Source organism: Euprymna scolopes, chromosome 3 (genome assembly GCF_053919585.1).
Source record: "Euprymna scolopes isolate OS-2025 chromosome 3, ASM5391958v1, whole genome shotgun sequence".
Lineage (NCBI taxonomy): Eukaryota > Metazoa > Mollusca > Cephalopoda > Sepiida > Sepiolidae > Euprymna > Euprymna scolopes.
Genome location: NC_136484.1, coordinates 90301083 through 90373171, shown reverse-complemented (window position 1 = coordinate 90373171; position 72089 = coordinate 90301083). Strand labels below are relative to the sequence as shown.

General features: G+C 34.0%; 2 protein-coding genes across 2 annotated transcripts in view; one reads left to right on the top strand and one right to left on the bottom strand.

The window, feature by feature from the left end:
* Positions 1 to 17204, top strand: part of LOC145257423 (uncharacterized) — a 79388-nt gene extending 62184 nt beyond the window's left edge. The window contains exons 2-3 of the mRNA XM_080115661.1: positions 3385 to 3626; positions 16502 to 17204. Coding sequence (XP_079971787.1) covers positions 3385 to 3626; positions 16502 to 17065 — 806 coding nt within the window. The 3' untranslated portion in view covers positions 17066 to 17204. The remainder of the gene's footprint in view (positions 1 to 3384; positions 3627 to 16501) is intronic.
* A 10160-nt stretch (positions 17205 to 27364) lies between these two features.
* On the bottom strand, positions 27365 to 57451 carry LOC145257407 (uncharacterized). The gene is made up of 2 exons (XM_080115659.1): positions 56805 to 57451; positions 27365 to 29758 (listed from the first exon to the last, which is right to left on the bottom strand). The coding sequence occupies exons 1-2, from the start codon at positions 57148 to 57150 to the stop codon at positions 28716 to 28718; spliced, it is 1389 nt and encodes a 462-aa protein (XP_079971785.1). The 5' UTR covers positions 57151 to 57451; the 3' UTR covers positions 27365 to 28715.
* Positions 57452 to 72089: the final 14638 nt, after the last annotated feature.

Sequence of the window (72089 nt, the reverse complement as noted above, 5' to 3'; positions counted from 1 at the left end):
TACTTGCGTTTTGTTGATTCTTGCTTTGCTGTGGATGGTTCTAATTGCGTTATCTTGTGCAGGTGTTATTAGTGATTCAGTTTCCTTGTTTAGGTTTCCTTTTTGTGGCCATTTCCAGATGTGTTCGTTAATCTCTTCTTTTCTCATCTTTATGAAGCTGTGTAGCTGTGTAGCTGTGTAGCTGTTTCTGTTCCTATTTTTCTTTCCTCGTCTTATTTCTCTTCTCTTTTTCTGTTTTGTTAGTTTTTTCCTTGTCTCTTGTTGCAGTAATCTTTCTGTGCTGTACATTATGTATTTTTCTAATTATTTTGTTGTGTTATTTACATAGTCTTCTATACAAACCAGCCCTCTTCCTCTGTTTTTCGTTTTAACATACAGTCGGTCAATATCATCCTTCGGGTGAAGTGCATTGTGCATCGTCATGAGTTTCTTGGTCTTCTGGTCGAGATTGCTTAGTTCTTTATTGTTCCAGGTTATAAACGGTCCAGAAAATCTTATTAGTGACACTGATCACGTGTTTTTTTCCTTTAATTAGATTTTGACTATTTAGTTTAGTTTCCAGGAGTTTTCTTGTTATTCTGAGTTATTCGGGTTTTTTCTTCATTTACGTTTTGGTAGACTTGGCTTTTATTATTTTCAAAGGTCCTGTTTTGCTTGCACTGTTCAGATTTGTATCGTTATCTTCTTAAACTCGTTCTTTTGCTGCTATTTTTCCTTTACTTCTTCTTGTTCCTTGTTGAGCCTCTTTCCGTATTATTATTATTTTTATTATTATTATTATTGTTATTATTATTATTTATTTATTTAGTTAGTTAGTTATTTAGTTAGATAGTTTTATTTACTATGAGTTTTCACACAAATAATTATCAGAGATTACTCATTGTCACTTAGCAGTGGTGTTTCCTTAGACAGCTAGTCTCCTCAGATTGTTATCATTCTTCACATTTTTCGATTATCCTTGCAATTATTTTATGATATCAGAACCGCTATTTACCATCGATTTTTTGTTATGAACGCTCGTTAGTTTTCTCTAGCATTTGAATAACGATCAACCTCTCCAATGTTTCAGTACATGTTGTATCTTTCCAGTGGATAGATTTTTGGTTCTCTGCTTTGTCAATCTTTCCGGCTCGTTTGGCCTTTTACAACAATTTTATGTTGTCTAAACTGAGGCTGCTATAATAGGTTCTGTCGCAATATGTTTTGTTTGGGGTGAATAAAAGTTATTAAAAGATTTATCAATATATAGAGTTCATATAAGATCGGTGAACCCTAAGAAAATTATTGAGATCATTACTCGAATTAAAACTAGATTATGGTAGCTTCTACAATCTGCCAATTTCGGTATATCAAAACCGGAGACTAGTATTTCGGTTTTTAAACTATCACAAATAGAGAAAGTCTATAGTTCTAGGCCACCGTAATTTTTTGTCTATTCGTGACATAAAAATATTTTCGTTTTGTCGAAAGAGGTGTCATGTTATCTTTCCGTTACTACTATTCGTTCATGACTTATCAATGAAAAAATTACTTGAGGATAAGCGTTTATGAGATAGAATGTCAGAGAGAAAAATGAGGAACACTATGTGAGTACTAACATTAATTAATTGTATGACCTCTTTGATTACTTATATAATGGTTTATGACAAATATTTGTTACATTGGGTGTAGAAACAACTATGTAGTAACCTACAAGGATGCAGTCCCATGGCAATGTGTTCCACAGACGAGCAGTATTTGTAAATAAGCTTTGTCGATAGAAAATCTTAATGATAAATATACGAAGGAAAAAAGGAAAGTATTTACTGTTGCCGTAATAAGTTCTTGCTCTGAATGTCTTACAACGAGACACAAAAGATTAAAGCTGAGTCGAGCGCCTTTCACAGATATAATGATAGAGTAGAGAGACTAGTAACGTCGGTGGTAAACCAAATCTGTGGAGGTACCTAATCTAAGCGGAATCTTTCAGCTTCTTTCTTCTTCCTCGTTATAATCAGGTTCATCACGCCCAAACAGTTACGAAAAGTGGTTTGAACGTCTGGCTTTCCCGACATGTCGTCCTCAATTATGATATTTCATTAAATAAGGTTTCTTACTCTTCATCATAAATAAAGGTTTGAACTCTGGTATTTAATATCCATCTTCAAATGTCATTAGAAATATTTCAATCTTATTTCGACGCGTAATCTGGTGATGCAGTGCATTTTCAGCATCTCCGAGTTGGTCCCTCGTAATAATCGCTTATAACCTTGACTACATCCTGTTTCTTGATTCAGGTAATTTTCTCGTATTTATCCACCCCACAAAAAACTTCTTAAATTTCTGCCTTACGGTTAAAGTTCAGCAGTAGAATGCTGGAATGTAGAGGTACTTAATTACTATTGATGCTTAAGTTTCAATGTCTCAACTTAAACTGGCGCATTTTATGACAAGAGGAAAAATACACAATAAGATTTCTCTTTAATCTTTACAAATCAAATCCTTTTCCGTTTGTTTGTCCAACTTAAACACATAAACTACTAATGTATTTAAACTACAATTCATCGTCAAATTGTATGCAAATAGGTTCCATCCATTGCCTTCTGAATAGCCTAATTAATTGATGCAGACATTAACCAAAATTAACCAATCGCCGAGAACTCAATGAAAACCATTTTCCACCTCAGAAAGTCTTACTGGACAGATCATGATTAACATTAAACAAATAAACAACTCAATTATTTTTAAAGCAGCAAACACACTTTCTTTTTAACACTTTTATAATGTACTAGGAAGCTGTCCGGCGTTGCCCGCTTGTAAAAAAACAATTAAATATGATATTTCAATTCATACAGATTGCGTATTTATTATTATAGAGACAATTCTTTGTCGATTATTATATTTAACCTTACATATAGTAGTGAGATCAAAACTAAAAATATGTACATATGACTATGGGTGCCATCAGGTAAAATCGAAACTAAAACATTACAACTCTCTACTCTCATTCCTTTGCCTCTGAGCATTTAACAACGCCGACTCAGGAAAGGTGTGGTCGGAGATTGCACAATCCTTACCACAAAAATTTCACGCGCAGGCACCCTTACAGAGAGTGTCCTTAGTCTGTCAAGACTGAAGGAAGCTTCCATGTATGCATTACGTATGTGTGTGTACCTGGGATACTTACAGGAGGGACCACGCGAAGATTGTAACCATCCCTAAGTGAAAATGCTTCTGTGCAATGAACTTAATGCACACAAATTGTCAGTTCGTGTCGTTAACTACTTAAGCAACGTCACCTCTTTGTTGAGTTGCTTAAAGCTTAAGTCTTGACTGAAGCTAGTGTCTGTTATATGTTTCTATCGTTAAAATGGTGTGTACAATTTTTCCATTCTTTTATTTCAGGTTGGTTAGAGATTCTCGGAAAGAGACTCGACGATGGCTATGGTTACGGCAATTGCAGCGATTCAAGCAACAGCGTTGGCGACAACAACATTGAACTATGGGATACGCTAGCCAAAGTAATTGCTGCGATGCCCGCACGATTTATATCCGCACATGCTTTAAAGGCGTACGTCTTAATATCCGAAGATCCTGACCTACCATGTTACAAAAAACAATGCATCCCTGCTTTCTCAGAATTCCAGGTAAATATTAAATATCGGTGGTCATCTCTATCTTTCAAACATGTCTTGCGTCTCTTCTTCAATATTTCAGACGTATAAATATCTATTCGTTTACATATAACACCAAGGGGGTAATCTTTACATATATGTATATCCATTAAATTAAAAGAAAACTTGTACACGTGTGTGTGTGTGTGTGTGTGTGTGTGTGTGTGTGTGTGTGTGTGTGTGTGTGTGTGTGTGTGTGTGTGTGTGCGCGCATTAATCCTCGCAACTAATTTACTTAAACATGGAATTAATGTTTATTTATGTATTATTAATGAAATAAAATATCCAATAGTGTAAAATAAGGAAAAATAATTTTATTCGTAAGCAAGTCATCTGTTTTAATCTTTTGTTTACGGCTGGAAAATATAATAAATTACTTCGAATCAAACTATTTCCATAATGAAATGTTTTCTCCCCTTTTTTTCTTTCTGCTTTCTATACTGATTAATACGTTTTTCTTTTTAACCCCCGTTTTTCTTTCTTATTCCTTCTTTTAACTTCACCGATTCAGATACTTTATATGAATATGAATATTAGTGCGAACACTAGCGAAGCCTAATTTTTCAGTCAATTTTAACGGAAGCGTACCCTCTTATTTGTAGAGAAATGAAATTATGAGACAATTTCACGTTTCAAACGGAATTTTAAAACTCATAGAAATAATTCAGTTGAAAAATTAAATCCACAATAGTAAACGTCAGTCATTATTCTCTTCTGCTTATTGCCGAAAAAAAAAATAATGAATTATTTCGTGGGTAAAAGAAATTAGAAAACATTTAATCAGGTCGAATGGGCTTAAAAATCTTTAGCAAATCCTAAAGTTTTTGAAGTAATTTCCATACACTTATATCTGTACCCCCATGATTATTTATAGGGATGCAAAAGCAAGACTCAAGCGCTCGCCATTATGAAATTGGTTGATTTTCAAGGTAAACACAGGTTCCTGACTTATAGGGAAAATAATTATAAGGAAGACAATTCTCTTTTTTTGGACTCTTTTAAAGTAACGCTAAACATTTTAATTTGAAGCTGTGAATTCTTATTTGAGGATGAAGTGTTTGATTTAATTTGAAGTTGAAATTCTATTTTAATTTATATTTCGGCGTTTTAATTTGTAAATTTAGCTTACTTTAATTTTAATTAAATTTTACAGTTTGAAAGTAAAATATATAATTATTCTTTTTTAAAGATGAAAATAGGTAAACGTTAATTAAATAGAACTAGTTGCGTAAAAGTTATGTATAATCAGCAATACGAAAATGTTTAAATTAATTAAGCAGTTTAATATGTGATAAGGTGTTTTGATGAGAAATATTTAGTAGCTTAACTCGCCCTTGGGAGAAAAGAAAATTTACATTTACAGAATAAGAGAATAGAATATTTACACCTCCAAGAGGAAGCATTTTTTTTTTTGTATCTTACAAGAAACTGAGGCCATTGCTGAAAAAGAATTTTTAAACTATAAATCTGCAATAATATTTATTAATATAATAATAATAATATTTATTGAAATAATAATAATAATAATAATAATAATAATAATAATAATAATAATAACCAATATAATAAAAATAATATTTATTAATATAACAATTTTTTAAGCTCTATATCGCCAATAAATAAAGTTTCTTTTCTTCTTTATGTGCAATTTTTCATGTTAAATGGGTAAATTTACTTCATAATTCAATTTGATAATAAAAAAAATAAAAAATAAAAAACTTAATATCCTACCCCCGTCTCTGACATATTTGGTATCTTAGTAGGGAGTGTAAGTAAAATGAAATCGATGTTTACTGATCAAATTTTTTAATTATGCTATTTATTTAGCAACTAGAAGTATAATCATATTATTAAAAACTTTAAATGTATCAATCATTGTTTGAGCGTCCCGAAAGTGCTTACCTTGTTGGCTACTACACCGAGATATAAAGAATGGCGATACTCCTTTCCTTGGAGTGCTTCACTTACTCTTGATCCTTACTTTATAATGTTAAGCGTTTAGCAAGGAGGCATCCAGCAACATTTTCAAGTCATGGTATGATTCGACCTAGAGCTTGATCTTCTAGATCATTGGCAAACACTGTTGTGTTAAATAGGTTGATCATGATGATTAAAATCTAATTCTTTTATTAGAATTTTAAGTTAAAACATGTTTTTTCTATTTGAGTTGCCATGTAGAAGAGGGATACCCGAGTTGATGGGTACTTTAGCTAGTAATGGCATATTTTCTCAAGAAAAATTGTGTTTATTTTTACCCTGCCTCAAAGCTCGTGCTGAAAACAAAATTCTTAGCGCCAATTTTAATACGTAAACATGTCAAAAGTTAGGAAGAATTTAGGAACATAAAAACCAACCTTATGCTAAAGTTCACTTTATGAAATTTTAAGTGCACACTTATAACTTCAAATTAAATAAGTTGAACTACAAATTGAAAGAGATCAATTTAAATTAATTTGAAATTCAATATTTATAATTAAAATTAAAATTAAAATGTTATTACAAGTAAAATAACATTTTAATTTTAAATTCAAACTTTGTTTGATTCTAGTTCAAATATTTTACTTTTAAGTTAAGCATTTTACATTTTACTTTTTTAATTAGCAGTTGAACTTTGTAAATTTGGAATTGAACTTTATAAGATTGAACTTGAGCTTTTAAATTTGAAGTTGGTCCTTTTTTATAATAGAGTCAGTCATCATCAACTTCTAATTTAGCTTGTAAATATTGGAGTTTAGTTCTTACGATTTGAACTTGAACCTTTATTTCGATATTTAGTTTAAGTTTTTGTTGTTGTTATTTGAAGTTTAGCATTTTCATTTGAAACTGGGCCTTTAAAATTTTTAATCTACGCGTTTTAATTTGAAATTTAAAATTTTATTTCAAAATTGAGCTTTCTGATTTAAATTTAATTTTTTATTTGAAGTTTAAATTTTTAATTTTAAGTTGGACTCTTTTAATTTGAAGCTAAACATTTTTTAAGTTGGACTCGTTTAATTTGAAGCTAAACATTTTTAATTTGAAGCTGTGAATTTTGGAGAATGAAGTTTTTGGTTTAATTTGAAGTTTAAATTCTATTTTAATTCATATTTCGGCGTTTTAATATGAAATTTAGCTTACTTTAATTTTAATTAAATTTTACAATTTGAAAATAAAATATATAATTATTCTTTTTCAAGATGAAAATATGTAAACTTTAATTAAATGGAACTAGTTGCGTAAAAGTTATGTATAATCAGCAATACGAAAATGTTTAAATTAATTAAACAGTTTTATTAAACTGTTTAATTAATTTAAACATTTTGTGATGAGGTTTTTGGATGAGAAATATTTAGGAGATAACTCTCCCTTGAGAGAAAAGAAAATTTACATTTTTATCGACAAAGAGAATAGAATGTGTACACCTCCAAGAGGAAACATTTTTTATTTGGTTTCTTACAAGAAACTGAGGCCATCGCTGAAAAAAAAATTAACTATAAATAAAAGTATAAAAATGGCTGATGAATTGCATTTCAGCATCTGGTTTTATTACTCTAAGCCTTTCTTGAAAAACATTTTCTTGTTTTTGTTTTTGTACTTAAAGTGTTTTTCTAAAGCATGAGGAAACTCTTTTTTAAATGGCAAATATATGTTGTTCTTATAACGAAAATATTTTCTTCAAAATATTTCAAACAAAATGTTTCCAAATTCCTTTGTATAAAAAATATGTGAACGAAACAAAAGCATAACATTATTTTCTTAGAGTTAAAGATCGCTGAACAATAAATTAAGGAAATGCCATTATTAGGAGTATTCCAGTCTATAAAGCTCAATAGAATATACTATTTTTAGTCGTGGCATTAAATCATTTTTTTTTATATCAAGCGAATACTGTGCTAAGTATGTGACTACGTCAAAAGACATCCGCATACACAATATCTATGGTGTTCACCGGGTACTAATTACAGAGAGAAAACACACTCAGTTCAAATTAAAAAAAAAACAAACAAAACAAAATAAATCAAGAGAATAAATCTGCTATGATTTTACAGTCATTGAACAACACTGGATGCATAGATGTTTTAACAATAATTATTTTTAAATTATTAACATTTCTCAATCTGTTTTTAACTTCAGTGTTTTAAAGGCTGTTCGTAGAATAGACTTTAAAACATCACAATATATATCTATAATATAAAGCTGACGTCTGTGTGTGTATCTGGTCACGAATAGGCTCCTATATGGTTGACTATTATAGAAAACTGATTACATATAATGATAGAAGATGTATCGAGACATAGGAATGGGTATGTTTGATCTGGCAGAATGGTTGTTCATTAAAATTATGGGGTCTGCGCTCGCGCCTGGCCCACAAAGTATGGAAATAAAAACTTCAAAAATTAAAAAAAAAAAACAACGTTTACAAGTGTTTTTGATATATATGTACATAAGAATACTTTGATAAGTATGTTTTAACTTAAATAGGGATGGTATAATAAAATTGTGGGGTCTGCGTTCGCGCCTGCCCTCCATAGAATGGAAATAGGCACACACTTTAATAAAGGCTTTTCATGTCTATCTGCGTAAGTATACTTTGATAATAATGTTTAAGTTTAAAGAAATATGGTATAATAAAATTATGGGTGTTCGTTCGCACCTGACCTCCATAGAATGGAAATATGTCACAAAGTTTAACGAGTTTTTTTTTATACAGATCCACAGAATATTGTGATAAGTGTTTCAGTGTGAACTGGTATGGTATAATAAATCATGAGGTTTATCTATTTTATTTTTACTTTCATCATATTTTGCTTTGGTTTTGATACCCCCAAATTCGAAGCTATCTCTTTACAACCCTTCCTTTTCATAACCTATCATACTTTCATAAATTAAAGTCCATTTTCTGTAGGCTGTTTTTGAACACAGTAAATGACGAGTACTTTTGCTAATATATATATATATATATATATATATATATATATATATATATATATATATATATATACAGGGTGTCCATAAAGTCCGTGTGCACTTTAAAAAAATTATAACTTTATTTGTATTTGCAATAGAAATAATCTGTAAAATGGATTTGAAAGAAATAAATCTAGGTTTTTAAGCTTTTATTAAAATTTCATTTAACTTTCCACATGCCCTCCATCATTAGCAATACAAAGGGTAATATGATTTTGCAGTTCACGAAAAACATTTGCCAAATGATTTATAGTAATGCCTGAAATCATATTAGTTATTCTAACTTTCAAATCTTTCAATGAACTAGGCTTGGTTGCATACACAATTGTTTCTACATGTCCCCATAAAAAAATCTAATGGAGTCAAATCTGGCGAACGTGAGGCCAATGAAATGGTCCACTCCTTCCGATCCATCTGTTAGGAAATTCCTGATTTAGAAACTGTCTAACACGCCGAGCAAAGTGACAAGGAGCTCCATCTTGTTGAAACACTGTATCATCTTTCAAGTTTAATTGTTCAAGTTGCGGAATAAAGTTATTCTGCAACATATCTAAGTAGCTGTCACTGTTAATAATACGATCTTCAAAAAAATATGGCCCTATGATTCGATTTATTCCCAAAGCACACCACACTTTGACTTTAAGAGAGTCCCTTTCATGTTCAACAGTTTTATTTGGGTTTTTAGTTCCCCAAATTCGGCAATTATGCCCGTTGACCTTGCCACTAATGTGAAATGTTGCTTCATCAGAAAACAGTAAATTACTCACAAATGCATCATCATTGCAAAGTTGAACTGGTGACAGAAAGTTAGCCGTGCATAATAATCCTCTTCTAACAACTGTTGGTGTAATTGAATTTTGTAAGCTTTCATATGACGTTTTGCCCGCAGAATCTTATGCACAGTAGACTTTGGCAGCCCGAGCTCCAATGATGCCCGTCTTATAGACTTTCTTGGACGTGCAGTAAAGGATTCTTCTATGGAAGCAACACTTTCGTCACTGACACATGGCCTTCCAGACCGTGGTTTATCATGGACAGAGCCTGTCTCTTTAAATTTTTTCATCCATTTAACAATGGTGTTCCTATAAGGCGCTTTTTTATTGTATTCAATTCTGAACTTTGTTTGTACAGCAAATTCAGCCAACCAAAAGACACAGTTTACTTTTTCCTCAATTGAAGCCATGGGATCAAATTGATTCTGAAAAACAAAAGAAAATATTTTTTTACGTATTTTTTACTTTATCTAAAAATTGTTACGAATATTATGGTGAAAAATTATTCAATAATTATACTTAAAACTAGATACATGAAACTTTATAACATTTTTTACAGATTATTTCTATCGCAAATATAAATAAAGTTATAATTTTTTAAGTGCACACGAACTTTATGGACACCCTATATATATATATATATATATATATATATATATATATATATTATAACTTACTAACTAGCTCTACCTACGTATTGAGCACTGTTGAAGTAAATACTTAAAGTTTACGCATAAATTTATACTTTCGTATATTAATTTATGTGAGTAAATGAAGTAGTTATATATATATATATATATATATATATATATATATATATATATATATATATATATATATATATATATTACATTTTCACCCCAACAAGGCACATTGCCACTTTGGTGTAGGAGCTACTATTAGGGGCAACAACTACTGGGGTACTATGTAGGGATTTGGGCAGCAAGATGTCAGTTCACGTTACACTTGAACTTCTGCACGTCAGTTTCATTGGGAAAGCAGGGGCCTGGAATGGAATTCCAGAGTCTAGCGGTTCTGGGGAAGAAACTACTGGAGTAGAAAGATCTTTTACATCTAGGGATCTCTACAGAGTGGAGGTGGAATTTAGCAGCCTGTCGTGGCTGTTGATGATGTTCCCGTCGTGGGGGTACAAGTGCTTGCACTTCGTCAGAGCATTCACCATTAAAATACTTGTAGAAAAGGCAGAGGGATGCAACATTTCGTCAATGGGACAGAGACTGAAGCTTAGATGCCAGTTCAGGGCCTATCAGATTTGCGACTTTCTTTTGAACCCTGTCTAGGAGTGAGAGACTAGTAGCAGATGCACCAGCTCAAATATGACAGCAATACTCCATACATGGGCGAATGCTAGCCTTATAAAGGTACAGGATACTTTCAGGTGTTAGTAGTTTTCTAGCACGGTAGAGAGATCCCACCTTCCTTGCAGCGGCCCTGGCAATGCCTTCAATGTAATTGTTCCAACTTATGTTTCCTGTGAACGTTAGGCCAAGGAGTTTGAAAGATGAACTCTCAGATAAAGGGTCGTTGGCCATTGCTATAGGTGGTAGAGGTTTCTTGTAATTATTGAATGAAACTAGTTTAGTCTTGGCGCCATTGAACGTGACCATCCATTTTTGTCCCCATTCCACTACAGATTGGGGGTCATTCTCTAGTGTTTCTGCCATTTCTTTAGATATGTGTTTATTTGTTTTCCTCTCGTGCCTGTTATAGAGTGTGGTGTCATCAACATATATACCCATCTCAGAGGCAGTTTTGTCACGGAGATCATTTATGAATATTAGGAACAATAGAGGTCCAAGGATAGACCCTTTGGGCACTCATGCATTTATATCATATTGTTTAGATGTACGACCGTCGAGGACAACCTGGATTTTTCTCTTATCTAAGAAGGGTTTAATTATGTTAAGTATTCTACCAGTGATACCGTATGATCTAATTTTCATAAGGAGACCCTCATGCCATACTCTGTCAAAAGCCTTAGATATATCTAGAGCTACCGCTTTACCTTCCCCCGCTTTGTCCAGTGAATGGTATATACGTTCAGAGATTAGAGTTAGGATGTCTGCTGTGGAACGGGCTTGTCTAAATCCATATTGTTGGTCAGTCAGAAGTTTAGCAGCTGTAAGGTGACGGACTAGTGCATGATTAATTAAGGTCTCAAATATTTTGGCAAAACGTGGGAGGAGGCTAATGGGGCGATAATTTAATGGGTCAGTCCTTTCGCCAGAATTCTTGAATACTGGTACAATAGAAGCAGTTTTCCAACAGCCCGGAAAGCAAGATTCATTAAGGCATTTGTTGCAGAGTTTGAAGAGAACTGGAGCTACTTCGGCTGAGCATTTTTTTAATAGCACAGCTAGGATAAGATCGGGTCCACATGCTTTGGAAGTGTCAAGGTTTTCTATGATAGCATGCACCTGAGCAGCGGTGATTTTCAGATCGTCTAGCGTGGCTTCTGTCCGCATAGGAAAGTCAGGTAGGGGGTGGTTGGAAGGGTCCAGTGTGGAGTTTGAGGCAAACCGACTGACAAGCATGTTAGCCTTCTGGTTGCTGAGCAAACAATCTCGTGATTGTTGGTTAGTGGGGGATTTGTTGATTGCCCATTATTTACTAAACTCTGTAGATTTTTCAGAAGTCACGAGTTCCTAGTTTTTGTGCTTTGATGCGCTTTTTAGTAGTTTCCGTAAATTCTCTCTTAACTGTCGCTATTTCTTTCGTAGCGTTACTTCTAGCTTTTATATACTTCTGTCTGTTTGAACTGGACTTATGTCGGTTAAATCTGCCGTATGCATGCTACCTTTGAGCAATGGCAGCTGCGCAAGTCGAAGTAAACCATTGGGGAGAGTGGGGCTTGCTATAAAATTTCCGCATCGGAACATGCGCTTCGATTGCAGTTTTGAACCATTCAGTGGTCTCATTTGCGCACTGTTCAGCAGGAAGAGAAAATATATTTCCCCCATGGGGCATCTCTGATAAGATCTCTGATGGCTTCCCAGTCAGCCTTTTTATAATATCTCGTTGTTTTTAGCACTGGCTCTTTAGTTTTGGCTCTAGAGTTTAGGGTGATTTCAACCATTATCACTGCATGATCAGCGTTCCAAGTGGGCTGTCGGGATTCGTTATACAATCATCGGGAACTGTGGTCAAAAACAGATCTAGAAGTGATGCGTGTTGTTCTTCCTGGTCAGGGAAACGGGTTGGAAACGTAACAATTTGTGATAGGGAGTGAGATATAGAGAAGCTATAAGTTGTGCTGCCCGCTGCATCTGTGTAAGTAGAGAATCCAAGCCAGTTTTTGTGGTGGACATTAAAGTCACCAAATACATGTACTTGTGCGCTAGTGTCGAGGGAGAGTGCTGTGTCTATGCTGTCAGAGACTTTGTTTATTATGGTGCAGTCCTGGGTCGAGGGAAAGCGGTAGAGAAAATAAAAGTAGCTAATGTTGTGTTGCATGCTTAGTCTAAACACATAAAGGCTTGATCATCCGATTCTAGGTTTGTTTCTCTAGTCAAGGGAAGGGTATTACGAATGTAAACTCCAAGTTCGTGCATATGTCTGTCAGAGTCGTTACGGCAGATTGGGAGATATCCAGGCATGTTAAAGTGGTTAGAGGGGATGGAGGAGTGTATGTTAGTCTCACTTAGTGCTAAGATATCCGGGATATTTGTTAGGAGAAATGCTTCAACGTCAGCTAAAGTAGTTCTCAGCCCACGGATATTTGTGAATGCAAGCCTCAAGGGAGGAGGCAAGTTGGATTTGTTTGACCCTAAGCCTGGTTTAAGCTTATTTTTTGCTTGTACTCCCGTCATATTTTTAACGAGTTTCAGTTTAGGTAAGGGGGAGCTGAACAAGAGGTTATGCAGAGCATCAGACATGCATCACAAGTAGACCATCAGCTGACCTTTCTCCAATTAGGATTGTGGCCTCAGGAAAGCCCACCGGGGATGAGTGCAGGGTCCCTTTCCATGCGCGACATGGCACTACAAACATCCCGATATTATACAACTGTTGATGGAGCAGCCATTCTAAGCGCTACCAAATAGTTAGGGCTCCTGTACTACCAGTCAGAAACAGCAGTCAGGAACTGTCAATCCGGTACTTTCAACCCATCAAAAGAAGATATATATATATATATATATATATATATATATATATATATATATATATATATATATATATATATATTAGGAGGCCGCCCGGCGTTACCCTGTCGTGATATACGCTTAAAAATTTAAATAAGATAGTATAATTCATGCAAATTATGTATTATAGAGACATTTCTCTATCGATTATCATATTAAACCGAGTATATTGTAGTGGTATCAGAACTAATATGTGTGTGTAGGTAATTTAGGTGCCATCAGCTAGAATCGAAACCAAAATATACAACTCTCTATCCCTATTCCTTAGCCTCTGAGCCTCACCCTTACACATGCATGCACATCGTTCACATTGCAGATTTCTTATGTAAAGAATAAGTAGGCTTAAAACATTTTTAAAGATCATATCAAGCAGGCCTAGTGGTTATTTTTCTTGACTCATTCTTTTTAGTTTAAATTTTAACTCGAGTATTTTATTTTATTTATTTATTTTTGCTTACAAGAAATGAACTGTTTAGAAAAAACATAATACTTGCATGCACATGTCTTAGTTTCTGTATGAATAAATGTAATATTTATGCGTATTTTATGACCGGGCGACCTGCTAGTCTGTCTGTCTGTCTGTCTGTCTGTTTGTCTCTCTCTCTCTCTCTCTTTCTCTCTCTCTATATATATATAAAGAAAGAGGGAGAGAGAGAAAGAGTGTGAGAGGGAAACACATATATACATATATCTATCTATCAATCTATCCATCTACTATTATATAAAAGGAACTTTGTCTTTGTGTGTGTCTGTATGTGTGATTTCATTTCCTATGGACTCGAAAAGACTGGATAGATCTTCATGAAATTTTACACGGAGGTAATTTATCTGCCTAACAGTGTTTTTAGATAGGTTTTCTATCAGAATGTCTTCGATAAGTATCGATATTCGAAATAATGCATGACAGAAGGAACAGGCGATTTTGACCAACGTTAACAGCTTACATTAACATCAGATGTGCACCTGAGAAGTTTTATTATCACACAAGCTGAAACGCTCGACATGTAAAATCAACAGTATGTTCTTTAATATGACAGGGGCACGTTCGAAAAGAATGTTTCTTTTTAAAGCACAATTGCACCATGATACTTGACTTTTTTCATTTTAAACTTAAATTCAAGCATTTATCACCTTACAACCAGTAATGCCAGGCATATAAACTCAACAGCAGGTTCTTTGATGCGACAGCGGCGTGTTCGATATGAATGTTTCTGTTTCGAGTACAATTGAAACATGGTACTCGACTTTTGTATTTAAAACTTTAATGCAAGCCATGAAGTAGAAAATTAATTTTTTTTAAATACACAGTAGGCTCTCTAAAGTGCAATATAAACTACAATGTGTTGTTAACTAAGTCACTGTGACAGACATATGAAGCTTCCTGCCAGCGCACTGCGATGGGTTTCCAATAAGAACAGGCAATCAATCGATTTGATTGAAAAATAGTCGATTTCATCGATTTCGATGACAATAAAAATATGGGAGTGTGAAACATTCGTTGATCATCATTCAATCCCGAACAATGTTGGATCACTCTGTTAGTATATATATATATATATATATATATATATATATATATATATATATATAAAGTGACCTTGTCTACTTGTCTGTCTGAGGAATAGTTTCTACTAAACTCTTCTGTTAATTTTGAGTCTACATACTTGAAAATTGATATATCGATTTAGACTAGTGGAACAAATTCGATTTGATTTTTATCCGGTGAAAATAGCTGCGTAGGTATCAATATTGAAAAGTTGAACTTGTCAGGCGTAATTCGACTTAAAATGTGTTCTTCTACGCATGCGCAAATATACATTCATAGGTTAAACGACGTATTTTTTATGTGAGTATAGACATGGATTAGAGGATAACTATGATTTTGGTTTCGATTCTAATTGATGGAACCCAAATCATACATTTTTTTTTATTTTTGAAATCATTACTATATATTGGGTACAATATAATAATTAACAGATAAGTAGCGCTTTAATAATTGATACAAAATTTGCATGAATAAAAATATCATATTTAAATTTATTTTATGACGGGGCCACACCAAGGGTCACTTCTATATATTGGGTACAATATAATAATCAATAGAGAAGTGGCTCTATAACAATAACCATAAATACGAAATCTGTATAAATTAAAATATCCAATCTAAGCCATTTTACGAGCGGGCAAGGTGGTGACTTGCTAGTCTGTCTATCTATATATAAAAGTGATCCTGTCTCCGGATTTGGTTTTCAGCCAGTAAAAATAGCTACTAAAGGTCAACATTGAAAAAAATTGGAACTTCGCAAATGCAAATCGACTTAAAGCGTATTTGTGTGTATGCGCAAATATACATTTATACGTTTTACATTATCTTTTAGGTTTTTCTATGCGTAAAGACATACTACAGATGGTAACGAATAAGGCTAGAAAGCTACATGTATTGGTTTCGATTCTAGCTAGCTTTTTTTTTTATTCAATTCTTCACATTTGACATGTGAAGAATTTGTTTTATTTGGATATGCAGATAAATGTTCTCATCTTAAGCGTTATTTTCACAACAATTTGACCGATGTAACCACCGACCTTATTCAGGCTTATCTTGTCGAGCTCGGGCATTTTTGTGCCCAACTCGGGAATCTGCACGGAATTCCGAATGAAAAGAAATTTATAACTTTAAGGCGAGAAATGCATTTTAATAAAATGCACCTAACCTTATATAGATATAACAAATGCTATGTGTGATGCTGCTTTTTAAGGGCGCTGGTGTTTGCGTGGGTCGTACCATTAAATTAAAATATTCTTAACCCCATGTATAAACATTCTGTTTCATTTAATAATAGTATTACCTAGGCATATACAAGTGCCCAGCAAAGAACCACGTTATATATATATCATATATTTATGCATGAATTTGAAATATAAATAAGCATGTTTACTCACAACCTTTGCTCTATTTTTTTTAAAGGTTATTGGAATCATGGAGGATATGATAACTTTTGTGAAGAACAATCAAACGGAATCCAAACTGATGCGTTGTCTGCAATGCAAGATGGACGATGGCAAAACGATTTTAATTCCAACCGAAACCATCGGCCGCTTTTTCGCCACTCAACTCAAGAAAGCCGCTCGACAACGCCAATGCCGAGGATCTACGTATCCGAGGGCAGCTAAAATACGCCAACTCATCGCCGAAGAAGACTTACCGATTTATGTCCGGATTTTATCCGGACCTCAAAACGGCTACCCCATCCCAAAAGACACGCTTGAATTACTCGAAGTCGGCAATGAGAATACAATTGTTGGATGCAATGTATCTAGCGAGAGGAACATGATGTTTGAACTACCCGTAACTGGTGGGCCACTCTTTTACAAAGCCCTTGATAATCTGAACTCCTCCAAAAATCATCATGTGAGAAAAGCAATGAATTATGCGGAGGAACAAAGTGAAAATTTTTTGAAAAGTGTCAAAACCAGATCTGTCTTGAACCACGCCCCTGAGTTCATTCATATTGTTGAAACACCAATGTGATTATAGAAAACAACAACGAAAACAATTATTTTATAATTTAATCATAAAGAAAAATATTTACACTAAACAAAATCAAAGTTTTATAAAGCAAAAGATATATTCGGTATTAAACAATGGCATCATTTTTTAATAATTTTAAAAATTTCTTTCACAAATCTTCATCAGAGAATTTATATTTACAATAATCGCAAAAAAAAAAATCTTCAAATTTTCTCAAAGAGAAATGAAAGTGTTTTGTAGTTGCTTAAATTTGATTGTATGTTTCTGGATTATTTAGATAATTTGTGTTATTTAGATTATTCAAACAACTGTTCTTATCTGTGTAACCTTCTTCAGGTGGTTCTTGTTGAATTAGCGAATTGTTTATCAAACTCGGAAATCTACACGGAAATTTGGAACGAAACCCCTTATTTAATCCACGGGAGTTGCATGTTCTTATTTTCTCAGGGTAGAAGTCTTAAGCAATTCGCAATTCTTAATATCACCCGAGGATTGAATCTTCAGCTCCAGAAGATTTCTACTTAGAACTGAATTTTTCCTAATGTTATGAAACAGATAAAGGGCAAGTAAGCTGCTTCTATCAACACAGTCATTTTCAGGAGAAATTGAAAGCATTTTCATTCTTGCGCTAAGATTTACTCTCACTGTTTCCATTTTAACCGATATATATATATATATATATATATATATATATATATATATATATATATATATATATATATATATATATATATATATATATTCCGAACAGTACCCGTTCCCGGTAACATATATATAAAGAATTATTCGAAAACTAATACAGTTATATCGAAGTGAATAAATATCCTTGCGGCAAATGTAATAAAAGTTTATTTAAAACAATGATTATCGGTTAGTTAGCTAATAAAAAATATTAAAATCGTTAATAAAAACAAATAATAATTCAATAACAGACTTAGTATGTAAATTCACAGTTATCTGTTAGAAAACATAAATGAAATAATTTTTTTATTCCATTTTCTACGGAGATATTTTATTCCCTGCGACATAATTTCAAAACACAATTTTCAGTCCACGCGGTTTTCAAGAGATTTTACACATCTACCACTTGATAAAAATATATTATGGGACACAGTTACGCGCATTAAATCACTGTGTATAATTTTGACTTATCAAGTAAGATTTACTATTGCTAAAAAATAAATTATATATATATATATATATATATATATATATATAAAATCACTTGGGTCTGTCTTCCTTTTTCAACATCGACAACTTTCGATTGCTTGTATTATGATATCCTTCTAATACTTCCCAAAATACATATCACATACACTTCACGCAAATTACACACACACACACACACACACACACACACACACACACACACACACACACACACACACACACACACACACACACACACACACACACATATATATATATATACACACATACATATGTATATACATACATACATATATATACATACATATATATACATACATATATATACATACATATATATACATACATATACATACATATACATATATATATATATATATATATATATATATATATATATATATATATAGGTGTTTTTAGAGGCGACGAACTTCAAATTAACACCTTTCTTTAATTGCAGATCTTACAAATATCGGTTGTTTTGAATTCAGCTTGGTTTGGCAATTGATCATGAATGCATTTACCTCAAAGCAATGTTGCAAGTTGTTCAAATTTATTTTATTTACATTTGATGAACGAATCATTTACATTTAATGAACTAATAATTTCACGAAATGGATCTGTCCACAGGCCACATCGCTCGTGCGATTTAATCCCATTAGATTATTTTCTTCGTGAATATTTAACGTTCCAATTCTACGCTGACAAACCAGATACAATATTCTACTCGGAAGACATCATAATATGCGTATCACAACCATAATTACATTCCCTCTTCGCATTACAATAGTAAAGGACCATTGGATTATATTACGAATATAATTTACGGACATAACGAAATAAAATGCGCCTGTGCAAGATGGCTGCTAATTTCGTTTAATTGACTTATTCTATTTCTTACTTGTCGTTATTTTTCTGTTCCTAAAATATCTGTTTCATTTTCATACTTTACAATGTATTTTCATACTTCACCAATATAGAAAAAACTGGTAGATTTTTTTTTATTTTGTCAACAAATATCAACGACACGTATCCGTTTACAACTGGCTGTGCATAGTATTCGTTCACATTTTGGCTTCTTTCTCTATTTTGTATCTAGTGTTTCCGGCTTTCTATCGGACCTTTACGTATTTATTTATTTTTTGTTGCTGTTTCACTTTCTTAGACATATTTATTTTCTTCGTTTTTTTTTTTCTTTTAACTTCTGCTGACATTGTCTTCTAATGGACGCTTTTCCTTTTTAAGCAAAAATAAAAAATAGACTGGCTGCCAAACAAACTTTCTACCATAAGTCCAAGTGGCAAGCCCACCCTTTGCAAATACATAACAAATTAAATTATATTAACTTCGTAAAGTATTTGGATTCACGCCGGACAACCATAAGTAGCAAATATCCAATAAAACGTCGCGCCAGGAATTTCTTAAGTTAATATATTAGGTTGGTGCAAAAATAATGTCGTTTTTATATATATATATATATATATATATATATATATATATATATATATATATATATATATATATAGTAAAACGTTAAAATACGACATTGTTAACGACATTGCATGTGAAAGCATTAGCTTGGTGCAAAAATAATGTCGTATTTTAACGTTTTACTATATATATAAAAATATAATAATGCTTTCACATGCAACGTCGCAACGTTTTTCCGTCGATCGCTAAAAAATGTGCATCAATATATTTAACCTTCTTAGGGGATTAAACACAAAGCACAATGTGTGATGGTGTTTGAAATGCCAGACACTAGAGAAAATGCTCTAAAAAATGCTTGAACAATCCCATCGATTCCCTCGATAGAGTTGCCTCGGACGATTAGCAATCAACTAACTTCTCAAAGCAAAGCAAACCTTGCGAGAGTGAACCATCTGGAACTGGACAGAACAATAACGCCCATTAAAAACACACATTGTCTCACCAGTAGTAATTTCTAACACCCACTTACGAACACTTTGTGTATAAATAGCGTCTAAAAATAATATTTATAATAAAAATACCTTCACTGAAACAAAGTGAGCAAAGAAAATGAAGCTGTTGTTATTCGTAAATGTAAATGACAGGACGAACAAAACCAACAGGTGAAAGTATTGTAATTGGGTCACCGAGAAGAGACGGTATTTGATTAATGATTGGTTGAGAGGACGCGCCACAACAAACACAAAAGCCATCTTGCAATATGCGTCACCCTGGTATGTTTAGATGAATCACAGAAATAACAGAAAAATAAATATTTCATTTAACACGCTTTACGCAACTATATTGTTTGTCATTGTATAATTTGAATTATACGTACTTCTCTTCTTATTTTACATTTCATTCTCACAACGTTTCGGCCGATGTAATTTCCCAACTTCTACAAGCAGATCTTATCGAACTCGGAAATCTGTACGAAATATCGACGAGCATACGTTTTTAAGTAATTTGTAATTGTATTCTTAGTATCGTCTGAACTGAGGACTCAACCGCCAACTTCCAGAAGATTCTTACTCAGAACTAATTATTACGTTGCACTTATATTCGTTATGTTACAGATGTCGACAAACTTCCACACAAAACTGTTGCGCAATGGATGAAGTGCTAAACAATAATCAGTTCTAAGTAGACTGTCTTCTGTAGGTTGAAGGTTCAATCTTCAGCATAGGCGATGCTGAGGTTATAATTAAAAATTGATTAAGACCTCTACCCGGTCATAGCTGACGGAACGAGAACAGTTTAGCTTTATGTATATATCAAATAAACTGTTCCGTACAGATTTACAAATTTCATTGGCCCTGTCAGTGGGGCGACTGCCCCCCCCCTGCAGAGGGTAAAAGTCCCTCAATGGGGGTCCTGGATATGACCTTAAACTATATCCAGTGGTGAGGCCCCAGCTTGTGGGCTTTGGGGAGTGTGGAGCCACCCTTTAATTACCATTGCTCCCAGGTCCACTCTGACCAAAGTTTTTCTTCAAAATCTTTGGATTCGGCATTAAATAACCCGAAAAGGGTTGATATGCCGTAAAACAAAAACAACCAACCAACCAACCAACCAAATTTCATATAAAGACATTCTCGAAAAAGATCGGAGGTTACATCTACGAAAATGATAGTTTTGTTTGGTCGTTCTGCTTTACGGCATATCAATCCTTTGCGGGTAATGTAATAACGAATCCAGTAATTTTGGTAAAAGTGTTTATGCTTCAAGTTCTTTATATCTTCAAATATTTATTCATGGTATTTGAATTGGTTGTTTTGTTTTATATCAACTCTTTTCTGATTTCAGTAATTTTGGAAAGAGGTTTTTTTTTTTGTTTCAAGTTCTTTATACTTTCAAATTTATGGTGTTTGGTTTGGTTGTTGTGTAGAGAAAAGGTTTTCTTTTTTGTCTTTGAGAAACATGATTGAGTTTTGCAAGGGGAAAGAAAAGAAAACGCAATAATATCGATTTTTAAGTACATTTTAAGTCAGGAAGCTAGTATCTTCAGATAGGATCATCTAAACTTTGTGAGAGCCAAGATGAAAAGAGAAACTAGAATAACAATATTCATCCAAAACATTTCTGAAACATAATAAATGCAATAGTTTTTCTATTCTTTATATAGACTCAGAGGAATTTCCGTAAACACAAAACATTTTGATTTTAATTTCATTAAAATATTTTCAAAGTTTATTTCACTTGATTATATATAATTAAAAATATTATTTTCGGATCTTTCGCGTTTTATTGAAGTTGATTTGTTTGAGTCTTGATGTTTGTTTTATTGCAGCCGTAGATACAAAGAATGTTTCATATTTTCATTTTTCTTTAATACTTCGTCACTCATCAAAGCCAAAAGACACTTGGAGATTAGAATCAATGAGATGGAGATCTTAACTGTTGAATGATGATAAATACTATAAAAGAATTAAGAATCTCCATATAACACCTACTAAAAATAACAGCCAATCTAGAAAAGAGCAATTTTTCCTCTCCGCCATTTAATATCGCTCATAGAATTCGAAAGGTTAAAATAAGGAGTAAGCGAGAGTTACGAAGCTGTCGAAAGTAACCTATGTTCAACTATGCCACGCTATTGGTTAGAACTGGTCATGTGAACAGTACAACTTAGCACTGATGCAAAGTATAATATACAGCATAATCATATAATCACCAAAGGTAAGCAATGTTTACCCTGGTCAGTACAAAAGGGGAAATTATTTGGGAGTACCAGGTGATGTGAGTGTTCTCTACTAACATTAGCATTGTTTCCAGTCGTCTTAAATGTCTCTTTTCCACTAGAATCAAGCAGTGCTGACTGAAGAGAAGAGAGGTGTGGTTGGTGATGGCGCAATCATTGCTTCGCAAGTACACACAAATCCACCCCAGACTGAACGGATGCCACGCAATAAATAGTGTTTCTATCATAAATTTATATTTGAAAACTCGTGGTGTCCTATAGACATCAAGATTACCCTATTTAATCACTTGTACTAAAATTATTTAAACCAATTTTAAATTCATAACTTCCTTGTTGACCGATCCTGACTCGTTAAATTCTGACACTTGTTTCGGGTACTGTAACAAGGGCCAGTTTTCACATTTGCTTAATACAATAATTCAATTAATTCAAGGATGTTCGTAGACGAATTAAATGACTTATTCAGCCAGATAATTGTCTCGTCGCTGAAAAAGAAGGAAGAAAAAGAAAGAGGTACTTATATTTTAAGCGCATCGCCTAATTATTTAACGGCTTGCTAGAGTAACTTACACGCATGTTAGTTCAGTCGCTTTTACTAAAACTAACTTTTCTCCCAGTATAATTCCGCTAGTTTGAGATCAGATAACGACATGTTCGCGCGCCTCATTGACTTCCGGTTCTCATGTTTCAGCAGGAGCAATCCCTTGACCACCTTGTGACATGGTGCTTTCACACCTTAGAACGTCAAAATCTCTCTAGGTTACGTCGACATTTTCGAGCCTATCAGTCAGTGAAACCATTAATTCTTCTGCGTTCTAATCCCACACACAACTGACTATCAACAAAACACATGTATAAGAGGTCCTGGATATGACCTAAAACTATATCCGATGGTGAGGCCCCAGCTTGCGGCCTTTTGGGGAGTGTGGAACCACCCTTTAATTGCCATTGCTCCCAGGTCCACTCTGACCCGGAGTGGTAGTACCTGTTAGGGTCCCAACTATGGGTTAAATAGAAACTGACTTAAAAAAACAAATATACCCTATTAAAAAATTGTTCTTCAAAATCACTGGATTCGGCATTAAATAACCCAAAAGGATTGATATGCTGTAAAACATAAACAACAAAAAACATATAAGAACTTTCTTTCGTATATACACAGATGTTTTAATTGTATTAGTCATACAAGCACTTTAATCCTTGGAATTTTTAATATAAATTGTATCAATTAATATAAACTCTTGTTGATTGATTTATTTATTATAATAATAATAATAATAATAATAATAATAATAATAATAATAATAATAATAATAATTTATTATTATTATTATTATTATTATTATTATTATTATTATTATTATTCTGATAATAATTCTGATTTCGTTTATCAACGTCTCTCTAGAAAGGGATGGGATTCATCTCTAGAGGATTTCCCCCAATCCCAGCTTCAAACCAGGAGCTTCAAAGATCAAGGGTTTTCCTAAATATGTCGGTGGTACCTACGATGTCAGAGGCCTGAAGGCCTTATAATAATAATAATAATAATAATAATAATAATAATAATAATAATAATAATAATAATAATACCACTTACTGTGTGCTCATTAATTTTCCTTAAATATCTGAAAACATCTCGCCCTTGTAGACGTAGCAAATCACGCAATAACACTCTGCTCCTTCCTCTAAGGCGTTAAAAGTACATTTCGTTATAAATTTAACCATATAAACAGCATTAGGCGTAATAACTTTAAATAAACTTGCTAAAATATCTATCTACAATCGATCCAAATTTAGATCGCAGATGATTACATGTAAATAAGTTGGCGTATTCTTTCGTTCAGAGTTGCTCAGTTATCGTTAAGTTCTGGTTGTGATACATTCGTGAAAAGTTTGAGAATTTTCCTAAAGTGAATTTGATTACATATACTCATTGTGTCTTCTATTTTCAAAATTGCTCGTTGCAAAGATAGATGGATCCTTTTTTATTTTCTAACTGTGGACGTTACCTTTGGCGTTTATTTACACCAGTGCGGTTTATACCTTCTTTAGAACATGCATAAGATAGAACTGAATCAAAATTATGAACGAAACGAAATATATCTGATGAGGCATTAACACGAAAACCAATCTCCCATTCTTTGTTATTGCTCTTGACTTTTCTTCTTTTAGAAGATTGTGTAGAAGGTTCCTGCTTATGGAAGACGGTGTGGATCACTGATTAGATTATACTGTTATTATTAGCCGGTGGCAGGGGTAATGGTCATAACGAACAACAAAATGAAGTGGAGACATGCTCGTTCATAATTAGTTTAGTCTGTTGATACTATAGTATGAGATGAATTCGTAAATAACATCCACATACATATCTGTGTACGCTTAATCCAAGGAAATCGAGCTATAAAATGTGCAATGATACAATATTATTACATAAATATTGGCATACACACACACACACGCATATATATATATATATATATATATATATATATATATATATATATATATATATATATATATATATATATATATATATATATATATATATAAACATAGCAGACACACATCCAAATCATCGAATTTAAAATTGTTTTAAAAAATCTGTATACTTGACAAAAAAAGTCTACTTCACTATAAAAACAAATTTTTATCTTGGGAACCTAACAGCAAGATGTAAACAGAAAATTAGAAGCTCGCCACATGGAGAAATAAGCAAAACCAGAAGCTTATTCGTCCATAAATCTGAAGGAATGGACCAAAAAGCGTAAATATCGATCTCTAATGGCGTCCATACCGATATTCACAGATATGGTTATTCAATGACTAGACTGCAATCCACTGTTGAACAATATTATGTAGTCATGTGATAAGTAGGGCTAGCAGAACAGCATATTCTTTTCATTGTTTTGACTTTCAAGTGTGTATTCGTTAATATCTTATATGCTTTTATATAGAGTGATGTGGTTCTCGGTTGATTAACTGCGTTTAACTGCGTCGGATATATACTCAAGAGTCAAAACAATGAAAAGAATATGCTGTTGTTATAGCCCTAGTGATAACCACAGAATGAATTCAAAGCTTATGTGTTTTAACATTTTGTGATTTAGGAAATCGGTAAGTAGATTGTTAAAATAAGAATTTTTATTTAGAGAGGAATATGTAAAAGAGTAAACAGTACGATAAACGGATTGGAAACTAATGGAGAGTGAATATTGATACTGAAAGCGAAGACATCCAATGCTTTTTCACTTCTCGATGCAGCTCTGACAGGAATCCAGCTTTACATAAAGTAATAAGTGTGAGTGATATAAAAAAATCATCCTTTTTGTTTTTTGGGTCTTTATTCGGTCTCAAAGACGAAAGAAAAATGCGGCCATTAATAACTAAATGATGGCCGAACGGCCGAACGATACCAAGTAAGTGTCAATTTTCAATTTGATGTGACGTGGCATCTTAACGAATAACAAGCAAATCACGTCACCAGATATAATCACGTTACCTGACATTTAATGATAAGAGGCCATGTAAAATAATGTAACACTTTTATATTTGGAACCGCCTTAAAAAAAAAAAAGAATCACGTTACTTATGCTATTCAGTGTCACAATTAAAAGTTATCATTTTCCAATTCATATTAGAATTTTCATTTTTTTTTGTTTGTTCCCATATATATTTAAACATTGGAGCACTTTCTATATTTTACCTCTTAAATTTCATCATATGATGATTATATTTACTCTCGAATTTATGTGTCCGTTTATCTTATGTACATTTTATTTGTATTATTAATATTAATATTATTCACTGTGGCTTTTTACATATTAATAAATTGATTTTATTCAAATTAATGAAAAAGTATTTTCTTCTACAATTGCACACACTCATATATACGCACGTATACATATGTGTGTGGGCATTTTGGGCATCATTTTTCCATGAAGGAAACCTTATTAAATAACATGGAGTTTTATTTGGCTTTTTTATGTTTTCAATTTTTACGAATAATCCATTGTAGTATACCGCTCAAGTACATGGAACTTGTATATAAAAAGTTTTCAGAATAACAAATGTGTTATTCGGAAAATTAAAAATTATATATATATATATATATATATATATATATATATATATATATATATATATATATTAGGTTGGTGCAAAAATAATGTCGTCTTTTAACGTTCTTCGTAGCAAAAAAATGACATTATTTTACCCCAATCTTATTATATATGTATGTGTGTGTGTGCGCGCGCGTGTGTGTGTGTGTGTTTTGTTTTATGTAGTGAGGCTTTTTCGCTTTCCAAATTTTATTTCAATTTTCACATGGTTTTATGTAATAATTTATTTCAACAGCATTGAGCAACTTTTTCAGACCAACTAAAATTTCACCTTCATGGAAAAATATGAAAATCATCAATGATTTATGGGAGTGTGGGTGCTTGTTTATGTGCGTGTGTGTTTGTGAATGGAGAGTCTTGCTTTTAATTTGGTTCATGTCTCGGTCAGAATTCTTTTTTTTTTTCTCTCCTTAATTTTCTTTTACTTTTTCTTTCATTTTCCATCCATTTCCATTCTATTTGCACCTGTTTGGATTTCGAAGTCGATGCATGTGTGAAAATTGGGAGATAGGGTGAATTGCTGCTAAACTCGCCAATCACACATCTACGCGCATATGTGTATTCATTGATAGAGTAAAGGTGCGCATACACATACATACATACATACATACATACATACACCAAACATCTACGTATACTAAAATACGAACACAATAAAAAGGGACATAAAAAGAAAAAAGAAAATATAAAAACCCTTTGATCGGGATGAGATTTCCTTGTATTTCTGATATTAGACCAAACCCGGTTATCACATTTATTCATTCTTGAATTAAGATCATCATGTCTTTAGTTATTTGAAACTTCTTCTAGTTGATTTCCTTACTATAATTCAAGATCATGTTGAGGCTGTTTAAAGAGTTTAATTTCGCAACAGTGTTAATACAATTTACATTATTTTTATATAAATTTTTAAAAGTTTTGTTTCATAACATTTTATGAATAGCGTCTCTTCGCACGTTAATTTGAGGCTAATTTTTTCTTTTCATGTCATTCTTTGACTGTTTGTCCAAGCCAGAGTACCCCCCTTATTGAGAGTTAGATCCCCTTCACACACACAAAAACAGACCTTGTGTCTAACTTTGCCTCTGTGGAAAGGCAAGCAAATAAGAACAACAGTATGCATGCGTAGGAATATACGAGAAACATAAACAATCATATTTCAACATTAATAAGATAGAAAAGGTTTCATTCATTTTTTTTCCTTTTTTGTTTCTACTTTTTTCATCAATATTGCATTCAGCAACTTCAAATTATTATTTTTTTAATATCTCTTTTGAAAGCTCCCAATACTTGTTATGCAATCCATTCTAGGGACGATAACCTTGAAATTTTATCCTGTTTCCTATTCAAATTTAACTGATTATTGAGCGATGAAAGATATTTCTCAGATTTTTTTTTTTTTTTTAATACAGAATTTTTTTTTCTTAATCTGGAACAATATTTTAGGTAAATTCATAGATTAAAACGCTTTACTAAATCACCCCATCATCTCCCTCTCTCAAAATAAATTCTATAAGTTTATGTATAACGTGTGACCACCCTGAAAAACTTGACAAGAAAAATAGAAAAAAAAAAGTTACTATAGAATTTAAACGAGGATAATTTTTTAATATAAATTTAACGGGAAACGTACCCTCTCCATTTCCAAGCCATTTTAATTTGGTATGGTAGTTCATTTAATTTTTCTACCACTAACCATAACTGTGAGTGATATGGTCATAAAACTGCCCGTTATCTCTTAAAAAGGATTACATAGCACTGAAACGTACATAACTCATCTCGCATTGCAAAAAAGAAAAATTAAAACAGTAAAATGGTTGGAAAAATGGAGACGGTCATTTTATGATAAACTCATCTGCGAAGATAGACCCCTAAATTCTAAAACAACTGTTTCCTTTTTAGGAGGGGGGTCACACTTAATCACTAAAGAGGTGGAATTCCATTATTTTCGAGAGTTAGGGTAACTTAGCTGAGACGTTAATCTACAATAATGTCGCATTTTCCTTGTCACACAATTGCAAAATGGGCTCACACGATTTTGTGAGACGCGTCTCTACATTATGAGAATGTGTGTCCGTCTATCAGATATTCAATAAGTCGGTCGATCTGTCACGCTTAAGTTTCAATTTCGTTTTTTCATCATTAAACGTGCAGATTGTATGGACACAACTTAACAATTAATCGGTTCTTGTTATACGATCGTAGACTTTTCCAAACCAACGTTGTCGAATATCACTTGTTTGTCTTTTGGTTGTTTCTTTTCTGTGGAAATGTTTACATTTACTGACTCGTGTCGTTCTCTCACGGAAATCACATCCCAATCATTAGACTCTTTCGATTCGTATGTTGCAGTTTCCGATTTCACATCTTTTAATAAGTCGAGGGGTATCTCATTCGCGCCGTTTGCAGCCATGTCCATCGAATCTTTTTTAGCTTTGAGCATTTGTCGTGATCTCCTTCTAATCTTAACCCCCGTCTCTTCTTCTCTCTCATCCTTTTCATCCTCGTCGCTTGTTATCTCGTCGATTTTCAACAATGATTCTTTTATTCTTCTGTTAAAATGCGATACGAATTTGTCAGCGAACGTAATCGCCTCTTGAACTGTATCCATTTCAAAGGCACTTTCTTCGGTGACTGGTAGATTTACAAAAACCGATGTCGTCACGGGAATGTCGAGTAACACGTTTCTTTTGTGTCCTATTGTGCTGGTCACGATGGATTTAAGTTCTTCTTTACTGTTTAAACAGATCAAATTCGTAAAATTGTGTTCCCCTATTGGTGAAGTTCCGTAAATAAGTCGAACATGTAAAGGGAACTCGAAAAATCTCCAAAGATCTTTGATCCGATAAAGAGCATACTGATCTGAAACATCTTTGTCAAACATGGTGTGGAACCTGCCTTCTGTTGTGTACGGGATGTACACAATTTTTCTCCTGGGGTCAATACATTTTAAATACTTTATATTGATCGTCGTGTAAGACATCTTGGATGTTTTAAATATTCCGGTATCGGCTTCCGTCTTCCATTTTGCGTTGAAAACCCCATCCACCTTCAGAACGGAAGCTTCTGGGATGGCTCTCTGGATATATTTCTCATCTCCTTTCTCAGAAGTGACAATGCACATTCCTACCAATTTAGTACAGGTGAAAAAACGCTTTGGCATAATGGAGGCAATATCCGAAATGGAGGTATAACTTGAAATACGACCAGACTCCGGGATAACAGCAAAGAAACCTGCGAGACAAATAAAAGAAACAAAAGCATTAATTTAATATCATCTACCAAAAGAAAACTGAGATTAAAAATTAGTTGTTTTAATATTAAATAACATTATTCAATGTAATGATCTAAAAAAAAAAAATGTAAAGCACAGTTTATGTAACGTAATATCACCTGAAAGTAGGTTCCAAAGATAAAACTAGAGACATTCACTAAATAAGGTTAATACTTATTGGTACCCATGGATCTGCTAACATCTTGCTCCTTATTAAAGTGAAAAAAAAAATCCTGTCGCGTAAAATGAGGGGCATTCTTGGACAAAAGCATCAAATAATTTATTTTTAGTTAATTTTCCATTATTTTTTTTATGCGTTAACTGGAATTGGTTTATAGCAAATCGATTTTATTTCGCAGAAATATTTTGCCGTTCGCATGTTTTACAGTAGAAAACAAAGCAAAAAAGAGATGGTAAAATCAATATAAAATGAATAAATGTTACCGAGGGTAAATTATGCTTCTATCTACCTGAATACTTTTTTTGTTGTTTGTTTTAACTTATTTTAAAGCGTTTATTTATTTCGAAACAAAAGTAGTTAGAACAAAAAATTGATTTGTTACAGACTTTTGGACCTTTATTAATTGCTCAAAAAGTAAACAAAATACTAGTAGAAGATTACATTTTCGGACGATTGTTGACATTGATTGAATAGGTTTCTACCAGTATTTTGTTTAATTTTCGATTTTGAAGCAATTATCGAGGACTCAATATTGGATTTTATTTGACGTTGATAGCGATTAAATCCTTCAAGATTACACTTGTCTGGAGTGGTGATCAAGAATTGTGGTTGAAACCCTAAATTCGGTTTCGTTCATATTACAGAGGTGATGATCGAGATCATAACTATGCCTAATGCCTAGTGAATACTTTTTATTAAAAATTTAGATTCACTTCGACCACACCGTCGTCGTCGTCGGCGTCGTCATCATCAGTTTAATCTCAGTTATATATGTTGGTTTATGTGTACTGGTCGGAAAAGTAGTGATCTCCCCTTCATCCATTCATAGATATATAAGCACTGTTTGGGAAGTGTATTTGCCGTCCAAAATAGTCATAATGCCTTTGCCACAATTTCTTGTGACCAAACAATGGAGCTAACTGAAACACCAAATGAAAAGATGGTATGACAGGTTTCAACACTAACAAGGGCACAGTCAACGGGTAGCTATCATGCTAAAATATTCATTACTCGCGAATGGCTGGGAAAGAACTTGATCAGATCTCCTACAAAGTCGTATGAAATGTGACAAAGTTGATGTCAAGAAGATTGTTGATACCATGAATATGTTTATGACTGTGAACAAGATGAGCTGATTCATATTGCATCAGGAATTGTTTCAACTTCATTTGTCTAAACTAATCTTCAGTCTGTAAATGCAAAAGATGAATCCGAGTTCAAAAACCTTTGTAGAGAGGATGTAAAAACAGAAACAGGGAAGATTTTTACCAACATAAAAGTACATCTTTAGACATTCGCCAGTATGTCAAAGATATCCAGACATAATGTACATGGAAAGTAGACCACTTTTAAAATTGGCAGAAACCTCCTAGTAAGATTAATTGTGATAGGCAAATATAGACAAATAAATATTCATGAGCTACTGTCTTATTCATCAGGTCACTTGTCACTGCCACTCGCAGATTCTCAACGATTCCTAAATAAGACAAACAAGGAAAACTTTAAAAAAAATACGCATGGGTATCGATCCTCTGTTACGTAAAACACTTTTGTTCACTAATATTAACAATTAGTATAGATATCCCGAAAAATTGAGTCATAGAAAAACTTTTAACAAATATCTTAGTGACCCCTGATGATTGAACCTTCTTTATGATATATAGATCCACTCTCAAACAAATGGTTAGAATTCCTTAGTAGAAGAATACTAAACAGGCCAAAAGTGTGGTTATGGATCTCAAATGATGCGAATACATGACCAATCCCTGCCTCAACAGTGGAATAATTAATTTTATCTCATTCGGAGAAAGCACAGAGTAGTTGGTAAAATACCGTTTTTTTGTGAATACACACATTTGTTTAATTTATTCTAAGAAATTATATATTAACAATGAATTGTGGAATGAAATTACCGAGAAAATTAGCTGAATTACTTTTGAAGAGATGATAACAATTCTATACTGTTTCTGGCTATAATTCTATATTACATATAGAAATATACCAGACACGTTTTGGGAATCCGATAAAATATTTTAATGATAAATACGTTCATTTTCATTAAGAATTAAATCTAAATAAAAAATAGACAGAAACCATACAACACACATATACTGATATATATATATATATATATATATATATATATATATATATATATATATATATATATATATACTCGTGAGCAACGAAATGGGCCAAACATATTTTATTGCATTAAAAGCTATATTGAACAAAGAACAATTGAACAAGGAAACTTAAACGAGACTAATAACACAGAAGAAGATATTTACTTTAATAAATGTTTAAATGTTTAGGATGGAATCGCATTCTCTTCTGATTTCTTTAAAAGATCAATCCTTTTAGACATGCTTTCAACCAAAGTGGAACACTGTGAAGAGGAGATACTATTCCATTCGCTTTGCACAGCTTCCCACAGTTTGTCATTGTTCGAAAAAGTTCTTCCGGCCAATGCACAAGATATTATGGACCAAATATTCTCGATTGGGTTTAAATCGGGGCTTTCACCTAGCTAAAATATCACATCAATTGAATTATCAGAAAACCATTTTTTGTAACTTTAGCAGTATGTGCAGGGGCATTATCATGTTGAAAAATAATGTTCTGGGATATTCCCAGCTTCTGGATACTTAGTAACAGTCCTGTTTCTAATATTCGAATGTATTCCTTTACATTGATGGATTTCTCATATCTAATAAGTTCCCCAACTTCAGTGAAAGTTTCCCATACCATTATCCCTCCATTCCCGTGTTTAACTGTCGTTTTTATGCAACTTGGCGAAAATATTTCTCCAGTTCTTCGATTGCACCGTTCGGGAGCATCGGGAGCATCACTAACAAGACAAAATCTTGATTCATCTAACCAGAAAACATTCCTGAACCAGTCTGTATCTATCTTGCCATAACCTGAGAAAAATCTCTTTCTATCATTGATGTTCTTCTTAGATTAAAGTGGCTTCTTTGCACACCTTTTAGAAGAAAATCCTATTTCTTTCATTTGTATATTCTATATCTATAAAGAGAATTTCCAGACCCTGTTTTGAATTCTTTGCTATGGTCAACATAAGTTTTCTTTCGATCCTTTAAAACAGTAAATTTAAGTCTGTGGTCGTCCTTCAAATTGAATGCTCTAGAGCGACCAGATCCAGATTTCCCTTTTAATAAGCGTCGACTTTGAAATGTGGTTCAGTTGTGAGACCAATTCGCTTCACATTTTTTCACATTTTCTTATCTTAAAATATCAAGAATCTGCTTGTAAGTCATTTTGGACTGCTTTAATCCTGCAATTCGGTTTTTTATATCCTTTCTAAAATGCGGTTTTACCATTTTTAGGATTATTTTTCCACTAATATGCTATAATAATTATGATCTGCAAAATAGAAATTTTCAGTTAAAATTAACAAAAATTCATGGAATAATATTGAAAAATCGGTTTCTTCATTCCTTTACTCTTAGCCTATTTTTTTGATCATGAGTGTACACTTGTGTTTTGTGCATACACACGATTGTATATATATATATATATATATATATATATATATATATATATATATATATATTATATATCTCCATATAGTAAGTTATAAAATGTATATGGCGATTAAGCTACACTGAATATTCCACGTTTCATCCACTCTAGGACTCTTCTTCTGACTGGGATAGCTTCCGTACATTCATATCTGATTTACCTCTGCACTCCATGTTAAAAAGGATGTGTCCTCTATAGTATCAGATCTGACCGAATGGTTAATTGTAGGCATAGACCAATTCATACCATCTAAAAAATTCCAACAAAAACCTAACAGCCAGCCATGGTTCTCCCCAGAATGTGCTGCTGCTATCGCGCACAGAAATCACTTTTTCCATAGCTACCAACGTAATAGATGCACTGAGACTAAAGCTGCTTTCAGGTCTTCCAGCAACCACTGTAAAAGAGTAATAAAAAATGCAAGAGAGCTATATGCCCAGTCTGTTAAATCCAAGGTAGCTGATCAGCGGCTTGGATCCCACCAGTTTTGGCAAATAACAAATATGATCCTGAACAGAAGTGTGCGTTCTATCCCAACCATTATCAATGGACCAGAGATCATCTCGTCAGCGTCAGACAAGGCCAAACTATTTGCAAAGAACTTTGCAGCTAATTCTACCCTATGCGACGAAGGCCATCAACTCCCCATATTTCCTCCTATAACACAGAACAAACTAGGTAACATACAAATATCCGTGCATGAGGTCGCCAAGCTAATCAAGAACCTAGATTCCAGTAAAACAACTGGCCCTGATGGCATCCCAATTATAGTGTTAAAAAAGCTTCAACCAGAACTTGCTCCCATACTTACGAAACTATTTAAGCGCTACCTTAAGGAGAAGAGCTTTCCGACTCCCTGGAAGACCTCATCAGTTTGCCCTGTATTTAAGAATTCAGGTGATAAGTCATCTCCCTCTCAATACAGACCTATAAGTCTCCTGTGTGTTATGAGTAAGTTGCTGGAATCCATATTAAATAGAGAAATAGTCAACCACCTCAGCAGGAATAACCTTCTTAGTGACACACAATATGGTTTCCGCTCTGCAAGATCTACCGCAGATGTGCTGACGGTTATATCCCACAGGATTTGTGATTCTCTTGACAAAGGCTTCCTTTCTAGGGCAATTGTTCTTGACATATCAAAGGCCTTCGACAAGGTATGGCATAAGGGTCAACTTTACAAGATTTCCAGCTACGGTATAACTGGAAATGTTTCCTCAATCATTAAATCTGTTCTCTCCGATAGGCTCATAAGAGCAGTGGTAGATGGACAAAAATCGAAGGGCTGCAATATAAATGCTGGAGTCCCTCAGGGGTCAATCCTGGGCCCAACTCTCTTCCTGATCTACATCAATGACCTCCCTAAACACATACTTAAATCATTCGTTGACATCTATGCTGATGACACGACCATCTACGGCAACACATCAAAGGCTGTAAATGACAAAGTTCTCTCTGATTCTCTCTCCTCTGATCTCGAGCGCGTGGTTCAGTGGGGGAAGATGTGGCTGGTTACCTTTAATGCATCCAAAACCAAACTCCTATCCTTACATCATCAACGCTCTGATCCCCAGCTGGCATCAATTGTGATGGATGGCTCTCGTCTGGGTGAGGCCCCGTGTTTTGACAAGCTTCTGGGTTTGACCTTTACTCCTGATCTGAAATGGAACACGTACATCAAGTTTGTTGCCAAGGTCGCTGGAAAGATGGTGGGATCCTTCTACCGCTCCAGAAGATATCTCACTACTGATGCAATTCTCTATCTATATAAAAGCCAAGTACGTCCAAGGATGGAATACTGCTGCCATATCTGGGCAGGAGCTGCTAAAAACAGCCTATCCTGCCTTGACAGAGTACAAAATAGACTTCGAGGCTTAGTGGGGGGATGCCCTTTTCTCTTCCCTGCAACCTCTCTCCCACAGAAGAGACGTTGCGAGCCTATCTTGTTTTATCGTTATTTCCATGGCAGATGCTCGTCTGAACTCCAATCTCTGGTCCCCCCTCGCCAATCTTTCACGAAAAACACCCGTCTAGCTGAATCCACTGTGAAAAATTTCCCCCACTCTATATCTGTGCCTAAATCAAAACGCGGATTCCATGAACAAAGCTTCTTTCTTAGAACTGCACGCCTGTGGAACTCTGTTCCGTCTGCCTGCTTCCCTCCGGACTACAACTTGGATGCCTTCAAGTCCAATGTTTACAAATTCCTAATGAACCGCCCCCTTAAGTAAACACTTCATCAAAGCTCCACACTAAGGTAATGTACTTGCAATAACCCTTATCCCTGAGTGGCTTCCGGGCCTTGATAAGTGGTGATCACTGTGTAAAAAAAAGGCTTATGCATAACCCTGAAGAGTCCTAGAGTGGATGAAACGCGAAATATTCAGTGTAGCTTACGTATTGAGCACTTTTGAAGTAAATACTTAAAGTTTACGCATAAATCTATACTTTCGTATATTAATTTTATGTGAGTAAATTAAGTAGTTATAAATCCATATATACATGCATACATATATATATATATATAAACTCGTATTTTGTGCATATATATATATATATATATATATATATATATATATATATCCTAGCAAAAGTACCCGTCGTTGACTGAGTTGAAAAACAGTCTACAGAAAATGGACTCTGATTTATGAAAATATGATAGGTTATGAAAAGGAAGGGTTGTAAAGAGATAGCTTCGAATTTGGGGGTATCAAAACCAAAGCAAAATATGATGAAAGTAAAAATAAAATAGATAAACCCCATAATTTATTATACCATACCTGTTCACACTGAAACACTTATCACAATATTCTGTGGATCTACATTAAAAAAAACTTGTTACATTTTGTGACATATTTCCATTCTATGGAGGTCAGGTGCGAACGAACACCCCATAATTTTATTATACCATATTTCTTCAAACTGAAAAAAATTATTATCAAAGTATACTTACGTAGATAGACACGAAAAGACTTTATCAAAGTTTGTGCCTATTTCCATCCTATGGAGGCCAGGCACGAACGCAGACCCCACAATTATATTATACCATCCCTATTTAAGTTAAAACATACTTATCAAAGTATTATTATGTACATCTATATCAAAAACACTCGTAAACTTTTTTTTTTTTTAATTTTTAAAGTTTTTATTTCCATACTTTGTGGACCAGGTACGAACGCAGACCACATAATTTTAATGAACAACCGTTCTGCCAGATCAAACATACCCATTTATGTGTCTCGATACATCTATCATTATATGTAATCAGTTTTTTAAAATAGTCAACCATATAGGAGCCTAGTCGTTACCAGCTTTATATATATATATATATATATATATATATATATATATATATATATATATATATATATATGTGTGTGTGTGTGTGTGTGTGCAACCGGATGTCGTAAACCGGAAAGTGGGTTACATACATCGTTACAAGGTCATTTGAGTTTTATAATTATATATATATATATATATATATATAATAGACTACTCGTGACTCGTAGGACCAGTATGTTATATTAGCTATGGAATTCATGTATGAATTATAAGTGGTTGGCCATACTTATAGGTAAATGTGCACTGAACAGATACCATAATACGTATTATAGTTAAATTCAAATTTTGATATATCTGCTTTTTTTTACATCGTTCATTTCTGTATTATATTTAAGTTATTTTAAACCCCACTCTTCCCATGTTAAATAATAATTTCGAAATAATAACGTTAATATTTCAGTGCGCAGGTCAAATTCTGCAAAAGGAGCGACTTGTGTTTATTTGTTTACGTTTTTATGGGTTAATGTTTATGCGCGCGCATGCGCAACCGGAGGTCGTAAACCGGAAAGTGGGTTACATACATCGTTACAAGGTCTTTTGAGTTTTATAATTATATATATATATATATATATATATATATATATATATATATATATATATATATATATATATATATATATATATATATATATATAAGTACACAATTTAAAACTGCAAATTATACTTTTATGAATTTATTGTTCGACAGGATACTTCAAAAATATTAAAAAATATCAAGAGAAATATTATTTGAGTATTCTATCGAACAATAAGTTCATGCAAAGTATTAATTGACAGTCTTAAATTGTGTTCTTCTATGACATGCTCTATTTTCTATCTTGGTTGTATTGAGCTTTTTTATTTGGTTGGTATTACGATATAAATATTAATATTTATATTTGTTTTAGGTTTACAGGAGCTCTTGACTTATAAACTTAATTTTTACTTCTTGATTTATATATATATATATATATATATATATATATATATATATATATATATATAATATTTATTACGACACTATATATACATATTTCAAGGTCGTACCATTGGTTTCATTACGGCAAATCAACCATAAGGCGTTGGAAAGAGTCAGCGTAAATTCATCAGCAACAATGAAAAACTGAAACAATGCATAGTGAACAAATACTCATACACTTACACACGCACGCGCTTTCTTCCTTCCATAATCATAATCTATTGGCGTCGATTATCAAGTTATGTTTATAAATTTGAAAGTCTGAGTCTTAAACGCTCGTTTAACGTTTTTTTCTCTATTTGTTAACTTTGCAATGTTTCATTTTTATTGTCGCTGATGAATTTACGCTGACTCTTTCCACCCTCTTATAGTTGATTCGGAATAATGAAACCAATAAATATTCATAATCGAGGATTATTATATAAACATATAAAATATTCTGCTGATTTTATTCTGTGTATATTACTATTTGGTTGTTCTGTATATTCTATATAACTTCGTTAAAAACATTAGTGTATCTACTATAGGATTGTATAGATTTGGAATCGTAAAAACTCCTACGGACTTGAATATGATAAAAAAAACACGTTATTTTTAAAGAATTGAAAAAATTAGTGCTTAAAGTGGAAGTACCATCTGACAGTAAACAGTTCATTTTTTAGGCGTAACTTTTAAATTAAATAAGGGAAATTATGAACCATACCCTAAGGCCACATCCACCTAATATCAAACCATCCAAAACATTCATGAAACATATTCCCAAAATCTATTGAAAGACGAATTAATAACAACTTTAACGATGAAATGCTTAATGCACATAAACCTTTTTATGACAAAGCATTAACAGTTAGCGACTACAACAATACTCAAATCAGATGCATTAAACGAATGGCAGCTAATAATAAACCTTAAAAGCCAAAATTAAATGGCAAAAGTATTTGTTTACATTTCCATTTAATCAAACAGTTTAAACAAAACTAGGTAAAAAGTATCTTAGACGTAGCTAACCTTTATATTCGTCCTAATAACAGCTTCTATAAAATATTTACTAAATATATTTTTAAATTAAGATACAGTTATAATGATGATTTAGAAAAAATAAAAAAAGGACACAACAATTAATAGTATCACCAACTGAAACACTAAGTAGAGAAAACACCTGTAACTGTAACAATAAAATTAGCTGCTCGTTATAACAGAAATGATTATTGACCGCTAAAGTTTAACAAACAATTACAAGATTAAATCAAACCGTAAACAAATTTTACATAGACATCGCTGGAAATTCATCAAATATGATTTAACAACCATAAATATTATTTTAATAATATCAATTATAAAGAAAAGGGCTTACTAGTTAAATAATTCAGGAATCTAACCAGAAATAATAAAACTCTAATGATTAAATGGAATAGCATTTGGTGAATATTTATTAATTGATAACTAATATGTATTGTTATAATTTCACAAAATTTGAAGGTATCTGAATTTTCATGAAGTGCTTCTATCCTTTTTTTTTCTATCTTTGTATAAGACAAAAACTAAATATAGCTAACATTTATACCCCATAACCCTATCAGCTGTCTTCCCAAGTTCATAATGATCGGTTTATTAGTATAGGAGTGAATCACACAAATATATAAACGTTAGAAATAAACCTCACCTTATAAAGATAGATATATGATGTGATTAACATAGAAATTACATTAGAAGCAAAAGTTAAAAATAAATAAATAAATAAAATGAGCAAAACATGTCCATTCTTTTGTTTTTCTGTAAAAGTCAAACAGATGCTTTTCATTCACTCGTTTGTCTGGTTCGCAAAGCTAAGTGATTTTTAATGGAATGTTTTTATTTACTTCACGAAGACAAAGTTAAAGTCAAGGTCAGCTTTTTATGTGGGTAAATCCAGCTCCCTAAAAGTGATGCACTCTGGATTAGAATTAAAAATTAAATTGCTTCAGTCCATAAGGATTTCTTCTCTACTGGCGGGGACAGAACAGATGAGATGCAGCATTAGAATAGATTCTACATTTTACTCTTAACCGAAAGGCCAAGGATTTTAATGGGATGCTTCACAATTCTTTTTTTATTTTACACCATTGCATTTTTATGTTATTTTTTTTATTTATTATTTTTTTAACCTCGATTAGTTGTAAGTAAAATGATAAAGACGATGTGATGGTATTAGATTTTTAGGTGCATTTGCAATACTAAAGCCTACACGATCGAAAAAATAGTCTTAAATCTACGGTCTACCTTTTCTCACGTGCATCAAGCATTAATAAAAATTATTTAAAAAACAAACATTTTTTTCTTTTTTAAATTTTATTTATTGAAAATCAATGAAAGTAAAAAAAAACTTTGTTTTTTACTTATTGTTTTCCTTCTTAATGTTATAGTTTAATTAAAAATTGATTATTTTATTAAAATTAAAACAAATTCATTACTACAATGCATAGATCTTAAAAAAGAAGAGAGATAAGATTATTTAAGTAGAATTTAAATCTCCTTTTAATTCAATAGTCTCAAATCAACGGTCTACCTTATTTTTTATTGTAATAATTATGCAAACACGGTAGTGTTTGAATATATGGTTAAGTGGCAGTTTTAGTCATTTAGAACTGCTTTAAAGCTTCACCGCTCACTCATTTTTCGACCAAATTTCAAACAATTATTACAGTTTATAGATCACCTTCTAAGCTATACTGTGAAAAAATATTTTTCAATTTTCGTTCAGTAAAACGAAAGTTATGATGAATTTACTGGTCTCCAGTAATCGTAAAATCGTAAAAAAAAAGAAAGGAAGTGAGCGACGTTTTTATGACCGGTTTCCATAGCAACTCCGTCGCTTCAGCGACTACTCTTACTACTAATTCACTGCTCTTGTGAAAAATGAAGTTATAAGTGAAACAGGCAGAATGAAAGAATGAAAGGGAGATAATTGGGGGATTTTATTGCAAGCAGACGAGTGCCGTACATTGTTATTACATATGTGTGTGTTATGTTTATGGGGCCAAAAATAAGACTGAAATTAAACAAAGAACAAGTGAATTTATTGGGAGCCTGGAAAAATCATGGATTACAATAGAAAAATGCGAGCATGAAAAGTAATATGGTTAAGCTTAAACATGGAAAAGTAAAGTACTAAATAATTAATTGATAAATTTATAATTTACAATATTGAATCATTAAGATTTTTTTAATTCAATTTATAACATTATATAATCAATTATTAATGCTGCAATATTTTTTAAGTTATAAATTTATTAATATTTTTACTAGAATATCTTGTCTTTTCTTTTCCAGTTTTAACAACTAGTCCTTTACTTTTTCATGTTTAAGCTTAACCATATTACCTTTCATGCTCGCAGTTTTCTATTGTAATATAATCATGTTTAACTTAAGTCTTTTTCGATTGTGTACCTTTTAGTGTTATAAATTCATATTTTAATTTGGTACCGTGCTACTACCAGAGTTGCCTGATTCAAAGCTCCTAATGTGTAAATCGTCTAGTAACGAGAAGCACACATACACATACACATACACTTGAATTTGTCTCATAATACTGGCATTGATACAGACGTATCAACAGACGAGGTGTTACCAAGTTATTTATTTCTGTTACTCGTGGGATAAATTAGGTTAATTTGATTTTCCGAAAACTCAATTGTTATTTTTGAAGTGTAGGAAAACGACACGTGAGTTTCTCACGTCTCGTACGTCGATATGCAAATTAGACGACGCCATACTGACATACATACAAACATACTGAGCTAATACAATAAACTGCGAGGACACATTTTTTTACGAAACTAAGGAAAAACAAAAACAAATAATTATCAATCAACAAAGCACACCGAAATAACCGAAAATTCGAATTGCTTGATCAGGGCATTTTAGTTACGTCGTTGTATTTCTCTGGGAATTTTTGTCCGCCGGCTGTTCGATCTTGCATCAATTTGAAAAATACGTTTATTTGCAAAATGTGCAGATTACGTTAAAAATATATGCACGGCAAAAGTTGCGTTTATGTATAACTAAGATTGAAGCATGTTCCGAAAATGTGTAATCAATTTATGTTTATACGAATTAAACTTTTTTTTATATAAAAAGAAAGTTATTTTCAAACTTTAAATGTCGATATGGAAGAAGAAAAATAGACTAAAACGAAAAAAACACACAGAACAAGAAGAGAGAGGGAAGGTACGTAATTTATGCGTTTTGATATACAGAAATTATACAGTACGGAAGGAGAGGGAAGGGATGGGACAGCAGGTGAGTTTATTTGGTGAGAAGATAACCGGAAATGATAAACAAGTGACGCTGATGTAAAATATGAGAGTCGTTCCAAAAATAAAACCTTCTGTATTTTTAACTCTAAATGTTAAGTAGCCACGACAACGGGAGTGTAACATTAACACAAGTGACCTTTTGTGCGCCAGAATTTATTTTCATACATAGTCACCATCATTCACAGTGGACTTTTGCCAGGAATTCAATGACGTATCTCTGCTTCTGACACACGTCCATGACAGGAGTTGCTTTCTTATGGTCTCACGCCGTTAGCATCTGCAACAGAGAGATTAAACTTCCAGGGCATGAATGCATAAGTTTAGTCATCATAACTGTAATTTGCAAGCCCCTCCGATCCATTCGGGCAGAATAAAAAAATAGAAGGCGTTACTTTTCAAAAGCCTCTTGTGGAAATAAAATCATAAATTGTTATTTATAAATGAGCATTAATATATAAACACATTAAAGATTATGCATATTTTTACCCTGTATAAATAAGCCTTACCTGGGTTATTATTTGATCTGGGTTTTATGTTTGTTTATTTGTTTGTTTGCTTGTTTGTTTTTGTTTGTTTTTTTACATCCTATAAATATATCTAAAGACATTGATGTAGAAAATATAAGATTGTATAGAGATCACAGCCTCCTATTGTAAAACACTCCTACGGATCGAAATGCGAAAAAAAAAACATTTTCAGATTGAAGATAACATTACAGTTAAATAAGGAAAAGTAATTGACAGAAAAGAGAAAATACTCTCTTGTCACGGTTTTGTTGTGTTGCATCAATTTAAGTACCGTAAACACAACTAAATTTAGATGACCGAATATACGAGCATAAAAGAACTATTATATTAAATAATCATCAAAGCGGTCTTTCCTCCTATAGTTGAATTTTATCACGCGTTTAATTTTATCCACGAAAAAAGTGCTGCCATAATACAAGTATTCGATGACTCAAATCCATTATATTTGCCTATCCCAAAACATTATCAAACAATAAATAGGTGTTTACCACATCCTTTCAATAATTTAGAAAATAACAAAGTTAAAGAATTGCGAAAGATTCTCTACGTACACATGAAAAACAGAAAATTCCTTTCAATGCTTTCATACTTTTATTCTCCTACTATTTTATTTTCATTTCTCGGCAATTTATAATTTCATTTCTATGTTAGCTTAGCATCACTTGTTTTATTATTCCCGGTTATCTTGTCACTAAATAGTAAATATTTGCTGTTTTTATGCTGCCCCACCCCTTCCTTCTTCTTCTTCCTATCACCTGCCCTGCCGTAACATCTGTAAATAGAAGGAGTTCTAGTCACTGGAAGCTGAAGTCAGCCCTGGGGTCGAAGCAAGCAGGATCTGACAAATAGTTAGGATTTCGCTAATGAATGAGAGCTTTTTACAAAATAGTAGAAAACTTTAAAACTTGAACTGGAAAAGAGAAAATAATGAACACGATTTATACTGAAACTTAACTTATTCAAAACTAATTAAATAAAATAAAATGAAAAATCAGAATTGATTCAAAAGGGGGACGTTGTGTTTTTGTTTCTGCGAAACAACATTCTGTAAATAAACATTTCGTTGTTTCGGTGATTTTAAAGACGACAATTTGATTATTATTTACTTGAAACTTAGATTTTTTTAAATTAATTTAATGATTGCATTTCTATTTTACTTTAGCGCCACTTGTTTTATCATTCCCGATTATCATGTCGCGAAATAAACAGTAAAAGTTTACTGTTTCATGAACTCACCTGCCGTCACTCTTCCCTCTCATTCCTATCTCATGCCTTTCTGTGGCATTTCTGCATATCAAACCGTATAAAATATTTTCCTTTCTTTTCTTTTCTATCTTCCTCTTTTTAGTCTATTATCCACTTTTCTGTATCAACTTTTTTAAATTCTAAAATAACATGAAATCTCCCTATTTCTTATACTCCTTTTTTTCCTCCATCGCCTATCTCCCATTTTTATTGCCTTCCATTTCTCGGTTTACCTTTCATGTCTATATCATTTTTGTGAAAATGAAATGAAATTACATCGTCATTCTTTTTTAAGAGAATCTTTTGAGATTAAGGCCGAAATATTAAGCATCTACGGATTAATTCTCTCTTCATCTTTACACTTTATCAGATTATACCTAAATTTCCAGAGGACACTAGATGTTGCCAATGAGCGATCACTGATAATGATTGAAGTGAGAACTTCTAGTGAGTAAGTAACAATGATAGATGTATTATTATTATTATTATTATTATTATTAGTAGTAGTAGTAGTAGTAGTAGTAGTAGTAGTAGTAGTAGTGCCAGATTCGGAGGAATTATCTTCACATATTTTACGATATTAAACATTTTTAAACGACAATTATATTTTCTAGGTTAATTTTTATCAGTTAAAATGTGATTTCGATATTCGAATGTGAAAAACGTGAATATAATCAGGACCTAAAGAAGTGTATTATTTCATATATATGTGCATATGTAAATATATAATTATATATATATACACTATTATAAATCCGTTTGTGTGTGTGTGTGTGTGTATTGAAATTCATATTAAAAACCCTCTTTTTATGAGTATTTATTTGCTTTCCTACCAAAGCAAAATGTGTACGCGAGTTCGTTCTAAAGTGAGGTTAAACCAGCTCTCCAAAGGGAAAATGAGGCACTCTGGTTGGGTCCAAAAATAGTAATTGTCCCAGTATAGAGTTTCCCCTCCATTGACTGGGACAAATTATCTTAAGTGCAGCATCTTCAGACGAGATACTACACTTTCATCCCGGCCCGAAGGCCAAGAACAACAAAAAAGAGGCAACCCTCTTTTCTATTTATTGTATTTATTTGCTTACCCACGAAAGCAAATTAGATACAAGGTCGTTTTTAACGTGGGGTTAAACCAGCTCCCCTAAAACAAGGGTAAAAAGGTGGAACTCTCGCAGTATAAAAAAAAAATAGTAATTGTCTCAGCATGAAGGGTTCCCCTACATTGACCAAGGACCAATTAACTTATGTGCAGTATCTGCAGAACATATACTACAATTTGATCCTGGCCCGAAGACGATATTTATTTGCTCCCCCACAGAGCAAATTAGGCACAAGGCCGATTTTTACTGTGAGGAGTGAAGGGGAAATGGGGACCGACTCCCCGGGGAGTAGGGGAGCTGGATGGTGACAATTGGTATGAAGGGTTGCCCCTACACTGACCAAGGTCTTATATGTCGGGTAAACTCCAAATATGGTCTTTGCTTGCAGTATCTGCCGGAACAGATGGTGTTTATTTGCTCCCCCACTGAGCAAATTAGGCACAAAGCCGTTTTTAATGTGAGGTAAAAACCAGCTCCCCTAAAAGTAGGCAAAAAGGGAGCACTCTGGTTACCAAAAATAATAATTGTCCCAGTATAGAGGGTTTCCCATCCATTGACTGGTACAAATTATCTTAAGTGCAGCATCTGCCGGAACAGATACTACACTTTAATCCCGGCCCGAAGGCCAAGAACAACAGAAAAAAGGAAACCCTCTTTTCTATCTGTTTCAAAAGAAAATTCAATTTTCTTATATATGGGTTGTAGAATTGCATTCACTAGCAAAAGATCTAGCTAATTTGCATATTCTTTTAAACATTCATTTTAATTAATTCCCTATTAGTTGCTTCGGTTTTCTAATGGGATAATCATCTTTAGTTAACTATTACGTGTAATTATATTCATACAGAAATTCTACATGATTTATGCTTGCATAATATTTGCGTAAAAAGTTTGTAGTAAACAAAAAATTGTTTCCATATATATTTATGTATACGTATATATTTTTGTGTAACAAATTTTGTCTACCAAACTCATCCTACAGTTTTTGGTCTACAGACATGAAACTTCGTATATAAGGTATTTGATTGAACCCATGCAAAACATTATATTTGGGGTTTAGCAAATAGGTGCAAATGTGTGAAAATTAAAAATAAAAAATGAAATTTGCCAGGTGAAGGTCGAACGCCGGCATTACGAATGCATAACGTAGTAGCTATTGGTTCATGTTTTAGTTTTTAGCCTTGTAGTAAACATATTTTTATAGCCCAGTCATTGACGGTAGAGGCAAAATATATCGCGAGCCGAACGTTTTGGTTTCGATTCTCGGTGGTGGCGCATGAGTCTTTTTTTAAATCATTACTATATATTGCATCCAATCTGTCTATCTATCTATCTATATATATATATATCTATATATCTATAAAAGTGAACGTGTCTGTCTGTGTATATTTCCCAATATTATAACTCTGTCAATTTTAGATTTTCAGACTCGAAATTCGATATACAGGATACTGAGATTTGGGAAAATCGATGTGATCGGTTTTCGGCCAGAAATTTGGCTGTTAAGAGACAAAGTTCAACGATTTGAGTTTTGAGAACTCTACCAAACTCCTCCGGCAATTTTGGGTCGAAACACTTAAAATTTTAGATATAGGTTTCTGGGACATGGCTCAAACTTAATAACTAGATTTGAGCTCAAAAGAATAAATGTTAAGGCGTCATAATAGGGGTCAAACTTTAAAAAATTGACCTTTTTTTCTTTCTTTTTTTTTTTTTTTGCTCAGCATACACCTCCAAACACCCGGATAACGGCCGGAACCCATGCTAGTATATCTATAAAAGTGAAAATGCCTGTCTGTCTTTTTTCTATGATAGTTAAGGAAGAGTATTATACAGAAAGGCATTACTTTACATAGTCACACTTTATAATATATACATATGCACATAACCTTATGAACAGTACATAGGGCCCGAGCAAAGCCGGGCGGAACTGCTAGTGTCTAAGTGAAAGTGTCTGTTTGTCTGTCTGTTTGTCTGTCTGTCTGTGTACATTTCCCTACACAATAACTCTCTTTATTTTTTTTGTCTACAAACTCGAAATTTGATATACAGGGTATTGAGATGTAGGAAAATATGTTTTAAGCCAAAAGTTTGGCTGTTAAGGAGTCAAAGTTAAACGATTTGACATTTGAGAACTCAGCCAAACTCCTCCGACAATTTTGGGGCTAAACACTTGAAATTTTAGATACAAGTTCCTAGTAGTAACTTGATTTGAGCCTCCCAAAAGATGTTTATGGGTCATAATAGGGGTCAAAGTTTTAAAAAATTGACCGCTTTTGTCTCTACCAAATTACTCAGACAATTTCTGGTCTAAACATTTGAAATTTTACATAAAGGGTATTCAGAGATAGGGTAAGTTTTTTAATCGGTTTCGATCGAAAATTTGAGCGACCAATACATCAATCTATGTATGTATATTTTTCTGCCGAAAATCTTCGACAGAAATGACAGATTTTTACAAGATCAGTATCGTTTTGAAGTTCAACCTTTCAGACGACAAATATCGAAAAAAATGGCTAAAAACATTAATATCTTCACGTTCAACTGGGCACTTTTCTACTGAGGGGGTGAGTGCTTTTTTCGCCGATATTTTCGAAAGTCATCCTCTTCTTTCGATTGTCTAGCCTTAATTAAAGCCTACGTCACTTCCGTAACAGCAAAGATGTTAGGGTTTTTTCCTGTTCTTTTCCTCCTTTGCGATCCGGGTCCGAGCCTGCTTTCCTACTACCACTTTTTTTTTTTTTTTTTTTGCTCAACAAACAATTCCAAACACCCGGACAACGCCGGGCACCCATGCTAGTATATATATGAAAGTGAAAGTGTCCGTCTGTCTGTCATCCATAACATATATATATATATATATATATATATATATATATATATATATATATATATATATATATATATATATATACTAGCAGTTCCGCCCAACTTTGCTCGGGCCCTATGTACTGTTCATAACTTTATGTGCATATGTATATATTAAAAAGTGTGAATATGTAAAGCAATGCCTTTCTGTATAATAGTCTTCCTTAACTACCATAGAGAAAAGACAGACAGACATTTTGACTTTTATAGACATATAGATGGATAGATGGGATGCAATATATAGTAATGATTTAAAAAGTATTTAAAAAAAAAAAGACTCAGGCGCCACCACCGAGAATGGAAACCAAAACCTTCAGCTCACGATTTATTTTGCCTCCGCCGTCAATGAGTGGGCTATGAAAACATGTTTACTGCAAGGCTAAAAATTAAAACATGAACCAATAGCTACTACGTTATGCATTCGTAATGCCGGCGTTCGATCTTCACCTGGCAAATATTTTTTTTTTACATTTTCACACTTTTGCACCGATTTTTCCGGGCTGAACCCAAAATATAAAGTTTTGCATGGATTCAAATACCTTATATATGAAGTTTCATGTCTGTAGACCAAAAACTGTAGGAGGAGTTTGGTAGGCAACAGTTTTTAAACAAAAATATATACATATGCATAAATATATATGGAAACAATTTTTTGTTTACTATAAACATTTTACGCAAATATTATGCAAGTATAAATCATGTAGAATATCTGCATGAATATAATTACACGTAATAGTTAACTAAAGATGATTATCCCATTAGAAAACCGAAGCAACTAATAGGGAATTAATTAAAATGAATGTTTAAATGAATATGCAAATTAGCTAGAACTTTTGCTAGTGAATGCAATTCCACAACCCATATATAAGAAAATTGAATTTTTCTTTTTAAATAAATATCGAAGTGTAGTATCTGTTCTGCAGATGATAATTTGTCCCAGTCAATGGGGGGGGAGAAACCCTCTATACTGGGACAATTACTATTTTAACTCATGTCCATGTTATCTACATCTAAAATTTCAAGTGTTTAGACCAAAGATTCGCGGAGGAGTTTGGTAGAGTCTGCAAAGGTTAACTCTTTTAACTTTGACCTCTTGGCAGCCACATTTTCGCCCCAAAACTGATTAAAGAGCTTGTTGCATGTCTATATACCTTTTATGTAAAATGTTCAATGTTTAAACCCAAAATTTGCTGAATCGTTTGATACGGACTGTAAAAATCAAACCTTTTGAACTTTAACCCCTTGGTAACGAAATTTTTGGCCAAAAACCGATTAAAAACTTGCCCTATGTCTGAATACACTTCATCTAAAATTTCAAATTTTTCAACGAAAAGTTGGCTGAGATGTCAATTTTTTTAACTTTGACTCCTATTTTGACCTCTTAACATTTATTTAAAATTTTAAGTGTTTAGACCACAAATTGGTGGAGGAGTTTGGTAGAGTTTTCAAAGGTCAAATCGTTAAGCTCTTACCACTTGACAGCCAAATTTCTCGCCGGCAACCGTACCGCGAAGGAGGAAAAGAACGGGGGGGAAACCTGACGTCTTTGCTGTTACGACCACCGCCTAACCGGAATTGACATTATTAAAAATTAAGGCTTGACAATCGAAAGGAGAGGATGACTTTCAAAACTATCGACGAAAAAAGCGACTCCCCTCTTGTAGAAAAGTTCCCAGTTGAAGGTGAAGATATTAATGTTTTAAGCAAATTTATCGATATTTGTCGTCTGAAAGGTCGAACTTCAAAACGATACTGATCTTGGTAAAATCCGTCGACTTTGTCGAAAATTTTAGGCAGACATGCAAACATACATACGTACATACATTTATATATTGGTAACTAAAAGTTTTCGACTCAAACCGATTAAAAAGCTTGCCCTATCTCTGAATACCCTTTATGTAAAATTATCAAATGTTTAGACCAGAAATTGTCTGAGTAATTTGGTAGAGACCGCAGAGGTCAATTTATTTAAATTTGACCCCTATTATGACTCTTTAAAATTTATTATTTTGGGCTCAAATCAAGTTATTAAGTTAGATCCATGTCCAAGGAGCCTATATCTAAAATTTCAAGTGTTTAGACCCAAAATTGTCGGAGGAGTTTGGTAGAGTTCTCAAAGGTCAAATCGTTGAACTTTGACCCCTTAACAGCCAAATTTCTGGTCGAAATCCGATCACATAGATTTTCTCAAATCTCAGTACTCTGTATATCAAATTTCGAGTCTGTAGACTTAAAAATGACAGAGTTATTGCGTACGCACACATACACAGACACGTTCACTTTTATAGATATATATATATATATATATATATATATATATATAGATAGATAGATAAATAGATATTTGTCATCCACATACTGTCAGAGCGGCTAGACATACACCTTTCCTCGGCCGTGGATCAAACTTACAACCGTCGAGTTGACAGTCGGCTATTCTAACCATCGGGCCATGGATTAGTGCTGTAAATATTTCTCCTCGAGTTTGTATTAAATCCACACCTGCCCGTCATTTACATTGCTTTAACCATAAGTTTGTTTACAAACAAACTAATAGTGCGCTTCGCTTAATTGCTTAAATACGCGCCGGGTGAAAATATACTTACAAAGTTCTCAATCCAAAGAGAGGAGGCTTTTTTATTTGTCATCCACATACAGTACTGTTGCGTTGAATCACAACTCATTAGAGCGGCTAGACATACACCTTTACTGGCGCGCGTATAAAAATAGATTAACATTTGAAAATAGTTTGTAATGTCATAAAATAACAGTTTTTCATAACCATTTGAAAGGTTACTGAAGTTTAATGAAATGGATTCAGGTTAAATAATCATTTTTCTACGTAAAAATATAAACTTGTCCACCATTAAAAAACGATTGGGTGTGCAATCATAATGCCTCTGATTAATTTAACAGATTCATAATTATCTATCTGAGCTGATGGAATTTGGTTATTAATTTGATTTCACTAAGGTAAAATAAATCCCACTTTACCCACTTTAAAATGAACTGTTCAAAATTCGAAATTTATTTTTCATTTGACTAAAATATTATACTTTGAAATGAATACTTTTCAGCAAATGAAATTCGTTTTGCTGATTTGAAGACTATTAGCATGCTATTATTTTTACAGTAAGAAGACAGAGGATGTTTATTGTTTTAAAAAGTATTAAATTACTACAATAAAGACAGAATAGATATATTCGATTATTAAAAATATATTCGGTGAAATGGACCCGTAGATCTTGCTAGGATATCCATCTAGAGGAAGGAAGTTCTGATGTAAAACCTGTGCCAAAATTTCCACAGTCTTGGAAAGATCCCCCCCCCTCATAGACATAGACACTCAAGACTTAGATCAGGAGAGTCTAAATAATCATCCGATTTTCACAACTAAAATTACTTAAGGAGTAGGTAAGTTTTTCCATTCCTTTTTTGTCTATTAGCAAAACGTAGATGGACAATCACAAGAAACTCCCCAGAGACACGCGATGCTGTAGTAGTAATGTTATAGACTTAACGCAAAGAGACTAAGAGTGTGTTCTTTCTGCCACTCGCACATGCAACAAAAAGGGAAAAGGAGAGAACGCAAGAAGTGAACCTGGTTGTATGCAAGTAGACGTGAAGAACGTAATAAGCCCACGTGACTGCGCGAGATTTGAGGCGGAAAAGAACCCTGCACGGAGGAAAAGGAGGTAGTTTTTCGTTACGTCTTACATGGGGGGGGGAACCTTACGATCAATCGCAACCTTGTGAATTCCCCGTTAACTAATAATAAAACGCAAATGGCAGGCAAAGCGTTTGATTCCCGAATTTTATAGTGTTTCGCTCGATTACAAAGTATCCAAATGATTGGAACAATTAGAGTTGGTGTGTAGAATGTGCGGTGTTGACAAAGTCGAATGTGTTCTGCCACTTAGACTTAGAGTCGAGGCTCTGTCAGTACAGAGCATGCTTGTGCCAATCACCCTTACCCGAAAGGCCAGGGTACGAATCCAAGTCATAAGTGAGATGCTCATTCAACGACGCATGGAAACGATCCTGCACTTACCTCAGGTGGGCTTTCCTGAAGCAACACGCCATAAAGACTCGGTTAATAGTCTACGTGGGAGTGTGTGCATCAACTAAACACCTACTTAGCCCAACCCATTCTATGCTTACTCTTAAGTAATTAAATGAAATGACATCCCAAACAAAAAATAGGTTTGAACTAAACACCCACCAAAACATAACCAATTCGTCTCTTCACTTTAGACTCGCGTTTAGAAATATCTGAATGCTTACAACTAACGTAGACGATATAGAAGCATTTCCCTTTGTAAACTCCCCGATTATTTTAGCACTACGTGAAACTAACCTATACTCATCAACTAGCCTCTAACCGCTTTGACATGATGGGATATTTCCCACTCTGCCGGCAGGACTCAGATAGACATATGCATGGATATAGAATCTATATTCATAATACTCTCCTTTTAAATAGAGAGCATAACCTAAAATAAGATTTGGTGACAGTAATTGGTTTCAGAGGCAGCTACTAACAGCATGTGTAGTTTCTTTATATCTCATTCCGTTTCAAAGACTGTCACTTTCTAGACTCGCCTCCAAAGTCGTGATGATTAGCAAATCTCACTTCTTGATCTATGCCTGGCTACATTGCCCGAGACTTTTAGCTTTCGATTTCAAGCTGAAGAGTTGTTTCCCAAAATGAGATATTTTTAAAAAGTAGATTGGGAATCTATCAGCGAGCATATCAGAGACGCACAATGAAGTAAAATCTATTCTAGCTTTGCTAAACAGTGCGCAAATAAGGCAACTGAATAAGTCACTACAGACATTCACGCACATGTTCCCACATGGAAATTCTATAGCAAGTTGCACTCTTCCCCGACGATTCACGTCAACTTGTGCGCAACATATCCATCAATTCAGCCGCCATGGGTTATATATAAACAGGAAAATATAGAAGCTATAAATCATTGTATGAGTGAAAAAGTCATAGTCAAGAGACGATTGGCCGAAATAACAAGAAAAAAGCATTGTAACGCCGGAATTAGAAATTCGCGAATTCTGGAAAATTATAATAGTTAAGTAAATAATGGGCAATCAACAACCCCCCCCCCCACTAACCAGAAATTATGATATCGCTTGCACAGCAACCGACAAGGCTTAGCTGCTTGCCCAGTGGCTCGTCTCCAATTCTACCTGAAATCCCATAAACCACTTCCTCCCATTCCATTTGCAGATAGAAGCCACACTCGATGATCTGATCATCACCCCTTTCCATTTTCGTTAAGAATCTTTACACGTCTGACTCTGCTATACTAGTATTCTGAGTTAACCCGTTCTCTCTAAACCTTTCAACAAATTCTTTACGAATATTGCTTACTTGATAGCTGGAAAATCGTCTTCCCTGTACTAGTATTCAAGAATTCTAGTTAAAGAACTGACCCGCTCAATTATCGTCCCATCAGTGCCCCCCCTCTCTCTCTCTCTCTCTTTCTCTCTCTTTTCACTAACATCTTTGAATCAATCTAACACTAGTTCACCACCTCGTAAATGCCAAACTTCTTTCTGGTTGACATTCTACTGCAGATATTCACATTTCAAAGGGCATATACCACGAATTGGACAAGAAAATGGAAGCTAGAGTGGTAGCACTTGATATATTCAAAGCTTTGACAAGGCCTGGCATGAAAATATTCTCATAAAAATTAAACCATACGGTATTATTGGAAGAATACTTAATATGACTAGATGCTTTGAGAAAAAAGAAAAATCCAGGTTGTACTCGATGGTCTTACATCAAAACAGCAGAACATTGATGCGTGTGATCTTTGGACATTATTATTTCTGAATAAACAACCTCTCTGATGAAATTATATCAGATAAGGGTATATTTACTTATGACATAAGGGAAAAAACGAATGTACACATATCCAAGGCCATACCTGAAACCCTAGAAAAGTATCTTTAGTCTGTAATGAAGTGAGAATGGCAATGAGTGGTAATATTTAACGGTATTAGGGCAAAGCTCCTTTCCCTCAACTATTACAAAGAACCTTTTCAGCCATCGATTGCCTTGACTAATAGCACTCTAGCTAGCATTCAAACTCTTTGGCTTAATATTCACAGGAAATATGTTGTCAATTTCTACCACCTCGCACTTATCACGTAATCATCTCTCTCTCTCTCTCTCTCTCTCTCTCTCATGCACACAGATCCATATATCCCAAATAAGCAAGCATATATATATATATGTGTGTGTGTGCGCGCGCGCGTGTTTATAACAAAATAATAATTATTAATTATACCTACAAACACTAATGTTTCATGCTTACGCAAGCATCAGTGTAGGGATAACAATTCCTGCCGGTCTTGAGATTTGAACCCAGCCACAACGTCCCATTTTTGCTCCATTTGCTGAGACTCTAACTAAAGACCACCAATTAATTGCCATGAGAATGAAGGGAGTTAAGAACTATTAAATGCCGAATTCGATTGAATATATTAGACAATCTAAAGTGTTCGAAAAAGCAGAAGTTGTGAACATTGCATAAACGCTAGTTGACTGACTTTGTTATTATTCCGCAGACAATGCCATCTTTATATAAATAAAAAACCGCGCGCATATTTTTATAAAGCGCGTATATATATATATATATATATATATATATAGATAGATAGATAGATAGATAGATAGATATAAAGCGCGCTTGCGTGCACAAAAATCAATGTCTTATTTTATTTAATGTTTTCCTAATTTTTGTTTATTCATAACATTAATAATAATAATAATAATAATAATAATAATAATAATAATAATAATAATAATAATAATAATAATAATAATAAAAGATTAGCTCCGCATTATTTTGTAACTTCATCGCCCCCAGACACACACACGTCTCTGCGTGCCTGTAATCAGATATGGTCGTAGTTGCCGGACCCAATTTTAAATGCGATATTCGTTTTTAGCACACCCGATAACCCCTAGAGAAGTTTTTAAAGGTAGGTTGTGTGTTGGTCTATCAGGTCATATTTACCAAAAATTAATTCATTTTATCATGTTATTTTGTTTCCAATATGATTCTCGCCACACACACACACACACACACACACACACACACACACACACACACACACACACACACACACACACAAACGAACAGCGTCGTTAACCCCTAAAAACATCTACTTAAACGGCCTTCATGAATAATAATATGAAAAGAGAAATTATTTCCCCCCTCCCGCCACGAAAATGAAATTTATCGTGTCATTTTATGTTTTAAATTTAACCCTCCCTCCAACACTACTAAAATTTTAATTAAATATATCGCTATTTTATGTTTCAAACTTAATCCTCTACCGCCCTCAAAATTTGAAATATTGCTACGGTGACATGTCTTGTTGAACGCTAAGTAGCCAAGAAGTTGGTGCTTACTTTACGTTAAATTTATATAGGAAAGTGATCCTCCACTCTAAAATGTGTTTTTTTTTTCAAATTTCTCTTTTCATATTATTCATAAAGGCCTTTTAAACGTATTAGGCAAAAAAAAAAAAGTAGATCTTCATTTTTAAGGGTTAAACGACGCTGGGTGCGTCGTAAAAATTTACCACATTTTATTTATTTACATTTTACATTTCATGACATTCCCATTTTGGGGTGTGTCTGCAAATACTCATACATTAATCGGTAGAGAGGGTGGGAATAAAATAGCATTATTTGAAATAAATTTTATTCAATTTGTAGTCTTTAAACCCCTATTGGAGCTCACCCGGTATTTTCCGAGTAATTAATCGGAATCTCTACGCACACCTGCTCCAATAGATTGTATTAGCATTTGTATTATTTTAATTTCTATAATCAAGTTAAACGTCGTATTTCCTTTTTATAGGTATTAAGCGTGAATGATGTACCTCCAAAATGAAATAAACTTATACAAGTACCCAAACACTGTAGCTTAAGCACTTTTAAGGGTACTTGTGTAAAGTAGACACCCAAGAATTTAATGGAGATTTCCGAGTTCCGAACAAATTCCAAACTTGACCGAGGTATGCAGCCAACAAATTGTGGAAATAAATATTTGGAAAGTCGAAGATTTCTAATTTACGCACGTTTTCAGACAAAGAGCATCGCCAACGGTCTTATTCTTCTTTTATTTCATAAATCTAGCGTAATCTTATGTATCGGTATACGCCGTCCATTCGCAGTCTTCCTTCACTAACAAAACACCATGACGATACCACTAACAATAAAGTTTATTTTAATCTAAATAATAATTTTCATGAAATTTTATAAAAAATAATCCCCCCCCAAAAAAAAGAATATACCACGCAAAATATCCATGATGGATCAAGGAGGATGAAAGGACCAAGGACGGAGTAAGACCTTCATTGGATGAGTGCGAAAAGTACTGGAACCTTGGGGAGGCTTACTGCCACCCAAATTCTAGTGAAGATCAATGGTCGTTGCTGGCGAGAAATCGATGGTAAGCGGCTGTTATGATAACACAAAGTCACTTCCAAAGGTTGTCGAAAGAGGCAGAGCGTACTGGAAATCTGGGGTGATTTTATTGTCAACCAGACTCCAGGGAACAATGATGATGATGATGATGATGATGATGATGATGATGATGATGATTTGTTATGGGAAATAAAGAAAAATACACAAATTCATTGCAAAAAAAGTTGTTGTTTTTTTCTGTTTCCCAAGATAGGCACATCGAGATTGTGGAATATAAGTAAGTACTGAAATTCTTTGTATGATTATTCTCAATAAGTACCGTTCATAAGGAGTCCATCTCTAAAACACTACAATTTATAAATTTGTAAGGAGTCACTTTTAATATTATGGCAATCATCCTTACAATACCGATTTAAAACAAACACACACGCGTGCGAACGAAAGCAAAAGAAATAACAAAGTAAAAATGTCTCGTCTTACCGTCATAATTATCCGGTACAGTCAATGTTGGTCCGACGCTCACACGTTCTCCATCCAAGTTTTTCTTAAGCATTCGACATTTGACAACGGTTTTACTAGAAACCGAGTGCAACAATAGTGAACAGTTTAGGTAAGATTCGAGTTTTTTCGGGACTGAGCCAGGATTTTCCTCAGCAAATCTCGCTACCCGAGGTAACGTCTCTGAAGCGAGTGTAGATAGATTAAAACACTCACTCGTCCATTCGTCTATCCCCACGGAACAAATAGACAGCGTTCCCATCGTTTTCGCTGATATGATATCGCCATCGTCCGTCGAATGTAGAGAAGCGATCGAATCCTCCTCCATTATTTTCTTTTAGTCGTCGATTTTACTTATCAATCCAATAACATTAAAAAGTCTTGATTTTTATATAATGGTTATTTTTCTCGTCACGTTATCCGTGTTCGATTGACTCTGACGGGGGCGAATTAGTTCTCTCTCTCCCTCTCTCTCCCTCTCTCGCTCTCGCTCTCTCTCTCTCTCTCTCTCTCTCTCTCTCTCTCTCTTTCTTATTTTACAGTTTGTAAGTTTCAACAAAAAGTTGCTGTCCGAAACTTGTCATACAGGTTGACAACCAGTTTTTCATGGACAGAAATAACTTTGTGGTATTGATCAACAAAGGGCGAGGAATACGTTACTATGGTTTGAAAGAAACTATACCTCCATGAACAGTTTGTAGCGAGGAATGTTACTTTTTTACAACTGACATTCTTTCCTTTATTGTAGCAGTAAAATGCTTTTAAATTCCATAAACTTTAAATCATTTACATTAATATTACGAAAATACGGCTAAATTAATCATGTGAAAATTTAGTTAATACACCGGTTTGTGCAACTCACTAAAATTAAGTGGCTTTAAGCCTGGTTGGTAATACCCTGAATTTGTTGAAGGAAAGAAGCATCGAGTATTAGCAAAAGAGGAGCCAAACAATTTGAATTGAACGTTACATATTTTTTATTATTATGATGTAGTAAATATTTATGTCATCACGTACTGCCCAAGTTCAACATGTACGGATTCATATCCATTATAGTCATTTTCACAGTTCTAAAGCATCTATTTTTGGTATTTCGTTTGAACAGTCACAGTTGTCTTGTTTGAATACTGACCATTTTATTTGTAATTTAATGTTCACGAAATTTAAAATCATTTTGCTGTTATTGATTAACGTGGCCTGAGGTAGTCAAAGTATACCATTGTTCTCGATTTTAAGCCATATCAACAGTTTCTCCACCTTTTAATAAAATCTGTCGGTAGTCTGCTTCCAGATAATTTTTTGGTCTTCCTCCGCTTTTTTTCCCCATCAGGCTTCCATTGGTGAATTTAATTGGCAATTCTTTTTGAGGGCAATGTTAGGTTATGTCCAAGCCAGCAAAGGAAAGAAATTTGATTTGAAACTAACTCTCCCGATCCGACGTTAGCGTTCGTCTTTACGAAATTATTTCCCTTATAGGACGTATTACGAAAAGTTTTAAATTTAAATCGCCGAAATACTGTCTAATTTTGTATGTACGAGCAGTTCAGCCCGGCTTTGCTCGGATCCTATGTACTGTTCATAACTTTATGTATGTATATATATATATATACATTTTGTAGGGAAATGTACGCACACAGACACACACAAGCAGACAATTTCACTTTTACAAATATTAGCAGTTCTTGCCGGCTTTGCTCAAACCTTATGTACTGTTCATAACTTGTCCTACGCGTGAATACACTTTATGTAAGATTTCAGATTTTAGACAAACATTTGTCTGAGTAATTTCGTAGAGACTGCAGAGGTCAATTTTTTAAAACTTTGACCCCAATTTTGATCACTTGATATTTATTATTTTGGTCTCAAATCAAAATAAAAAAAGTTTTACCCATGTCCAAGTTACCTACATCTAAAATTTCAAGTCTTTAGGCACAAAATTGGCGGAGGAATTTGGTAGATTCTGCAATGGTCAACTCTTTCAACTTTGACCTTATGATAGCCAAATTTTCGCCTCAAAACTGGTAAAAACGCTTGTCGCATGTTTGAATTCTGTTATTTATAAATTTCAAATGTTTAGACCAAAAATTGGCTGAGTAGTTTGCTAGATACCGCAAAGGTTAAATCTTTTGAAGTTTGACCCTTTGACAGCTCAAATTTTCGACCCAACCCGATTAAAAAGCTTGCCTGAATACTCTTGATGGAAACTTTCAAATGTTTAGACAAGAAATTGGCCGAGTTATTTAGTAAAGACCGAAGAGGTCAAATTCTTTTTAACTTTGATACCAATTTTAACCCCTTCACATTAATTTCTTGGGCTCAAATCAAATTAAAAGTTTGATCCATGTCCAAGTAACCTACATTAAAATTTCAAGTGTTTAGACCCAAAATTGTCGGAGGAGTTTGATAGAGTTTTTAAAAGTCAAATCGTTGAACTTTGACCTCTTGACAGTAAAATTTCTGGCCGAAAACTGATTAAAAAGATTTCCCCAAATCTCAATACTCTTTATGTCAAATCTCGAGTCTCTAGACCGAAAATGTACACACACACACACACACACACACACACACACACACACACACATACACACATTTTCACTTTTATGGATATATAGATAGATATAGATAAGTCTTCAAAAAATAGTAGGTTCCATATTACTGCGTTGGTCAGGAAAATTGGAGAACTGATGAATATATTAATCGAAAAGGATCGAAAAGTCTCTTTTCAACCCTTATCAATGAGATAAAAATATCCATAAATAAACTATGTGTTATAGTAAAAAGAAAACAAATTCATGAGATGTCCTTGGAAAAAGTAATTCTCAAATTTGGTAAACCTTACAATTTTTTTCGCATTCACATGATAATTATATTAGATAACTATTGTTCTCCTATTTTGACGATGGATTTGACGTTTTAATCTCAGTGTTAGTGCAATCCAATTTTATAAATATAGAGATATATTAAGCCTAATATTTATATCAATGTTTATTTGTTAAAACTGCTTGACAGTAATATGCTTTTAAAGTTTAGGGTAGACATAATTTACCAAATTTACAAGGTTAATAGATACGATTGATAGGGTTTAACTTAAAGATCAACTGTTGTCCCATATGAGAATAAATAGAGAATTTGTTAGTTTAATCATGTGACGTAAAAAAAATTTTAATTCTTCTTTTTTTCATTTATTGGTCTAATGAGGAAATATGCAATATAAATTTTGAATAGATGCAGGCGTTTAATCCATCTGTAGGAATGATCCGACGAAATTTATTTGAAGTTAGGGAATATGAATATTAATATTTAAATGAAATAATAGAAAAGGGGAAAATGATGGTTACTGTTCATGGTAATAACGTCCTCCAACTGTAAATTGGTATACTTTTTTCCGGTGACACTGTGTTCGGTGCAACAACTTGTTACTCTGGATCTTTATTAAGTTATATAGATTTTTTCTGACAACACCGTTTTATCGCTCAATGATCTTAGCCCTTCGAGTGCTAACACGCTTTTTGTTGACGTCCATTAAGCTCATCTTTTATGCATATAAAACAAAGAGCGCCGGTTACACGTGGTTGATACGTATAAATATGTGTATAGTTGTTCTTTCTTACATCGAGATTCTTGACTCTAGAGGAAGAGCCGTTTTACGGTGTTTATAAGATTAGTTAAGACTATTTCCATCACTCAACCCAGGTCCTTGCTCATCACGTCCGCCATATCATGAAGATTTTTGGAAAGATTTTTATTCGACAGAAAAATGATGAAAAAGTAAAGTAAAACCATTGGAAAAATGGGTGGATCATTCTATCGCTCCAAAAATATCCCACTCCCAATGCAATCCTTTACTTATACAATAGTCAAATATATCCTACGATGAAGTACTGTTGTCATATATAGACAGGAGCTGCTAAGAATATCTTTTACCCATTTTGAGAGGGTAAAATCCGCCTTCGAAATCTAGTTGGTGAAGACCTTTTCGCCACCCCTACTTCCTCCTTCTCACAGAAGGGATGTTGCGAGTTTATCTCTACTCTATTCTTATTTTAATAGCGAGTGATCGACTGTGCTTCAATTTATGCCCCTCTACCTCACTCTCAGATGCATTTGTTCATTAAAGGGTATAAGAAGGGGTCAGCTAAAAGCCTGTCAAAAACATTTCTTTAACCCATAATATCGCCTTTGTCTATGGTAAGCAATTAAATTAACATAAGTTGCTATTTTGCACACATGAAATTGCGGGTTCAACTTCTTAATCCGAATTGATTATCATAGAAATTGAGTATCAGCTGAAATTTATCTCGGAATAAGATATTTCCTAGAAAACGCGACAGCAGCCAATAACTCGCCCTGTATTTTTGTTTTTAATTGGGCGTGGAGACGGGAGTGTCATCGCTTATGAAGGCCACTCTAGGATAAGAAATGTGTGTAAGGAACGCTGTGTTAAAATCTTTTTTATTAAACTATCAACATTGTAAACATCGTTGAAATCAAGGCAAAAAAATATATCTGCTGAAATATAACCGTCGATGGTAATATTATCATATATTTAAAAAATAATCTTGAATTTATGTTTGTTTATTTTACTTTCACTGCTTACGTTTTTCACACCTATTTAATTCTATTGCTGACTAATGTGAACTCAATTTCCTTATCGATTTGCGTGGGTCTCTCAGGTATTTAACAAGTTAAACTTACTGTTCGCTTAAATGCATCCAATACACAGGAAAAACAGCAAGACACTTTTATGATATCTAAACGATGATGCTCTCGTTACGCTATGTATTATAGTTAAATTTTAATTTCCTTTATTGAAATCTTTAGGTATAGATTGATATATATAAATTTACATGCATAATATTAAACCCTACTGTGTACTAACTTCATCTGCATTATCATAGATCGGATTCACATGATTAGAAGGTGTAAAGTTTTTTTTTATGATATCGATGACAAGGGAAGGGGTGATGATCAGATCATCAAATGTGATTTCTCTTCCCAATGAGAAATTTTGATCTTACATTAAGTAGCATTTACATACAGTTATATAATATATATATATGTGTGTGTGTGTGTGTGTGTGTGTGTAACTATGCATTTTTCAAATAGTTTATTTAGATCAATGCTTAATTTATGATGCTCAATGTAATTAGAGAGCACTCAACAAATAAATGACAAAAATCATATATTCCAAGTTTCATTATGTAGATCATCTTACAATATATATATATATATATATATATATATATATATATATATATATATATTAGCAAAAGTACCCGTCGTTGACTGGGTTCAAAAACAGCCTACAGAAAATGGACTCTGATTTATGAAAGTATGATAGGTTATGAAAAGGAAGGGTTGTAAAAATATAGCTTCGAATCAAAACAAAGGCAAATATGATGAGAGTAAAAATAACATGGATAGCCCCCATAATTTATTATACTATACCTGTTCACACTGAAACACTTATCACAATATTCTGTGGATTTATTTAAAAAAAAACTTGTTAAACTTTGTGACATATTTCCATTCTATGGAGGTCAGGCGCGAACGAACACCCTATAATTTTATTATACCATATTTCTTCAAACTGAAACATATGAACAGTCTTTATTAAAGTTTGTGCCTATTTCCATTCTATGGAGGGCAGGCGCGAATGCAGACCCCACAATTTCATTATACCATCCCTATTTAAGTTAAACATACTTATCAAAGTATTCTTATGCACATCTATATAAAAAACACTTGTAAACGTTTTTTTTTTTAATTTTTTAATTTTTTATTTCCATACTTTGTAGACCAGGCGCGTACGCAGACCCCTCAGTTTTAATGAACCACCGTTCTGCCAGATCAAACATACCCATTCCTGTGTCTCTATACATCTTCTATCATTATATGTGATCAGTTTTTTAAAAATAGTCAACCATATAGGAGCCTATTCGTGACCACACACACACACACACACGCACATTCAGCTTTATATCATATATATATATAAATATATATATATATATAACAAATAAATGAAAAAAATCTATATTCCAAGTTTCATAATGTTGACCATCTTACAATTTATTCCTTTAAGTATGCTGAAATTCATAATTCTCGACAGGTGCTGTCAAGAATTGTAAATTTCATCGTACTTTAAGAAGTAAGTTGTAAAATGGGCAACATTATGAAACTTAGAATATAGACCTTTTCATATATATATATATATATATATATATATATATACTCTATAAGCAAAATCAAGACTTCAAAAAAGGTGTTGATAGCAACAAGAGGTGTATTTCATTTTACGTTACAATTGTTTCCATGCCAGATCGACAATTTCAAACATTATGGCGTTTGAAAATTTTCACAAAGACCAGCATTACTTCAGACATTATGAATAAAAACACTCTTGACAATAGAACATTGTTTAAAGGAAAAGAAAAAAGAAAAATCCCCTTAACGGAAAAAGAGGCATGTGAAAAACATACACTCTGGAGGTAACCTCCGTGAAAAGCACATTTAAAATCCTTAAAATCTCTTTTTGGCTTAAAACTTATTGGTATATGAAAATTTACTGGATTACACGAACTCAGTATATCACATACAAGTCTAAATATATATATATATATATATATATATATATATATATATATGATTGCAACGTCTTGTCAGACGAGTGCCACTCCCTCAGACATTTAAAATCCAAGAGCCCAAATACCTGAGGGAGTATCTATACAAAGATGATGTTACAGAGTCTTAGCTTTATACGACAGCTAACTCTCTCTCTCGGTTCAAAATGTTGAGATCCAGCAACAAGCAAGAGCAAGATAGCCAGCAACAAATTAAAGTGCAGACCAGCTTAATGCGGGTACTGGTCTTCCACTTTATGGTTTTTTAAATCAGAGATTTGCTTCTCCTAGAAAGGTTGCCTTCACCACGGCTTACGGGAGCCCTCTCCACCCCAATACACATATACACACACAAATATACACGGTGCTAGTTGGCCGTTGACCCAGAAAAAGAGTTCATTCGCCTGAATGAACTCTTTATATATATATATATATATATATATATATATATATATATATATATATATAAAACGTAGTTAGAAACCTGAAACAAAACAAAATAGACTTTACATTAAAATGGAAAATACTAAGAAAATCCAAGTCATAGAGTCCAGGATCTAAATACTGCATCCTATGTAACGCAGAGACGACCGAGATTATAACGGCGCCTAAAAAATTAAACGCCCTCAATTCAAAACAAGAGATAATTTGCCGTTGCAGGCACAAAAGAAAGTTCAGATACGTAAATGCAATTAACTCCATTGAAAATGCACCACCGAACAGTAACTAGCTTATTGCGCTTCCTCGCTATCCATAAAATGCAACAATATCCATCACTAACCGTTTCCCTTAGTATAGAATTATTGGACTACACCCCAAACTAATTTTTTTTTAAACCAACTATAATCTCCGGCGATCTGAAAAAATCGCCCAAAAAACTTCAACTCTTTAATATAAAATATTAGCACACCCTCTGAACACACAACCATTACATAATTTTAAATAAATTTCCAACCTAGAATAGCCTGCATCTTGGCAATGCCTAATTAACAATATATCTGCCTTAATTATAAGCCCATAAACAACTTTGACTAACAAACCCTACCCCCGTAAACATGTACACTTAATACCACCTGTTAAACTGCAACCAAATCACCAATTGGCAGTATTTTGCGTGAACAGTCGACAGAGATAGCGGAAATTTCTGTTTCTATATCTATCCTTGTAGCCACGTCACTAGTAAGGGTGCTGGAGGTAAACGTTTTATCTGGGCTGACATCCGCCTGATAGTCGGGGACCCGAACCTTGGATTAACCACTAAGGAGGCTGTCCTATCAGCAGGTGCAAAGTACTGGGGCTGCTGTATTGCCATTTGGTGAATGGATTCTGGACCATGCAGTAGTCTCTGGTGGGGCCTCTCGATGCCATACTAGTGGATAATTGCCACGGCTTTACCTTATCATGTGCTACAAAAAAAAATTCTTCGTTACTTTTCTCTTTTAGTTTCCCCTCTCTGTCCTGCTCTACGCAAGTCTGACGACCTAGTCCACAAACTCCAAAATTCCATCATGACAAGTTTCAATAAAAAATACCCGATTAAACCCGGAACTGAAACTTCCAACGTACACCCCCTACTACCATGTCTCCTTCTCCAACATCAGGGGTCTATGTTCTAACCTTCCAGGGGTTGAAGCCCAATTACAGGAGACTAAACCAGAACTTTTATTTTTAAGCGAAACCGGAATTGTACAGATTATTTCCCTAAATGAGTTCATAATTAAAGGATACTCTAACTTCCAAATCTGACCCTCAAGATCGCCATATGTACCTATATAAAAGATGGGTTTCCATGTGGTAGGGACATCTCCAGAGAAGATCCTAACTTACCGTATATGTGTTTCCGAGTAGCACTATCTCACACTACGGCATTTATATTTACTCTCTATCGCCCCCATAACAGCGGAGTAACTATCTTTAAAAGCATATCTGAGAAAATTGACCCAGTTCTATCAGCATATCCTTCAGCTAACATTCACGCATGTGGAGACTTCAGTGTTCACAACGGGGAATGGTTGACCCACTCAAACAAGACCAACGATGGGAGCTTCTGTCATGATTTCTCCATTGCTTATGACCTCACTCAGATTGTTCAGGAACCCACCCATGTGCCCGACAATGACGGCCAATATGCAAGTCTCCAAGACCTTTTTCTCACAACTTGCCCTGAACTATGTTCAGTTTCCGTTCTGTCTCCTCTTGGATCTTCCAACCACTCAGTTGTGTCAATTAAGATAAAAATTAAATGTAATAAGTCCTCAGACGTACCTCTCCATCGTACAGTACACATACACTAAGGCTGACTGGGATAGTTTCTGTACATTTATATCGGATCTTCCTCTGCATTCCATGTTTAAAAAGGATGTGTCATCTATAGTATCAGATATGACGAAATGGTTAATTGTAGGTATAGACAATTTCATACCCTCGAAAAAGTTCCAACAAAAACCTAACAGCCAGCCATGGTTTTCTCCAGAATGTGCTGCTGCTATTGGGCACAGAAATCACTTTTTCCACTGCTTCCAACGTAATAGATGTATGGAAACTAAAGCCGTTTTCAAGACTGCCAGCAACCATTGTAAGAAAGTAATAAAGAACGCAAGAGAGTTGTATGCTCAGTCCGCCAAGTCCAAAGTAGCTGAGCAGCGGCTTGGTTCCCACCAGTTTTGGCAAATAGCAAACAGAATCCTGAACAGAAGCGTGTGCTCTATCCCAACTATTATCAATGGACCTGAGTTAATCTCGTCAGCATCAGACAAAGCCAAACTCTTTGCCAAGAACTTTTCAGCCAATTCTACTCTTTGCGACGAAGGTCACCAACCCCCAATATTTCCTCCGGTATCAGAAAACATGCTATGTGATATACAAATATCCGTACGTGATGTTGCCAAGCTAATCAAAAACCTTGATTCCAGTAAAGCAACCGGCCCTGACGGTATTCCAATTATAGTACACAAAAAACTTAAAGCAGAACTAGCGCCCATACTTACAAAACTGTTTAAAGGTTGTCTTAAGGAGAATTGCTTCCCATCACCCTGGAAAATCTCATCAGTATGCCCTGTATTTAAGAATTCAGGTGATCGCTCATCCCCCTCTCAGTACAGGCCAATAAGTCTCCTGTGCGTCATGAGTAAGTTGCTGGAATCTGTGTTAAATAGAGAAGTAATCAACCATCTCAACAAAAATAACCTTCTTAGTGACACACAATATGGTTTCCGTTCTGCTAGATCCACAGCAGATGTGCTTACAGTTATATCTCATAGGATAAGCGAATCTCTCGACAGAGGCAACCTTTCTATGGCGATTGCTCTTGACATATCTAAGGCCTTTGATAGGGTATGGCATAAAGGTTTACTTCACAAGATCTCCAGCTATGGTATAGCTGGAAATGTCTTCTCAATTATTAAATCATTTCTCTCTGATAGGTTCATAAGAGTAGTAGTTGATGAGCAAAAATCAGAATCTCACAGTATAAATGCTGGAGTCCCTCAGGGGTCCATCCTGGGCCCAACTCTTTTCCTGATCTACATTAATGATTTTCCAAATCACATCCTTACATCATTCGTAGACATTTTTGCTGATGACACTACCATCTATGGTAGCACATCTAAGACAGTAAACGACCAAGTTCTCTCCGATTCTCTCTCTTCTGATCTTGATCACGTTGTACAATGGGGAAAGGAGTGGCTGGTTACTTTTAATGCATCTAAAACCAAGCTTCTATCTTTACATCATCAACGTTCTGATCCCCATCTGGCATCTATTAAAATGAATGGCTCTCGTCTTAGGGAGGCCTCAAGTTTTGACAGGCTTCTGGACTTGACCTTTACTCTTAAATCGAATACGTACATCAAATCTGTTGCTTTACTCTTAAAGGGAATACGTACATCAAATCTGTTGCCAATGCCGCTGGAAAAATGGTCGGATCCTTCTATCGCTCCAGTAGATATCTCACTGCTGATGCAATTCTCTATCTATATAAGAGCCAGGTACGTCCAAGGATGGAATACTGTTGCCACATCTGGGCAGGAGCTGCTAGAAAAGACTTGTCCTGCCTTGATAGGGTTACAAATAGACTTCGGGGCCTGGTGGGAATGTCCTTTTCTCTTCGCTGCAACCTCTATCTTACAGAAGAGATGTTGCGAGTTTTTCTCTGCTTTATCGTTATTTTCATGGAAAGTGTTCGACTGAGCTTCAATCTATGGTCCCCCCTCGCTAAACTTTCACAAGAAACACTCGACTAGCTGAAAACACTATTAATAAATCTCCCCACTCTTTATCTGTACCTAAACCTAAACATAGATTCCATGATCAAAGCTTCTTTCTTAGAACTGCACGCCTGTGGAATTGTCTTCCGTTTTCCTGCTTTCCGGCTGTCTGTAATATGGTTGTCTTCAAGTCCAACGTGAACAAGTTTCTGATGAGCCGTTCCACTTAAGTTAACAAATTTACCGAACTTCCATTACTATCGATTACTATATTGTCCTTTTGACTACTGTACACTCTTTAACCCTTATCATTGAGTGGCCTATCGGCCTTGATAAGAGATGACACCTCTGTAAAAAAAAAAAATTAGCGCACGATGCAACGAGAATATAACCTAAACAATATAAAATCCAGGTGCAATAAAAATATAGCTTAGAAACCACCTCACAAGGCTAAAGGCTTAAAACCTAAATTTAGAACTATCTAACCACCATCCCTAAACCCCACAAATTAAATAGACAGGCGCCCTCCATTGTTGTAGATATTTTCATTTAGACGTGATATAAAAAGTTTTAAGAATGAGCGAACCCTCCCGAGAAGGCCGACGAAAAAAGCCTTTTGCAGACATACACAAAAAGCGAACATACACACACACACACACACACACACACACACACACACACACACACACACACACACACACACACACTTTTTGCGAGAAGATTTCAAATTTTAGATAAGTAGAGACCGTGGAGGAAAATTGGTTTTAATTTTAACAAAAATTTTGATCCCTTAACATTTATTATTTTGGTATCAAAATAAAAAGTTTTACCCATGTCAAAATTACCTACATCTAAAATTTTAAGTCTTTAACCCCAAAATTGGCGAAGGAATTTGGTAGATTCTGCAAAGGTCAACTCTTTCAACTTTGACCTTTTTGCAGCCAAATTTTCGCCCCAAAACTGATTGAAATGCTTGCCGCATGTCTGAATATCCGCTATGTATAAATTTTAAATGCTTAAACCAAAACTTGGCTGAGTAGGTTGCTAGAGACCACAAATGTCAAATCTTTTGAACTTTAACCCCTTGACAGCTCAACTTTTCGACCCAAACCGATTAAAAAGCTTGTCCTATGTCTGAATTCCCTTGATGTAAACTTTCAAATGTATAGACAAGAAATTGGCTGAGCAATTTAGTAGAGACCGTAGAGGTCAATGTTTTTAACTTTGACCCCAATTTTAACCATTTAACATTTATTTTGGGGGGCTCAAATTAAATTAAAAGTTTGATCCATGTCCGAGTAATCTACATTAAAATTTCAAGTGTTTAGACCCAAAATTGTCGGAGGAGTCTGGTAGAGTTTTCAAAGGTCAAATCGTTGAACTTTGACCCCTTGACAGCCAAATTTCTGGCCGAAAACTGATTAAGAAGATTTTCCCAAATCTCCATACTCCTTATGTCAAATCTCGAGTCTCTAGACTGAAAAAGACAGAGTTATTTGGTAGGGAAATTTACACACACACACACACACACAGATATATATATATATATATATATATATATATATATATATATATATATATATATAAGTAAAAAATTACTTGCACTATCTCGAGCAAGAGAAACATAAGTCTGCTTTATTTAATTTTTAATGAGTTTGAAAGGAGCTTTGCTCAAAATGAAGGCTTACAATTTTCGTTAAACTTCCAGATAATGTGACTTATTTTTGAATCTATCTATATATATAAAAGCGAAAATGTATCTATGTATGTATGTTTTTATGTCTGCTAAAAACTTTTGACCGACGGAACAAAAATTCACAAACTTGGTCTCATATGAAAGCCACACCCTCCGGACGACAAATATCGAAAAATTGACTCAAAAGGACCATCAGAAGTGCGTCAACTGATCGATTTTCTGCAGGGGGACCCCCCAAAAAGTGACATTTTAATGTTAAACATTACATGTTTTTAAATCGATTTATAACTGCCCCCAAAATACGGGCGCCAACTCTTCTACATAAAGTGTACACGGGGCCGTTTATTTTGGGTCAACTTGTATTTAAAACCCGCTGAGTCATGTCACGTGATCTTGACGTCAGCAAGCTGTAATGGCAGTCTGAATTTAAAAACATTGTTGTTATCGATAAAAAATTTTTTAACCCTTACACAAGCTAAATTATGAACTTCTACGCTATGACAACGTTATCAAAGTTATTAGCACGTTAAAAATAGTTAGATACGATAGTTAAACGAAAATAACAAGCCAAAAATGTGAAGTAAAAAAAATACGCTTACAAAAAATATTAAAAATCGAAGTTTTTTACAAAAAAAAACAGCCAGACGCCATTTTCTTTTTTAATAACACTCTTTAGAGCAAGGAAGACGAAGTGAGAGAGAGAGAGAGAGAGAGACATACACAAACGCAAACAGAGAGAGAGAAAGAGAGAGAGAGATGTCTAGACAGGAAACGAAATACGTAATTTAATAAACGCTACACGCTGAATCATAAAAATGTGAAGTAAAACAAAAAATAATACGCTTGTCTATGTTCCCTGTTTGTCCTGCATTTTAGTATAAATACAGTGAAAAACGTTGTGTTCTCGGCTTCCCCCCCCCCTTCCCACCATCATCTGGGGGAAGTGAAAACTAAAAATAACGATTCCGCGATGACCTCATTTAGCGTCTTCCTTTCAATCAAACCTCTTTTAGCTTTATAAGCTTTAACTTAACACGCTAATCAATTACTCTCACTCGTGGTCGAGACCGTTAAGTAGTTGGCATTGGTTTCCGCGTCAAGGCTTCCATGTTCAATCCCTCCTCCCGACCAAACGTTTTTTTTATTACTTCGCTTATTCTTTAGTTTACCCCCCCCCCACACACACACATACACAGGTTTATTTATGCCATTTTTTTTCCATTTTGGTTTTGGGTTTTTTTGTTTTTTTTACATCGTCTTTTTTATAATTTTTTATTACTTCGCTCATTCTTTAGTTTACCCCCCCCCCATACACAGGTTTATTTATGCCATTTTTTCCGTTTTGGGTTTTTTTTTTACATCGTCTTTTTTATAATATTTAAGCAGAATTATTAATTACCCCCTCCCATACACACACCTACAAACACCCGGGCAACGCCGGGTACCCCCCCCGGCTAGTCTATATATAAAAGTAAAAATGTATGTATGTATGCATGTATGTATGTGTGTATGTTTCGATGTCTGCTAAAAACTTTCGACAGACGCGACGAAAATTCACAAACTTGGTATCACATCGAAGCTCCATCCTTTGCTCCAAAAATATCGAAAAATTGGCCAAAAAACGTTAACAATTTTCGACAGGGAGGGGTCAACAAAAACGGTCTTCTCGTGACAATGACTGATTCTATGCATGCGTCAGATGACGTCGTGGCCTGATTTACTTTAAATAGTTTAAAAACCGAACAAGTTACATGTACGTCGCGTTAGCTCAGTTGGTTAAGGCCTTGGTTCTTTATCTAAACTTTTTGGGTTCGAATCGTGGGGTGCGATTTTTTTTTTCGATTTTTTAAATTTAAATATTGAACCAGTGTTATTTAAGCCATTTTTCACGTAACGTTTGTTTTTCTGCTTTTTTTTTTTTTTTACTTCGCTTATTTTTAGCGATACCCAAAAACACCTGGGTACCCACCGATTTTTTAAATTTTAATATCGAAACAGACTTATTTAAGCCATTTTTCACGTGTTCGTTTTTTTGTTTTCATCGTTCGTTTTCCTTACGTTAGTTTTTTTTTTTGTATTTTTTATTGTTTGATCGCCGCGTAACGGGAAAAACAGAAACTGGCTTCCGCAACTTGACGTTGTCGCACCTGCTAATTTCGGTTTATAAACGTCAACTTAACACACTTATCAATTCATATGTTCTCGTGGTCGAGATGGTTAGGTCTCAGGGTGTTCTTTTCACTTTTCCTTTCCACCTCCGTGTCAAACGTTCGGGATTCAAGTCTACCTTTATACTAAAACTATTTTTTTCTTTTACACCTCCAAACAACTGGCCAACTTTTTTTTTTAACAGGGTTCTTTTAATCTACCCCCCACACACACACCAACACACACCTCCAAACACCCGGGCAACGCCGGGTACCCCGCTAGTCTTCTATATATATAAAAGCGAAAATGTATGTATGTATGTATGTACGCTTTTCCTCGATGTCCACAAAAGGCTTCTTTCAGAGAAGCGCTCGCTCGCTTCGCAACTTCTTAAAACTTTTTATATCATCTATAAATTGTAATATCTCACACTTAACCACGGAGCTCGCCTGTCTATTTAATTTTATTGACTTTCAAACGTTAATTATTCCACATTTCCCGCATCGGCACGCGTTACATTCGATTTCCAGCATAAACAAAAAGCGAAACTCGACTATAATCAATGGCCGAAAGCCAGTGGTCTCTAGAGAGCTAA

What these genes read in the sequence shown, in the direction of transcription:
- LOC145257407 (XM_080115659.1), bottom strand. Translation starts at nt 57,150, where the DNA reads ATGGAGGAGGATTCGATCGCTTCTCTACATTCGACGGACGATGGCGAT. An exon ending in TGTACCGGATAATTATGACG is followed by an intron (nt 29,759 to 56,804) that starts GTAAGACGAGAC and finishes TTTGTCTCGCAG; the next exon opens with GTTTCTTTGCTGTTATCCCG.